General features: G+C 37.7%; 5 pseudogenes; all 5 read left to right on the top strand.

Moving 5' to 3' along the window:
• The first annotated feature begins 35635 nt into the window (after window positions 1-35635).
• On the top strand, window positions 35636-36890 carry LOC149194305 (acetyl-CoA carboxylase 1 pseudogene; annotated as a pseudogene).
• A 1476-nt stretch (window positions 36891-38366) lies between these two features.
• Window positions 38367-40613, top strand: LOC149194306 (acetyl-CoA carboxylase 1 pseudogene; annotated as a pseudogene).
• A 1553-nt stretch (window positions 40614-42166) lies between these two features.
• On the top strand, window positions 42167-43470 carry LOC149194307 (acetyl-CoA carboxylase 1 pseudogene; annotated as a pseudogene).
• A 3968-nt stretch (window positions 43471-47438) lies between these two features.
• On the top strand, window positions 47439-51464 carry LOC149194308 (acetyl-CoA carboxylase 1 pseudogene; annotated as a pseudogene).
• Window positions 51465-52555: 1091 nt separating this feature from the next.
• LOC149194309 (acetyl-CoA carboxylase 1 pseudogene) lies at window positions 52556-54315 on the top strand (annotated as a pseudogene).
• Window positions 54316-72089: the final 17774 nt, after the last annotated feature.

Consider the following 72089-nt stretch of genomic DNA (forward strand, 5'->3'; position numbering starts at 1 on the left):
AGTGTTGTCTGCATTTGGTGTGGTTATTGTGATATGGGCATCATAACGTGATTGTATGCTATCTCTTCATGATGGCACAGATGGTGCTTCATGTTGTGTTATTTTGTGAAGATCAAAGGAAACGGAGGGCAACGAGGATGAGGAGCACACTTCTCAACAATATTTTTTCCACCGGATTGTAGTCCTCAAGGTCGTCCACTGATATTTGCGACGGTGCTCCATGGGCTTTGGATAAGTCCGAGTTGATACGAATCTGATCGAAGGAGATATGCGCCGATGTTGACCTGTGAGCAGCTCACCCAAGGAGAAAACTGATCAGTCAAATTGCACCTTCCAGCAACAACTACTCCAGGAAAAGAGGAACGATTCACCAGAATCGTTCCCTCTTTCGACACTCAGTTCAAACTAATTCTTAATTCGACAGATTGCTAAAACTAATAATATTCCCTCCTATATTTTAATTGGCTATTGAAAAGCCCCAATTTGTAAATCGGTGCCTACATAAGGTTGAGAAACTTCCTGGAGTGATGGTCAGTCAATTAGTTAGTTAATTAGATAGTATGGAAGGAAATCGATCCATTGAGGGACAGTGCGCACGAGAGGAAGGTGCAGAAGGGAAGAGGAGCTGTCCTAATTTAGCCTCATGCAGTTCATAACTGGTAGATCGCTCCTCTTGTCTTGCTGGAGCTGAACATTGTCTACTTGATGTAAAGCCTGTGTTTTCAAGAATTAATTTAAGCTTCGATAGCCATGTTCTGTTTAATTATTTATTGCATCTAATGATTCTGATTACTGTGTGAACCAGGTTAAGCGAGGGTGTGAACTGGTTGGGTTGGCCTCCAGACCATATCGACACCGCTCTACAGTTCTGAAATTAATTAGCATTTAGATTATTATTTACTGTGTAACACTTTCAGTCTTGCTTCCTTCTTCAAGTTAATGCTATTTAAATTGCTGCAAATTGTTCCTTTACAAATTATTTCATTTGCTGCATCATTAATCATATTTTCACTTGAAATATTTTAAATAAACATTGTGTCCCTCCATATTTTCTGAATCCACAAGATCGACTCTTCCTTTATGAGCTCTAATGTTCAACTCGAATTGATCTAGACCCATTTAATTAATATTCAATAAACCCGGATGCGGGTGTTAATCTCAAGCATTAGAATGACAATACGGCAAGGCGGCAGATGGGCTGGCCACATGGCCCCCTGCAACTTCCCCCATGCCACTCTAAATGGAATTCATGGGACCCTGAAAAAGCCATTAAATGACTGCACAGGCCGAGGCAGAGCCAATTCCCACATAGCCCAAGTGAGTTTAACCATGGAGCCTGCGAATTTCTCTGTTATTCCTCCCCCACAATTCACTGTGCATGTCCTCCGCAGGTGGGCGAGCTTAATGTGCGCACCGTCACTGGTAGTAGATGCTAGCTTTTAAGCTATATAGATCTGGGTAATGGATTCCACCATTCCCACACCAACCTCTGCACTCTTGCTCAGGACCATAACTCCTCTGTAATTTCCCTGCACCGCTCCTCTGTAAATTCATCCACTATCCTTGCTGCTTCTCCCCCTGTCACCATCCCTACCATGGTCCACCATCGTATGCACAATAGAAGAGGAGGCACAAGAGGCAGTAGCTCGCGCTCTCCTGTAATTCCTAGCCCCGACTCAATTTCCCCTACCTCCTCTGCCAACAACCCCAACCCGATTAGTTTCGCAAGGCATTATCCAGAGACTCGAAGCGGCAGAGGCTGAGCCCTACTCCATGGCTTTGGTCGTGGAGATGATACTCTCTACACTGCTACCTTCCCCCTTCCTTCACACCCTGCTACTCACACCATGCAGTTCTGCTTTCGCAGTCTTCTGAATCACCCAATTATCATCGCCACCGTCTCAATTACCTTCATGGAAGAAATTGAGCCGCCAGCTCCTCTGGTTGATCGCACTGAGGGGAAGACCAAAGCAGGACCGAGTAGCAAGAGACGAGAAGCTGATGAAGTTTGGGCTGTCGTGCATGGCCAAGCAGTTGTTGATAGTCAGCATGTTGAGAAAGGTAGGCTCAGTTACACGCAGGCCTCCGGTTGTCGCAACAGAGACACGTCAGGCCCGCGTGTTGGAGCATGTAGCACTGAGGGAGGCCAACCAGTTCATGGATGTGGCGAGTTGGATGAGGATGACGACCCATACAAGTACGCGTGTCCGATTGTGGAGGAACCAACCCCAGACAACTGAGTGCCATGTGTCGCGTTTCCAGGTGGACATTTTGTCATGTTGATGGTTCAGTTACTGTTCAGTCTTATGTATCTCTTGGTCAAGATTATGTTTTGGTTCAAGTGTTTTTGTTATGCTGTGGTAAAACTAGCTACCCCTGTGTGGGCTATTTTTAGACTTATACTTTTCTAGACTGGTTTCCCCTCTGTTGGGGCAGTCAAAAACAATTATTCTGGATGTGTGATGAATTTTTCTAGGATCCTCTGTGGTCGAGCCTCACTGTAATCCTTTTTTTGTATCATATTAATAGATTAAACTTATTTAGAAAAAAAAATATTCAAGAACTTGAGATCGACTTATGGTTTTGAAAGCTGATATTTATAAATAAGGAAACTACACTATGTTTGATATTGATAAATGTTTAATTACCATTATAAGTTTCGTTTAACTTCTGGACAATTTCAAAGATTTATTTTAGGACAAGGAAGGCATCTTAATTCAATGTCTTTCATGAGTTTATTTACATAGTAAATTTCCTTGTTATGTTGCTAATGCTTTCAAGTTAACTTTACATAGAATTAGTGCAGGTAGAATTAGTGCAAGAAGAATGGATTTGAATTTCTTTTGAATTTATTCCAGCATTTATAGTCTTTTTGTTATTATGCCAACACTGCTTTATCTCTAGTTTAGATTTTCCTTTTGTCCACTTGTAATTAGAATTTTCTTTTTCATTGTTTGCTTTTATTTCCCACATGAATTTAATTGTTTGGATTGGTGTTTTCTCGAATTCTCTTTCAGTGTAGGATTTCATTTATTGATGAGATTAATACACAATATAGATTAGTATTTATTTTGCAGATTGCCAGAGGATTTCCCTAGCATTTCCAGTGCTGCGTCTCGAAGTTCATGAACTTTCCAGATTGACAAATTAAATGTTGGTACATTTATAGACCCTATACTGCACCCAACAATGTGTCTGAGTAATATGTGATTACTTATTTCTTTCTTCCATTCCTTATCTTCGACATTCTGCAAAGAGTTTCATTTTGCAAAAATAATTTAGTTTGCTTTGTTTTCCATTCCTCATTCTTTGCTTTGATTTCAATTCTGCAACTAAGATTTCATTCAAGCGGTTAGTTTCCATTCAATTAGTTAGTTTTCATTCAGTTAGTTAGTTTTCATTCAATCTACAATTTCAATTCTGCAAGCTTGAAAAAACACAAAACAAAACAAAAAAACTTCTTTCATGCCTCGTAGAAATAAGGATAACTTATGGATTTTTTTTCCAAATACCCCCACTGCTTCAAAAAACCAACCTTCCCTCTTCTTTGGTCATTGTGAATTGGAGGAACCCTTAGGTGAACTACCAGAGATATTTGAAGAACCTACAAGGGGAGAATAAGAAGAAGAACCCATTCCATTTGACTAATGGATGAAAATAGAAATGACAGAGGAAATAGAGAAAGATTTGAGGGTGCCTTTCCCATCAGAGAAACACATGGGGATACCAAGATGAAGAATATAAGCTCCTATGCTCTTCCTCATTTCCATGGCCTGGCCTCACAAGATCTAGACACTTTCTTGTTTGAGTTTGTTGTTATATGAAGAACCTGTGATTACTCCAATGATGAGAAGAAGTTGGAACTATTCCCATCCACTCTCAAGGATTCAACTTTCTGTTGGTTCATGGGTTTACTTGGGGATATCATCACAACTTCGGCTCAGATGCAGAAAGCCTTCAACAACAAGTATCAAGACTACTGTAGGTCTAAATACACTAAGCAATAAATTTTTAGGATGACCTTAGGGCATGATTAATCCCAAGAGGATTATGAAGAAAGATTCCAGCTTAGCTACAAAAGGGCCAAGTGCACACTTGACTATGAGTCACTAAAGCCCATCCTTCTTAGAGGGGTAAGGGAAGATATTCTGGATACCCTAAACTTGCTAGTAGGAGATGACATCTACTAGCTACCCTATGAAGATATCAAGACTATCTTTAGAAAACATTCTAGGGCAGCTCTATGGTAAGTCCATCCTATTCCACTACATCCATTAAGGCTGAAATTGGAAACGTGTTGGAATATTTGAAGAGTGAGATGCTGCAAACCCTTGCGCTACAAATGGACACTATGCACATTAAGAGAAAATGGGAGGAAGTAAAGAGAGCCTTAGCCATTTTCTACCCTAGATGCACAAGGAGGCACATTAGGAATGAATTTTCATTGAATTTGATTGAAGTCTGCTTAGTCTGTGAAGAAAACCATTGCTCCGACAAGTGCCCTTCTCTACCTGGACTAAAATTTGTGTATCAGGGGACCGAAGGGGTGACTGAAAAACTCTTCTACATATATCAAAGGAGACGTCATGGGCCTTTGCCATACCAGCAGGGCATGCAAGGGTCATCGCATGCATATTACAACCCAAACTCGACCACATCCATTTTCTCCTAGGGGCCCCCTGCTCATCCTTCCTGGTCTACACCTCCTCCTTGGTCCGCTGCACCTTAGTACCATTCCTAGACAACCAGCAAGTCATTTCAGCCATATGCTCCACCGCAGCCCCAGTGGAATGCATCGCCCCAGGGGTGGAGGCCCCCATACACCAATGCTATAGCTTTATTGCCTTCACCACCTGATCAACCATAGATTTTACACCTTGCTCCACCTCAACAACCCCATATGCCTACCCTACTTATGCTATGGAGATTCAAGAAATAAACCTAAGATCTGGGAGAGTAATCCTGGAAAACCAACCTCTACCTCCACCTAGGTATGGTGAGGAAGAAAGAGAGGAAATCATGCCTAAAGTAAATCCACCACCCTTTCCTGAGAGATTAACTCATACAATATAGCATACCCTAGGAGAGACTGAACTTCTGGGAGAATTGAAAAATTTGTGTGTCAAAATTCCACTTCTCCAAGCCATAAAGGATGTACCTATTTACAACAAGTTGATTAAGGAGAAGTGCTTCAAAAATCCATGGAGGCGAGAAAGAGACACCCCTACCATTAATGTCATTGGACAACTGTCCGACTTAATGCTGGGGCAGGTAATTCACCCGAAGTATTTGGACCCTAGAAGCCCTGTAGTAGATGTGCACATCAATGGCACCATTGTCCCACACACTTTGATTGATATTGGGGCTACCATTAATGTGATGACCAAGGACACCATGCTTAAGCTCAACCTCTAGGGTTCATTGAGAAAGACCATAACAATCCTACAACTTGCAGACCGGTCAACAGTGACCCCTGAGGGGATTATGGTGGATGTGATGGTCTCCATTGAATCTTGGGAGCACCCTACAAATTTCCTAGTTCTCCAGCCTAAGTCCAAGCTTACTGGTTACCCTCACATCCTTGGTAGGCCCTAGTTAGCCACTGTCGATGCCTACATAAGTTGCAGGGCTGGAAATATTACTATAAAAAATGGGCATATGTCCGAGCAGTTAGTCATGTACCCTCCTCCTCAACAATATCTAGAACATGACTTACCTTTATGGTTGGAAGAGGAGGAAGAAGATGAAGTTTATTCATCCCAACTCTATACCTTAGAAACAACTATGGGAGGAGGACAACCAGATGAATATGGTTTGATTGAAGACATACTCCAAAGTCGAACTCCCAGTAAATTTTCCTTAGAGGAAGTAGTAAAAGAAACCTATAAAAACCATCAGATTGATCTATGCTTAGCTGATTCAAACCCAACCCACATCAAAACCATAAAATTTGGCCCTAAGAGAACTTTGAAAATCGACCCATCTCTTTTTGTACTCCAAGAAGAAAAGTTGTGCAACATGCTAAAGGAACATCTAGATTCCTTTTCTTGGAGTTACAAAGAAATTAAGGGAGTGCACCCCTCATGTGTACTCACCACATTTATATCAAAGAAGCTTGCAAACCAGTCCGACAACCCCAAAGGAGAATGAATCCATCTCTTAAGGATATAGTTAAAGAAGAACTGCAAAAGTTGCTAGATGCAAGATTCATTTACCCTATCTCAGAGAGTGAGTGGGTCTCTCCTTTGGTGTTGGATCCAAAGAAAAATGGGAAGTGGAGGATTTGCGTCGATTATAGAGAGTTAAACAAAGAGACAAAGAAGGACCATTTCCCTCTACCTTTCATTGACCAAGTGCTAGATAGCCTGGTAGGGAAAAAAATTTTCTCTTTCCTAGATGGGTTTGGCACGTTCAATCAAATCCAGATCAGCCTAGAAGACCAAGATAAAACGACCTTCACTTGTCCTTAAGGTAATTTCACCTATAGGGTCCTTCCTTTTGGCCTATGCAATGCCCCTGCCACTTTCCAGAGAGTAGTCCTGAGCATATTTGCTGAGCTAGTCCATGATGAAATAGAGATTTATGTGGATGATTTTACACCCTATGGGTGTGATTTCTAGGAGGCTCTGTCCAACTTAGGTAAGGTGTTGAAAAAATGCATTGAAATGAAGCTGTTCCTTAGTCCTGAAAAATATGAGTTATTGATGATTGTAGGGACTGTGCTAGGTCATTCAATATCCTAGCAAGGACGGCAAGTGGACCCAAAAAAATTAGCTATCATCCAAAGGGTCCCACCTCCACAAAAGAAGAGAGATGTCAGAAGTTTTCTAGGTTTAGCTGGATACTATCGGAGGTTCATAAAAGACTTCAACAAGTTAGTTTCGCCTTTATTTGGGTTGTTGGCCAAAGACTCTGAGTTTGTATGGTCAAAAAACTATTAAGAGGCCTTGGACAACTTGAAGGACAAGTTGAACACTGCATATATTCTCCGAGGCCCAAATTGGGCCCTTCCTTTTCATATGCATGTTGATGCCTCACACAAAGCCATAGGAGAAACTCTAGTCCAGATAGATGACAAATTTCCTTATGCCATTTACTTTATTCGTAAGAATCTGTCAAAGGCCGAACTAAACTACACAATGACCAAAAAAGAGCTCCTGGCTACTGTGCATTCATTGAAAATTTTTAGGAATTACATTACAGGTTATCAAACATTTGTACATACTAACCGTGTTGCAATTAAATATTTAATGAATAAAATTTATGTGAATGCCCAAATTATTAGATGGTTACTTTTAATACAACAATTTGATCTAACTATTATTGATAAGACTGGCAAGGAAAATGTTGTTGCAGATTTCTTGTCCAGATTAAATTTTCCTGCAGGGGAGGAAGGAATGGTTAATGATCAATTACCAGACGAACACTTATTCGCCATTTCAATTCTCTCTGCATGGTTTTCTGACATAGAAAACTACTTGGTGTCTACACAGTTTCCACTGAATTTGTCCTCCAAAAAGAAAAGCAAGATTGTGAGGAAGAGCACCCCATTCACTCGAATTGGGGGCAACCTCTTCAAACTAGGCCTTGATCAAATTCTGACAAGATGTGTCAGGGAGGAGGAAGTCCTTGACATCTTTCTGACCTGTCATGATGGGCCTTATGGAGGTCACTTTGTAGCTAATAGGACATCATTCAAGGTGTTACAAGCTGGCTATTATTGGCTCACTATTCATCAGGATGTGAGAAGGTATACTAGTTACTGTGATCTGTGCCAAAGGATGGGAAAGCCTACTCCAAGGGATGAAATGCCTCTAAAACCTCAAGTGACTTTCGATCCATTTGACAAGTGGGGTATGGATTTTATTGTACATACTGACCCTCCTTCCAAGAAAAAATGGTACATAATTGTGTGCACTGACTATTTGACCAAGTGGGCTGAAACCAAGGCAATCAAGGCAGCAACAGAGTAGAACGTGGTTGAGTTCTTAAGGGAAAATGTATTTTACAAGTTTGGGTATCCTAGAGAACTGGTCATTGATCAAGGCAGCCAGTTTACATCCAACATGATTAAAGGCTTGTTAAGCCATCACAAGATCAAGAATAGAACATCCAATCCCTATCACCCACAAGCTAATGGGCCAGTGGAGGTGACCAATAGAGTGCTGGAGGGTATTCTGACCAAAGTGGTTAGTAGCAGCAAAAAATATTGGGCATATAGATTAGTTGAGGTCACTTGGGCCTACAATACCACCTGGAAGACCACCACTATATTCACACCCTATGAGTTGGTCTATGGGAAGAAGGCCCTACTATCCATTGAATTTGAGTACAATACATTGATGATGGCAGCTCAACTAGATCTAGATCTTAGCAGTGCATAAAAAGAGAGATTGCTCCAGCTAAATGGGTTAAATAAGTTTAGAATGCAAGCCCTCCTGCACACAGAGGTGACTCAAATTCAGACAAATATTTGGCATGAAAAGAACATCAAGGACAAATAATTTCAAGAAGGTGATTGGGCTTTGTTATATGATTCCAGATATAAATACTTTAAGGGAAAGTTAAGGACTAGATGGTTAGGTGTTGGCTTATGTGGGCCTGAACCAGGGTCAGAGTTATTTAGCCAAACAAATCCCTACACTACTGGCCCTTTCGGAATTAGCTCACAGAGTGCGGACCGAAGTCTCACCCAAAGCAGTATGGGGGGATGCTGGAACCAAGTTTCCGCACCATTGAGATGTCTGAGATGTCGATTTAGTCTAGCTAGGCATACCTTCACATAGGTTTCTTTGTGCACTATTCTAACCTTCAATACCTTTGCGATCTATTATAATCATCTTTCACGCAACCCTAACTAGGGGTTGGCATGCTTTCACGTTGCTATGGCAACGAACTGCGGTATTTCCCCAAACTACACCACGTATCTTACTTATCTTCTTAACATATCTTACTTATATTTGCGTAAATAGTTATTCTAACTTGTGTTCACTTAATCAACATAGTTATGCACATTCACACAACATATAAGCATTAAAAGTGCAATTTATATCCAATGTAATCGATGGATAAAACTAGAAATAAATACGCAAGAATGGTAGGAAACTTCTCTTTATTAATACCTCCAACTATTAAAAACTCGATTTTCCCTATGCACTCAGCTGCAGACTACTAGGCCTCTGCGCACATAGTTGCAGGGCCTTCTCCTACTCTACGACCCAAAACTAGACTTTACTCCTCAGATCTATCTCGCATACATCATTGATTATTCCATTATCTATCTAATCTATCAAAATACTTACAGCCTCTCTCTATTATACAATCCCATGGTCTGCAGACCATGGGTAGATCTCTACAACTGACATTACAATAAAAAAATTATGGGTGGATAACCCTATGACTCTTTAACCAACTATGTGCTCCGCGCCCACAAAATGCAGAGTCTTTACATCAAAATTACAATCTTTGACCAAAATTTGGGCTCTAAGCCCCAAAACTTCCCTTGGGGGATCTTGCCCCCAACAGGCCCCCAGCACAAACATCATGACTCACCCTCGAGTCACTGTATTGGTGCGGAGATCTTTGCACGAAGACCTCCCAACTCTAACTAGATCACTACAAGTTTGGCAACACACTGAGTGGCTGCCTACTGTACTTCATCGACACGTTGTTCAGTGACCGCTGTGGCTGAATTGCTACCCTAGATCCTTTCCTGCATTGTTTGCAGCTACATGAGCTTTGCTTCAATGGAGGTTGTAATGGTATACACCTCATCGATCCATGATTGTAGGTGCGCTTTCAAAACTTCTTCCTTATGGCAGACAACATCCACCTGCTCCTTGAGCGCTTTCGCCTATTGCATCCTCGTGAGCCTCTGTGTAAGGGAAATCATCTGTGCGGTCCCTTTTACTTCATTGTATCTCTGTTGTAGCGTGTGCACCTCTATGTCTAGCTGATGTATGTTCTAGTCCTCCTGTAGGGCTGTGAGGACCTCGAACAACTACTCGAATAGCTTTGTGCAGTCTATCACTGCACCGTTGACCTCCACTATTGCTATCGTGATCACGGTGGCACATTGTTCCTTATCCTTTGTGCATCCCTGGTTTCCCACAACGAAGTGTACTTCGCTACCTCTGGAAGGTCCTGCATGATCGTCGGGAACTGGCTATCTTTGGGAAATTCCCATGCCACCAGTACTATTGACAACAGAAGCCACGCATAGTGAAAAGTTTTTCCCTGCTCCTATGCCTCGCGATAGTTCTCAAGGAACTCTCCGCATAAATAGTTTTCCCAGTTGAACTGGATCCCTTCTACACACTGCACTGCTAGTGCAACCACTGGTGCAGGCACCTCATCCGTGCGACACTTTCACATAACCTTTCTTGCCAATATATGTGTCGTGAATTTGACCGCAGGGTTGTTGATGCTATAAATGGTGTACCCTCTCTTCTTCTTCTCCAGCTTAAACTTCTTTTTCATGGCCTCCGCGATGGCCAAATCATCCAGATCCTCCCTTACACAAGGGAGCTGGGTAATTTTGTGAATTAAGTGGTCTGTGATGGGGATGGGTTCCTCTATCCACAAGCACCCATCATGTACTAGGTAGAGCAGTTGCCTGATGACAAAAATGGTGACTAGGGTGCGATGATAATGCAGCACCAAAAGTAGGTTTAGCAACCCTGCTTTCTCAACTCCACTCAACCATTTGCGCGGCTCCAACTCTATGATTCCAGTCGGCACATTTTTTTTGGGTGCATTAGCTGGGCGGTTGCTAAATGTGGGAACTTCTCATGGTCTATGAGATCCCAGTCTTCAAATTTCAATACGGGCACTCGCCCCAAGTGCACTCCTTCAAAAATAATGTTGTCAGGGAGCAGTGAAGTCTGCAGAGAGCTCTTGCTCTTATCTATATCTTTAGGCACCTTTGCTTTACCCTTTTGCGAAGGAACATATGTGGGCAGCCTTGTAAGAGGGTCTACACCCTGGGTTTCGACATCCATTTCTACATTCTCCTCCTCAACCAGGATTTCTTCGAACTCTTATTCCTCAACAGCCTCCAAATTGATAGCCTTCCCCTTTTCTTCCATGGTGAGCCTCGGTATCCACAGATTTCTAGGTGATACACGCACCAGTACCATGGCCTACTTACCTTTCTTGGGTCTCGGCATGCACGGTGATTTAGGGATTTCTACGTCTATCTTGGCACTTTTTGGGGCTTCCACTTCCATAATCTCCTGTCCAACTTCCTCAACGATCATTGCTTCGGTATCCATGGCTTCTTCAGGTGCTGCCATAGTGTGATTCCACGATTCTCTTAGCATCTCGAGTAATTGCTCAAGTAACGAATTCACCTTCAGAAGATCGAATAAGTCTGCGTTCATGAATGTCTTAATACGCAACAACTCAGTTCTCAAATTTCCAAGTGTTGTTTGCTGGACAACCCTTTGTAATTTATAATGCCTTTTGAATTTGAATTTGACTATTCCCCCCAAATTCGGTCCATTAATGCCCGATTGGCGGAAAATTTTCAACAATCTAGCCCATAAAGTTCGCCTTAAATGCCTACCACCCTATCCATTTGGTCTAAAACCAAGCATCACATCATGAGTAGTGACTGTAATGGTCACTTTCCAGCTGACCCGCGCGGTAGTGCAACTAACCTTGCATTGTCATAGACCATGTGACACTTTGCTACTGCGCGCAGCTCCTGGGCAGAGTAGTTTATAGTCTTGCACCTCCTTTCAGCTGCCTAGAGTGCTAAGACTATGCTTCTATCAGCTAGTCAGATGGTCGGGCCACCTGTGTATGGCTTCAAACGACTACCATTTACATTTCCTGGGAAAGGTTCTCCATTTAACTTTACGAACTGCACCGCACCTCCATCTGTGATCTCCTTAATAGCATATGGTCCCAGCCAACGCATTTTGAGCTTTCCTGGAAATTTTTCAAACTTACTATCATATAACAACACCAAATCATTCACCTTAAAGGTGCACAACTTAATATGTCGATCATGCCATGCCTTTTCACACTGCTTTTCGACCTGTTGGTGAAAGATAGCCAAAAATCGTTCTTCCTCAAGCTCCTCCAACTACGTGAGCCTCTCCTCCAAGGCTCCACAATCCATCATACCTATGAGCACTATTATACATAGACTAGGCATGATGTAGTCCATAGGTATTATGACTTCCACTTCATAGACAAGCCTAAAGTTGTCTATCCCATAAGTTTGTTGCATGTCATCCTATAAGCCCATAATACTGCAGGTATGTGCAGGTCCCAATCACTTCGTTGTGCATTACATACCTTGTTTAGTGCATTTCACACCTTGTTGAATGCCTCTGCTCATAGAATCTTCTGTGTGATGGATCTTCCTACATAATTTCTTCCCAACATTAAGAGCCATTTTCACATTTGTCCCCCCAACACATGCTTATTGACCATGCATTTCAGTGCGGAGTAAATGTGCATCCAAGTAGGTTTTTTTCCATATGCCCGCGCCCACTTGGACATATGTGCTTGTGGATCATCTTGTCAATTGTACTTGTCTGTCAGTTGCACCCTAGGCTTCAAAAATCATGTGCACATCAATCTCCTACATTCACACCAGTCGTCAAAGCTTCCTTTATGCATACCCCTCCATCTTGAAGGCATAGCGTGCAGTACCCAATCCAAGGCCTGGAAGAATTTCTTTTCTGGCACCTCCCTTTCAAATTTATCCAAGAAAGTATCTACCTCACTTAAACCATCATAAGTAGGCAGATCTCTTACTTCTATCGATACACAGTGCAACGACCTTGTCATCATGTTACAATTCAGCGTAGTTACTTCGTGTAACCAATAGTGCCATCGCTCTATCTCCTCATCAGAATTTGAAGTACAGGAGCTCTTGCGCTCCCATGAAATCTACCCATCCATGGTGGGATTTACCTAGTCTTTCTCTTACGTTGTTATCTTGTAGATGTAGTCCAAATCATCATCACTTTCATAGTCATGCACCAACTCCGTATAGCACGATCCTTCAACAAGGTCTAGGGGTATAATTATGCACATTGATTTCTTCTCAAAGATCATCTTGTGCTTCTTCAGATTAATAACTATGTTCATGTTAGTGGCCCAATCAATTCCTAAGAGCATGGGGTATGGATTGTTGTCATCAAAAATCTCTATCACTTCAAAGTCTTTCAGCGTGCTCGCTACCTCAATATCGATAGTTATTACCTGCAATTGTCCCATAGGTATTATTTTCTACTGGTTCACCATTCTTAGCTGAATTGGAGACCACTACAACACAAATCTCCCCATTTGTTTCCATGTATGTTTCGGTAGAATATTCGCATCCAATCCTAAATCCAGGATGACTTGATCCATCTCATATTCTCTGATTTGCGTGGTAAGCCTCATTTCTCTTCCCATCCTTGCCTTATGCTTTCCAATCTTCCAGACTACGAGTAGTTCTCCTGGCGCAGTCCCAACGCATCTGTTAATGAGTTCCTGTAATCCTTTTATAACCTTACTGTCTCGCAGTAACTTCATACATGTTTCCAAGAACATTATGAGCATAGATGGGTCCATCTCTGGTTCTAGTCTATCTTTTCTTCCTGAAGTGGAGGCATCAATGAAGCTCTTCTTAGCTTCCATGAAGGTTCCCCGAGTGCACTCCAAATCAAACTCCGCTTCTTTTGACGGAGCTTTGTGAACCCAAGTACTATCTTCTGGTTGTTTTCCTTTGTCATCTCCCATTGTGATTCCACTTCAAAGCACCATGTTCATGTTTGAAACTTCCTCGCGCGACTCAAACCTCATCATCTGTGGGTTCTGAGTCGGGGGAGGTGGTAGCTCTCGTTTGTCATGTATCCTTGCTATCAGTGTAGGAAAATCTTCTGTCTCATGATCAAACAATGTGCAATACAAACAGGATGGGCATGTTGGATTCATACAATCATGGGCATAATGTCCTGGCCCTTCGTAATTGTAACAAATCAACTGTCCGCGACCTCTTCCACCTCGGCCTTGCCCGTGCCCCTGAAATCCTGTTTGTGCCATTCTTGCATTCTGGTCAGGGGCCTCATTTCGGTTTGAACTCTGTAGGTGGGAGTTCTATCCATCATCAACTCACAACTTCTACAAGTGCGCTCATCATGTCCCATTGACCTACAAAAGTTGCAGAACAATTGTTGCGAATTTTGCGTATACTTCTGTAACAAGTGACAATTGTTCGTGGCTTGTTTTGCTATTATTTGACAAATCGCACAGCACAAGGTAGGCATTGCACTAGGTCTTGCTTTCTCTTCTAGCCTTAAAGGCATCAATCCTCCTCCTGCGAGGTAATTTATGAAAATCAGGCAATGGTCCTTGTCATGACCCCAACCCTTGCATTTCACGTACCATACCTCTTCGCGCACTTCTGGTCGAGCTGTCCTATCCTGTTTCAAACTATGCATCTCAACCCATAAATTCTTTAGCTACACATGTATCTGCTAAACTCCTAAGTTAGGATCCTACATCAAGGTCTCATGTAACCTCATAATAATCTCCAGGGACTCTACCTGAGTTGCTATCTTCTCCTGCGATAGCGCACTACTTAAATGTAGCAATAGCGAAGCTACAAACCACTCACGATGTTGTCCATCCGTCAGATTCATATTAGCTTCGTGAATTGTACATTTCAGCCTTTGATCTAGCTCCCAGGGAGTATCTCCTGGTAGCATCATGATTTCTTTAAATCCTACGATCGACTGTGCTTTAGATTTTGGTCTGCTAAATTATTTATTTAGCGTGGCTTGGATATCCGCGACTCGCGCATTTGGATTATCATTGGAGTGCTTAATATACTAGGTTAGCATGCGGTCCTACAGGGCATGAACCAGTGTCTCTTTCTTTATATTGTCATTTGTAACTCCTTGCACTTCCCATATAGCCCTTACAACGAACCAAAATTGGTTCGGATCCTTATTTCCAAAACCTTTGACCACATGCAACTTCACTGTGCTTTCCATATTAAATCGCGGTGGTGGTGGAGGTGGTCATGATGAAGATGGAGGTGATGGTGGTGAAGCTAGTTATGGTGTGGGTGGAGGTGGTATTCAGAGAATTCTTTGCCTTATCAGATGGATCGCACTTCGTGGAGAGACCTTCACGAGCTCTTCATCATCCCCTCGTGGAGGCGAAATCAAGGGGCTATTTTCTGGTCCCTTATTTCCTTCATTCCTATAATCTTTTCCACTTCACATAGCCCCAAACATCAAGGTAATTGCATAAACCTCTTCTCACACAATAGAATTTTAATCCAAGTATTCAAAGACTTTACGTACTTACCTCGTTGTCCTTTGAGAAAGTGTCGCTCTTCCTCGCTATAGCTAACTGAGGTGTCGACCGCGAACTCAGTAATGAATCCTCCTATAATTTGATTGAGCCAATTATCAATGGTGTGCATGATCCTATCCTCTAATGCTTCCAACATTTGTACTAAATCTGGGGTCCACACAATAGGACCGTCAAGCTTCCAACTTCCTTAGCTATCTACTAGCTTCATGATCCACTCGTATAGCTCAGTAGGGAAGGACGCAAAGAAAATTTCATGGATCTCCGTGTACAGGTAGCAGTCTAACCACTCTTCTTTTGACAGTCACGGGTTTCTATTCTCTTGTGCCGAGCACTCATGAATTGTTTTATCCAACCAGCCTTTAATTTCTTTCTTACTTGGATTCCAATGATACGACATCAGACATCTCTATGCAGATTCTGGTCCCGACAATGTTCTGGTCCCGACAATGGAACCATTTGTTGGCTTATGGGGGCCTGACCCCGGTTCAGAGTTATTTATCCAAACAAATCCCTACACTACTGGCCCTTTCAGCATCAGCTCGCAGAGCGCGGACTGAAGTCTCACTCGAAGCAGTATGGGGGAATCTTGGAACCAAGTTTCCACACCCTTGAGATGTATGAGATGTCGATTTAGTCCAAGTAGGCCTACTTTCATGCAAGTTTCTTTGTGCACTATTGTAACGTTCAATACCTTTATGATCTGTTATAATCATCTTTTGTGCAGCCCTAACCAGGGCCAGGGATGCTTTCGCGCTGCTATGGCAGCGAATTATGCTATTTCCCCAAACTAAACCACGTATCTTACTTATCTTCTTAATAGATCTTACTTATCTTCATGTAGACAATTATTCTAACTTACGTTCACTTAATCAACACAATTATACACATTCGCACATCATATGAGCATTAAAAGTTCAATTTATATCCAATGTAACAGATGCATAAAATTGGAAATAAATACACAAGAATGGTAGGAAACTTCTCTTTATTAATACTTCCAACTATTACAGACTCGACTCGCCCTGCGCACTCAGTTGCAGGGGTTTGCTCACTCAGATTCAGGGGTCCACGCACTCTACTGCGGACTACTAGGCCTCTGTGCACTCAACTGCAGAGTATTCTCCTACTCTACGACCCAAAACTAGACTTTACTCCTCAAATATATCTTTCATACATCATTGATTCTTCCATTATCAATGTAATCTATCAAACTACTTAGAGACTCGCTCTATTTATACATGGTCCGCAGACCATGGGTAGATCTATACAGCCGACATTACAATAACAAAATTAAGGGCGGACAACCCCAGGACTCTGTTGGGTCCCTATAATACTAGTGATTACCCCATTACTATTGTAGTTATACCCCTTATTAATATTGTTGTGCCCCTATTGCCCCCATTTTGTTATTACTGTGCCCCATAGAATCCCTCTATTGTTATTTTTGTGGCTTTATATTATTATTGTTAGGTTGGCTGGATTATATTGTGACTCCTTAGACTCCTATATATAGAAAGGAGGTTTTTTCATTTGAATCATCAAAGAATTTTTCATTTATGTAATGTAAAGGAGGTTGCCCCCTCGAAGAGGCTGAATTCTAAGGCATTGATCTATCTTTTGTATCTTTTCTTGAGCTGGTTTCATAACATTTGGTATCAGAGCTTTGGATTCTAGGGTTTCGCTGCTCCAAACAGGTCATCGTGGCATTTTTACTCTAACTTTGTTTCTGTGACGTTTCAGAAGTTGCACCAAAAACCCATTTGAGAAGAAATCACGCTGAAACTTGGGTCCGAATTTCAGATCTTTTTGCGCTACATTTTCGGAGATATGATTTGAGGAAGTTGGTCTTTTTGCAGACTCCTGAATTACATTCTAAACAGGTGACATGGGGAAAATCGTCATAACCTTCTCTCTGAAGATTGGATTGAAATTTCGTAAGAAGGTACAGAAAGAGGACGGACTGTAGTTTCTTGTATGCATTTTTTAGATCCATAGGTCGAAACAGTGACTTGTGGCACGTCGTACAATTTTGCTCTACTGAACTAGTCTAAAATCAAGTCACTTTGGGAGATTTCGCATAACTCTTCCTTGGAGAATCCAATTTGGGTCAGACTTGCAGCATTGGAAAGAGGACATAGAAGGCTACTACAAGTCGCAATTTTAGAATTGGATGATCTGAAATTACAGAGATACATCAGATTCAATATCAGGCTTCTACAAAGTGAAAAAAGGTGTGTAGTTTTTTTAAATTTTTGCGTAAGCTTGGTTTGAAGGAATTCAAAGGGCATAGTAAAGCATTATTATCGGTAACTGATTCCCCGAGGAAAGAAAATGCAAACACCTAGTAAGGAACCTGAAAGCTCTAGCATGACTCATGAAGAAGAGGAAGAAATGCTACATGATATATCAAAATTACAAGAACAAGTGCAACAAATGTCACGCTCACAAAAGCTAATAGAAACTAAGATAAATGGCGTGAAATCTAAGATAAAGGGCATGGAAGCTAAGATGGATGATTCAAAGACAGACATGGACGAATTGAAGATAAATATGAATAAGTTGCTACAAGAAATGGGCACTAAGGGTGAAAGGGTACTAAAGGAAACTCATGATGAGAATAAAAGAAATGTTAATCATGATTCCATAGACACTAATGTTGGATCGAAGACTCACCATATTCCAAAAATCGATATGAGGAAGTTTGATGGCAAGGATCCTGCCACATGGATATTACAGATGGAGCAATTCTTCGATCTCAATAATGTGCAAAACACACAAAAGGTACGTATGGAAACTTTAACTTTATATTTGGAACCAAATCAGTTTGTATGGTATCAATGGCTTTGCTCTCGTAAACAATTTATCACTTGGGCAATTTTTACGGAAGAATTGATAGCACATTATGAGGATACAAAAAGCAACACTTTTTTTAGCCAATTGATAAGTCTCAAACAAAAGGGTTCAATAATGGAGCACATTGAGGAGTTCCAAAAATTGAACATAAGGGTAAAAGATATTCCAGAGGAGCATAGGATTGATGTGTTCATAGGGTCTTTAAAGGATAATATCCAACATGATGTTCGCCTTTGGGAACCTGATTCATTAGAGAAGGCATTCAGGTTAGCAAGAAAAATGGAAAGCAAAATTATGGCAACCAGGAAGCATACCACTCACAACTATAAAGACGGAAGTGTTGTTTCCCCTAGTCTTCCACAACCTATAAGGTTGACACCACAACAATTGGAAGAAAAAAGAGCAAAAGGGCTTTGTTACAATTGTGATAGCAAATACACTAAAGGTCATAAGTGTGCTGAGAAGAAATTATTCTACATAGATTGTGAAGAGGAAGAAGAAAAGGAGCAAGAAAGGTCAAAAGAAGAGGATATACTCCAGGAACAAAGCCTAGATGAAGAACAAATAAATCCGACCATATCTTGTAATGCATTGGCGGGAATTACCACTCCTCAAACCATCAAGATAGAAGGACAAATCAAGAAGAAAAAGGTAATAGTGTTGATTGATTCAGGAAGCACCCACAATTTTATTCATTGTAAGGTAGCAAAAGAATTGAATTGCTTCCTATATCCAGCACCAGAGTGTCAAGTGATGATTGCAAATGGAGGAACAATAAATTTCTCTGGAAAGTGCCATAATATCAAGCTATCCATGGGAGAATATGTATTGACTAGCCCAATGCTTTCCATTCCAATGGGAGGTGCTGATGTTGTACTAGGAGTCCAATGGCTACAATCCTTGGGTACAATAGCTTTTAATTTTCAAGAACTTTTCATGAAATTTTCTACGGAAGGAAAGGAAGTTGAATTAAGGGGTATTGCAGGGAAACCAGGAAAGATAATCAGCTCTAATGGTATGACAAAGCTTCTAAAAAAGGAGCAAAGAGGTGTAATTGCACAATTATGTTCGCTAGATGTTTCCACATTGGAATCATCTATTTCTCCAGATCTCCAAAAAGTCCTGGACAATCATTCCAAGGTATTTGAGACTCCCAAAGGTCTCCCACCTATGCGTGATCATGATCATGCTATTCATCTGATTCCAGGAAGTGTTCCTCCAAACATCAGGCCGTACAGATATCCCTATGTCCAAAAGAGTGAAATTGAACGTATGGTTGCAGAAATGCTAGAGGCTGGTATAATTCAACCGAGTCAAAGTTCTTTCTCTGCTCCAGTAGTATTGGTGCACAAGAAGGATGGATCATGGCGCATGTGTCCGGATTATAGGGAGCTCAACAAGCTCACTATTAAAGATAAGTTCCCCATTCCTGTCATTGATGAATTACTGGATGAATTGCATGGATCAATTTACTTCACCAAGTTGGATCTTCGTTCAGGATATCATCAAATCAGAATGAAGATTGAAGACATTCCGAAAACAACATTTAGAACTCATGAGGGTCATTATGAATTTTTGGTCATGCCTTTTGGCCTTACCAATGCACCTTCAACATTTCAAGGTTTGATGAATTCAATTTTCAAACCATTCCTTAGAAAATTTGTGTTAGTATTTTTTGATGATATACTAATCTACAACAAGTCTTGGAAGGATCATGTTGAACATGTTGACAGGGTGCTACAACTATTGGAGGAGAAACAATTATATGCAAAAAGATCCAAATGTTTCTTTGGAGTCCAGGAGGTGGAATATTTGGGTCATATTGTATCTCATGAAGGAGTTAAGGTAGACCCTAGCAAAATTAAAGCCATTAAGGAATGGAAAATCCCCACATCCATAAAGCATCTGCGAGGATTTCTTGGGTTGACAGGGTATTATCGCAAGTTTGTTAAGAATTATGGGAGAATAGCAGCACCTCTAACAACATTATTGAAGAAAGATGCATTTTCATGGACTCCGGAAGCAACAAAGGCCTTTGAACATCTTAAAGAGGCAATGTGCCAAGCACCGGTCTTAGCTACACCGGACTTCACAAAAACCTTTATTGTGGAATGTGATGCTTCAGGAAATGGAATTGGTGTTGTTCTAATGCAAGATGAAAGACCCATTGCTTTTGAAAGTCGTCCAATCAAGGGAAAGTTTTTAAGCAAAGCTATTTATGAGAAGGAAATGTTGGCAATACTCCATGCACTTAAGAAATGGCGACCCTACCTAATGGGAAGACACTTCAAGGTAAAAACGGATCATGATAGCCTTAAATACTTTTTAGAACAAAGATTATCCTCTGAAGAGCAACAAAAGTGGGTCACAAAGATGTTGGGTTATGACTTTGAAATCATCTACAAAAAAGGGAAGCAAAATGTGGTGGCAGATGCACTCTCAAGAAAGGATGAGGATGTGGAAGCATTGTTGTGCGCCATTTCTATTATCCAACCAGATTGGATAAACGAAGCAAGGGAGGAATGGAAGAATGACGAAGAAGTGTGGGCACTTATTCGAAAGTTACAACAAGATTCCAGTACATCTGATACATTTAGCTGGCAAAATGATTCGTTATGGTACAAAGATCGCTTATACCTCTGTAAGAATTCCCAGCTAAAACAAAAGATTCTTATGGAATTGCACACTTCTCCCTTAGGAGGGCACTCAGGATTTTTAAAAACTTACCACAGGGTTAAGAAGGAATTTTTTTGGGATGGCCTTAAATCAGATATTCAAAAGTTTGTGGCGGAATGTTTGGTTTGCCAACAAAATAAAGTTGAAACAATTAAGACACCGGGTCTATTACAACCTTTATCCATTCCAAGCCAACGTTGGGAGGAGGTTTCAATGGATTTTATCACAGGTTTACCCAAGTCTGAGGGAAAGAGTGTCATCATGGTGGTAGTTGACAGACTTACCAAGTATGCACACTTTTGTGCATTATCACATCCATTTAAAGCCAGTACAGTTTCTACTGCATTTATGGAAACAATTCAAAAGCTACATGGAAACCCAAAGATTATTGTAAGTGACAGAGATCCCATTTTCACTGGAAATTTTTGGACAGAATTATTTTCTTGTCTTGGTACTCAGTTAGCTCATAGCTCATCTTATCATCCTCAATCTGATGGGCAAACTGAGATAGTAAACAAATGTTTGGAAGGATATCTTCGTTGCTTTGTATCTGATAAACAGACACAATGGGTCAAATGGTTGCCTCTGGCTGAATGGTGGTATAACACTTCCTTCCATACAGCAACAAAAATGACCCCATTTATGGCACTTTATGGGTATCAACCACCATCCATCACATCATATTTAAGAAAAGTGGAACATCACATCGAACATCAACAACAAGTCCTCCAACTCTTAAAGGATAACCTCGTGTTGGCACAGAATAGAATGAAACAACAGGCAGATCAACATCGCAGTGAAAGAAGTTTTGATGTAGGTGATTGGGTATTCCTACGGCTACAACCATATAAGCAAATGTCCCTCAAGCAAGCTAAGAAGGATAATAAATTATCACCAAAGTATTATGGTCCGTACAAGGTGTTGCAAAAGATTGGTACTATGGCATACAAATTGGAGCTTCCTGCAGCTTCTCGATTGCACCCAGTTTTCCATGTTTCATGTTTAAAGAAGGTTATAGGCGACAAGCTCCCAGTTCAAACAATATTGCCAGAACTTGACGAGGAAGGAAAAATTATATTGGAACCGGAAGCAGTCACAGAAACAAGAACTCGACAGCTACGAAATCGATCAATTTCAGAGTATCTTATCAAGTGGAAGAACTTATCCGCTGAAGATTCCACATGGGAGGATGAGAATTTTATGCAGAAGTATCCAGAACTACTCAAGCGTTGAGGACAACACTTTTTTGAAGGAGAGGGGCATGTTGGGTCCCTATAATACTAGTGATTACCCCATTACTATTGTAGTTATACCCCTTATTAATATTGTTGTGCCCCTATTGCCCCCATATTTTTATTACTGTGCCCCATAGAATCCCTCTATTGTTATTTTTGTGGCTTTATATTATTATTGTTAGGTCGGCTGGATTATATTGTGACTCCTTAGACTCCTATATATAGAAAGGAGGTTTTGTCATTTGAATCATCAAAGAATTGTTCATTTATGTAATGTAAAGGAGGTTGCCCCCTCGAAGAGGCTGAATTCTAAGGCATTGATCTATCTTTTCTATCTTTTCTTGAGCTGGTTTCATAATAGACTCTTTAACCAACTACGTGCTCCGTGCCCACAAAATGTAGAGCCTTTACATTGGCATTAGAATCTTTGACCAAAATCTAGGCTCTAAGCCCCAAAAATTCATTTGGGGGATCCTGCGCCCAACATTAGGGCCTTATTTCATAGAGAAATGTCATGATAATGGTTTAGTGCAGATTAGAACCATAGATGCAGAGGCCATTCCTTTACTTGTTAATGGGCACAGATCGAAGGTTTACAAGAGGCCATTGTCAAAGTAAGAGTTCATTGATAGTATCACCAAAACAATGATGGTGGTGGAGCAAGTCTCAGATCCTACCTCATCAAGTCATTGAAAGAGAGAAAAAGAAGAACAAGAGAAAAATAAGGAGAGTCAGGTGAAAACCTCCATGAGGCACCTGAGTCCCAATATTAGGTTGAAAACATCTTGAGGCAGCCCAATGGTGTCAAAGAAAAAAAAGAGAAATAAAAAGATCTCTAGGTGAAAACCTCTTTTGAGGTGCCCAGGAAAGAAGCTATGATGAAAACCTCTTGGAGGCAAACTAGTTGCTTTCAAAAAGAAAAATGAAAATAAAAATAAAAAAAAAATAGAAAAGAAAACTTTGAAAATATTGTTTGCAGGTCAGTAGGAGGAGGATTAGAATAACAAGAGAGAATCAAAAGGGACCTATCCAGCTCATTGTTTTTATTTCTCCGTTCATTATCCTTCATCATTCCATCATTCCCTCCATTTTTCCACTCATTTACCTCAATTTGCAAGGGTTCTGTGTTTTCTATAGGATTCCCTGTAAACCTACAGGATTCCCTGAAAACCTACAGGATGATCCTGTAGGAATTACAGTAACTTGGGATCTAAAAAGGAGTAACCATAGAGCAAGGGGATGACCTCCCCATGTCAAAAAAATAAATTCCTACTTCACCATCTCATCACCATACCTCTCTCCACCATGATCACCCCTACATTCATCAAAAAATTAGTTTCAAAAAATCACAGTTTTCAAAGAAAAAAACATAGAGAAAGGAGAATGAAGATAGAGAGAAAGGGGACAACACTTGAAGGCTATTTTCCTCATTGACAAATCCCTAGACCCCTTCTCTTCCCATGCCAACCATCCTCAGGTTCCAGCAGTGGAAAATGATTAAACATTTTGAGGGAGAAGTAGCTACATGACATCCTGTAAGAAATCTTGTAGCACACTATCCCACAAAACAAAATTCACAAGTTGTAGTTAGCTTCAACCATGGAGATCCAGAGGTAGAAGAAGCTCCCCTAGAGCCTAGCAAAAACATCAGGATCATCAGCATCAACATCCAAGTAGCTGCACAGCAAAGAAAATCATCAGAGGAAAATAACAAAAAAGGAGAAAAGCACATGAAAAAAGCACACAACAAAGGCTCCATTCATCAACAAACATCATCAAGGCATCATTACCATAGGTAAGTATCTTGCTTCCACTCTCTCGTTAGCATAATATGATCAAACATGTAAAAGTTGTGAAAGAGTTGTTTTATAAGAAAAAGGTGGCTAGTTAACTTGGCCACCTTCGCTCAGTCAACAAGGAGAAGACAATTATTCCTTATACATGTGGCAGTAGTCAAGTCAAGGGAAAGAGGAGATGAGGTCAAAAGTAGTTAAGCTATAGATGCTAAAAGTGGGAGTTGATTATGAGGTGAGGAGAATGATGATGTGGTAGTGGGACCAACAATCCAAAAATGGATACTCGTAACTCGGCTGCCAACACACCACCTCACTCAAATCACGCATATGAAGAAATAAACATTGATCCCCATGCATAGAAGCATTCACATTCTCAAGGCTACACACTAGAAAAGTCACTCGCAGCCCTCAAAGAAGTCTATAGGAAAGGAAAATTTTGTTTTTTCCTGTGCAAGGCCACCTACTATATCCTACAGGAAATCCTACAGGATCCTACAGGATATCCTATAGGATAAAGTCCAGTACCTGCAGGATTGGTAGTGAGCAGTTTCAAAGGGAGAAATCAAAGGTTGGCTTCATCAGAAAGTGACAAGGAGGTAGGAGCTAAACTTTCCCACATTTTTCCAAGTGAAAAGAATATAAAAAAAAACCTTCTAGTTTGTTGAAAAATATTGCAGCATAAGGGAATTGCATACATAGAATTTTCATTTAAAATTCCTCATTCATTAAATTTTTTATCAGGCATATACACCCGTCCATCCATTAGATAAAATAAAGGTGGATTTTATAAGAGGGAATCCATCAACACAGTGAGGATTCATTAGAACCCTCCTGTGTTAGAGATATTCACAAGGCACAATTGAATGTGTTTCTTTGAGAAATTGAATGGGTATGATGATGAAGTAGCGAGCAATTTTTCTCTCTCCCTCATTCCACTAACTAGGACCCATTCCATTGTTGTGGTGAAAGGCCTCTCCATAGAGCTCACCCCTAAGATCATAGGCAGAATTACTAAACTTCTCTTAGCAGTGCCTTGGAGAAAGGACGATAAGGGAAATAGCCAAACTGCAAAGAAGAAATTATTTTTAAAATGAGAGGAGGCCATGGAAGACAAAAATGGACTGAGAAGAGCAAACCTACCCTATCCTTGGAATGAAATTAGCTACCACCTTATAAAGTATATCTCATGTGAAGGTAGGTACAGTGTGGTATATGGATACCATTTTAGGCTTCTCCAAGAATTGAGGTTTGGAGCAGACACACCTCCTCAAAACAGACTCAGCATACCCTACTTCCTTCTTCAATCAGTGATAGATATGAGCATGAAGGTGCAAGAAGGAAACCATCAACAACTAGCCCATCATGGGTTAATTATAATTATCATAGAAGATGCCCTCCAAAACCTTAGAATCCCTATCACATGGGAAACTTTCAGAGACATGCCAACAGAGGAAGATATAAAAGCCCTTGAATATGGAAAGAACCTCACTGCCAATGAAAGGGATGAAGAAGAAACAGAGAAGGATGAAGAATAAACTAAAAAAGAGGAAGAAGAAATAGAGAGAGATGAAGAGTAAATAAATGAGGAAGAAGAGGAAGAAAAAGAGAAGGGAAGTGGTGAAGAGATAGAAGAGAATGCAAAGGAGGAAACTGATGAACAAAGTGAGGAAATAAAGGGAGAAGAAGAGGAGAAAGAAAAAGATGAGAGGGGGAATGGAAAGGAGGAGGCAGAAGACAAGGAGGAATCACCCAGGGTATCTCTAGAACCCACATAGAAAGAGACAACGGTTGTCCTCACTGCCCTTAGTACCCCTATCAAACAAAAATGGAAAAGACAGAGACAAACTCCATTATACTTTAGGACAAGAAAAAGTACAAGAATAAGGTAGGGAAAACCTCAAACTCCCACCAAGGTTCCTATTAGGATTGAAGAATCCCCAAAATAGTAGGAAAATATAGCTCCTCTTATGAAAACTCAGGGAGAAGGATCATCAAGACAAGCCTCTCCCAAGTCTCATATCACTTATGTTAGAAGGCCTGTGACTAGATCTGCCTCATCCAAAGAAAAGGCATCCTACAGGATACACAAAAGTACCTACAGGAAGCAGAGGAAATCCTACGGGAAACTCTGCTAAACCTAAAGGAAACTTAGAAATTGGATAAAGAAGGGAGTATGTAACAAGAAACAAAGAAGGAGGATCTAGAGCTGAGGGAACCTAGTCCTCAACCTAACCTTGACTCCTACTATATATTTATTGAAGGGTAGATTCATTCCACAAAAATTTTCCATCCCCGTGTTCTTTGAGCTTGAGAAAGACATGGAAAGAACACATAGATGGATGCAGATTGCCAAATCCAAAGGAGTGGAGGACATAGGTCACATGGAGGAAAAATTTAAAGAGATGGGCAAAGAACTGAGCAGCCTGAGGGACAGAGAGGCAATGATGAAAGCTTAGTTGGAGGTAGAAAATGCATGGTTAAGGGGAAAACTACAAGAAAGAGAGAATCAATTGGCATCCATGGCCAGTTTATCGTTAGAGGCAATCTAGTGCAGGATGTTAGCTAAGTCCTATGCATTATACCTTAAGGAACAGTGGTTGCAGTTCCAAATCAAGACCGTAGCATAGAGAGGCACTATGCAATTCCAAGATTATAGACACTTCATTGATCTTTGTGATCAAAGAGCATTAGAGGATAGGGCTAAACTGTCTGAGTTCTACCTACATAATTTAGCCTTAACAGATATGAATTTACGAGACCCTACTTCAAAACTAGGGGACTTACAATTTATGGCTTTGGCATCATGGATGAACCCTTAGGAAGCAAGGGCTACAAAAATGAAGAAAATAATGGAACGGGAGGAAACAAAACCTATCATGATAAGAGTTGAGAATTCAAATCCAATGGCTATCATCAGCACACATAACTTGATTGCAAATGACTCTCAACTCACACCCAAGTACCTTGCTACCCAAGAGAAAGAAATTACACACTTTGAGGATATATTCAGGCTGTTAGGAGATAACATCATGCAAGCTTGCCAAAGGAGATGGAATAATTTTCCCTACAGTTTGAAAATCAAAGAGTACCATTCTCCTCAAAGAATGAGAGAAGCATTGAACATGATACCCATGTACAAGTAAAATCTCCAAAGACTCAAAGTAAATTGGTGTTAGGTCCCTATAATACTAGTGATTCCCCCATTACTATTGTTATTTTAGCCCTTATTGTTATTATTTTGCCCCTATTGTCCCTATATTGTTATTAGTGTGCCCCATAGAAACCCATTATTGTTATTGTTGTGCCCTTATGTTATTACTGTTATGTCAACATGATTATATTGTGACCCCTTAGACTCCTATATATAGAAGGGAGCTTTAGTCATTTGTATCATCCAAGAATTGTTCATTTGTGTAATGTAAAGGGGGTTGGCCCCTCCAAGAGGCTAAATTCTAAGGCGTTGATCTATCTTTTCTATCTTTTTGTGAGGTGGTTTCATAACATTTGGTATCAGAGCTTTGGATTCTAGGGTTTCGTTGCTCCAAACAAATCATTGTGGAATTTTCTCTATAACCTTTTTTTCTGCAATGTTTTGAAGCTAAAAAAAAACCCATTTGCATCGAAATTGTTCTGAACGTCGGGTCCAAATTTTAGGGCTTGTCTCACTATATTTTTGGAGATATGATCTGAGCAAGTTAGGAATTTTGCAGACTCCCGAATTACATTCCATGCAGGTGACTAGGGGAAAATCGTCATAACGTTTGTTCTGAGCATCAGATTGAAATTTCGTAAGAAGTTTTAGAAAGAGGACAGCATGCAGTTTTATGTTCTAGAAATAGGACGGACTCTAATGTTGGATTGAAGACTCACCATGTTGCAAAAATTGATATGAGGAAGTTTGATGGCAAGGATCCCGGAACATGGGTACTATAGATGGAGCAATTTTTCAATCTCCATAATGTGCAAAACACACAAAAGGTACGTATTGCAACTTTATATTTGGAACCAAATCAGTTTGTATGGTATTGATGGCTTTGCTCTCTTAAAAAATTATCGCTTGGGCAATTTTTATGGAAGAAATGATAGCACATTATGAGGTTACAAAAAGCAACACCTTTTTTATCCAATTGATATATCTCAAACAAAAGGGTTCAATGATGGAGCACATTGAGGACTTCCAAAAATTGAACACAAAGGTAAAAGATATTCCAGAGGAGCATAGGATTGATGTGTCCATAGGGACTTTAAAGGATAATATCCAACATGAGGTTCACCTTTGGGAACCTGATTCATTGGAGAAGGCATTCAGGTTAGCAAGAAAAATGGAAAGAAAAATTATGGCAACCAGGAAGCCTACCACTCACAACTATAAATATGGAAGTGTTTTTTCCCCTAGCCTTCCACAACCTACAAGGTTGACACCACAACAATTGGAAGAAAAAAGAGAAAAAGGGCTTTATTACATTTTTGATAGAAAATACACTAAAGGTCATAAGTGTGCTGAGAAGAAATTATTCTACATAGATTGTGAAGAGGAGGAAGGAAAGGAACAAGAAATGTCAAAAGAAGAGGATATACTCCAGGAACAAACCCTAGATAAATAAGAAATGAATTCGACCATATCTTGTAATGCATTGGCTGGAATTACCACTCCTCAAACTATCAAGATAGAAGGACATATCAAGAAGAAAAAGGTAATAATGTTGATTGATTCAGGAAGTACCCATAATTTTATTCATTGTAAGATAGCCAAGGAATATAATTGCTTCCTATATCTAGCACCAGAGTGTCAAGTGATGGTTGCAAGTGGAGGAACCATAAATTGCTCTGGAAAGTGCCATAATATCAAGCTATCCAAGGAAGAATATGTATTGAATAGCCTAATGCTTTCCATTCCAATGGGTGGTGCTCATGTTGTACTAGGAGTCCAATGGCTACAATATTTGGGTACAATAGCTTTTAATTTTCAAGAATTTTTCATGCAATTTTGTGCGGAAGGAAAAGAAGTTGAATTAAGGGGTATTGCAGGGAAATGGGAAAGATAACTAGCCCTAACAGTATGACAAAGATTCTAAAGAAGGAACAGCGAGGCGTAATTGCACAATTATGTTCACTAGAGGTTCCCACATCGAAATCATCTATTTCTCCAGATCTCCAAAAATTCTTGGACAATCATTCCAAGGTATTTGAGACTCCCAAAGTCCTCCCACCTATTCGTGACCATGTTCATGTTATTCATTTAATTCGAGGAAGTGTTCCTCCAAACATCAAGCCGTATAGATATCCCTATGCCCAAAAGAGTGAAATTGAACGTATGATTACAAAAATGCTAGAGGCTGGTATAATTCAACCTAGTCAAAGTTCTTTCTCTGCTCTAGTATTATTGGTGCACAAGAAGGATGGATCATGGCGCATGTGTTCGAATTATAGGGAGCTCAACAAGATCACTATTAAAGATAAATTTCCCATTCCTATTATTGATGAATTATTGGATGAATTGCATGGATCAATTTATTTCACCAAGTTGGATCTTTGTTCAGGATATCATCAAATCAGAATGAAGACTAAAGACATTCCAAAAACAACATTTAGAACTCATGAGGGACATTATGAATTTTTGGTCATGCCTTTTGGCCTTACCAATGCACCTTCTACACTTCAAGGTTTGATGAATTCCATTTTCAAACCCTTCCTTAGAAAATTTGTGTTAGTATTTTTTGATGATATACTAATCTACAGCAAGTCTTGGAAGGATCATGTTCAACATGTTGACAAGGTGCTCAAACTATTGGAGGAGAAACAATTATATGCAAAAAGCTCCAAATGTTTCTTTGGAGTACAAGAGGTAGAATATCTGGGTCATATTGTATCTTATGAAGGTGTTAAGGTAGACCCTAGAAAAATTAAATCCATTAAGGAATGGAAAATCCCCACATCCATAAAGCATATGGGAGGATTTCTCTGGTTGATAAGGTACTACCGCAAGTTTGTTAAGAATTATGGGAGAACAGTAGAACCTCTAACAACATTATTGAACAAAGGTGCATTTTCATGGACTCCAGAAGCAACAAAGGCCTTCAAACATCTTAAAGAAGCAATTTTCCAAGCATCGGTCTTAGCTACGCCGGACTTCACAAAAACCTTTATTGTGGAATGTGATGCTTTAGGAAATGGAATTGGTGTTGTTTTAATGCAAGATGAAACACCCATTTCTTTCGAAAGTCATCCAATCAAAGGAAAGTATTTACACAAAGCTATTTATGAGAAGGAAATGCTGTCAATACTACATGCACTTAAGAAATGATGACCCTACCTAATGGACAGACACTTCAAGGTAAAAACATATCATGATAGTCTTAAATAATTTCTAGAACAAATATTATCCTCTGAAGAGCAACAAAAATGGGTCACAAACATGTTGGGTTATGACTTTGAAATCATCTACAAAAACGGGAAGCAAAATGTTGTGGCAAATGCACTCTCAAGAAAGGATGAGGATATGGAAGCATTACTATGCGCCATTTCTATTATCCAACTAGATTGGATAAATGAAGCAAGGGATGAATGGAAGAATGACGAAGAAGTGTGGGCACTCATTCAAAAGTTACAACAAGATTCCAATACACCTGATACATTTAGCTGGAAAAATGATTCGTTATGGTATGAAGATCGCTTATACCTATGTAAGAATTCCCAACTCAAACAAAATATTATCATGCAATTTCACACTTCTCCCTTAGGAGGGCACTAAGGATTTTTAAAAACTTACCACAAGATTAAGAAGGAGTTTTTTTGGGATGGCCTTAAATCAGATATTCAAAAGTTTGTGGCAGAATGTTTGGTTTTCCAACAAAATAAAGTTGAAATAATTAAGACACCAAGTCTATTACAACCTTTATCCATTCCAAGCCAACATTGGGAGGAGGTTTCAATGGATTTTATCAGAGGTTTACCCAAGTCTGAAGGAAAGAGTGTCATCATGGTGGTAGTTGACAAACTTACCGAGTATGCACACTTTTGTGAATTATCACCTCCATTTAAAGCCAGTACAGTTTCTACTGTATTTATGGAAACAATTCAAAAGCTACATGGAAACCCAAAGATTATTGTAAGCGACAGAGATCCCATTTTCACTAGAAATTTTTGGATATAATTATTTTCTTGTCTTGGTACTCAATTAGATCATAGCTCATCTTATCATCCTCAACATGATGGGCAAACTGAGATAGTAAACAAATGTTTGGAAGGATATCTTTGTTGCTTTGTATCTGATAAACAGACACAATGGGTCAAATGGTTGCCTCTGGCTGAATGGTGGTATAACACTTCCTTTCATACTGTAGCAAAAATGACCCCATTTATGTCACTTTATGGATATCATCCACCATCCATCACATCATATTTAAGAGAAAATTCTAAGGTTCAAGCAGTGGAACATCACATCGAGCATCAACAACAAGTTCTCCAAATCTTAAAGGATAACCTCACATTGGCACATAATAGAATGAAATAATAGGTAGATCAACATCACAAAAAACGAAGTTTTGATGTAGGTGACTGGGTATTCCTATAGCTACAACCATATAAACAATTTTCCCTCAAGCAAGCTAACAAGGATAGTAAATTATCACCAAAGTATTATGGTCCATATAAGCTATTGCAAAATATTGATACTATGGCATACAAATTGGAGCTTCTTGCAACTTCCCAAGTGCACCCAGTTTTCCATGTTTCATGTTTAAAGAAGGTTATAAGTGACAAGCTCCCAGTTCAAACAATATTACTAGAACTTGACGAGGAAGGAAAAATCATATTGGAACCAGAAACAGTCACAGAAACAAGAACTCGAGAGCTACGAAATAGATCAATTTGGGAGTATCTCATCAAGTGGAAGAACTTATCTGCTGAAGATTCCACATGGGAGGATGAGAATTTTATACAAAAGCATCCAAAACTACTTAAGCAAAGAGGACAACACTTTTCGAAAGGAGAGGGGCATATTAGGTTCTTATAATACTAGTGATTCCCCCATTACTATTGTCATTGTAGCCCTTATTGTTATTATTGAGCCCCTATTGTCCCCATATTGTTATTAGTGTGCCCCATAGAAACCCACTATTGTTATTGTTGTGCCCTTATGTTATTGTTGTTATGTCGGCTTGATTAAATCGTGACCCCTTAGACTCCTATATATATAAGGGATGTTTAGTCATTTTTATCATCCAATAATTGTTCATTTGTGTTATGTAAAGGAGGTTGCCCCCTCGAAGAGGCTGAATTCTAAGGCGTTGATCTATCTTTTCTATCTTTTTGTGAGTTGGTTTCATAACAATTGGATTGGCTTGAGACTCATTCCACCACAGCTCTTAGGAATGTTGGAAGGAAGGAAGGAAGAGAAAGAAAGAAAGAAAGTAGTGGGAGGAGATAGAAAGGAAGGTAAGATTCTATGCATAGGAAGAGGAAACTACAACAAAAGCATGGGATGTCAAGGGGACCATTAGAGCAATGTAAGACATGGATATTGATTGAGTTGCTCAGAGGATGAGCAACACTTTCAGTAGGGGGGGTGATAACGAGCCTCATCATTGGGTAACTATATGGACCTTAATCCACCTCCTAGATTAGTCAAATCAACTCTTCTCACAATTAATTACATATTTTGATTGTATTTTGTTTAATGAGATGATTCAAAGTGAGATATTATGCCTAGTGGATTAATGTGCATTGAATGCGGGTTTGTGAGAGAAAATCATGCAATTTTGGCTAATTAAGAGTTGAAACTCAAATGAGACAACGAGGAAGGATTGTAGGAGGTAGATACTCCTCATTCACTCCTCCCTCATTCAAATATTCCTCCATCAATCACACTAGCTTGGAGTACAAGCAACCAAGACATGGATGTCAAAAGGCAACCAAGCAAGTGACAGTTAAAGAGCTATTTTATCTCGAGTTTTGGCGCTATATTTAAGGAATTCATTGGAGATTTCAGTTGTATAAATAAAGAGGCCTAGAGCCTCATTAGGATTTAAATTTTTGTTGTAAAAACACTAGTCATTTTCGAGCTCAAGACTTGTGGAAGACATTGTTATGTAATTTTTTATTTTGATAATGAGAATGAGCATTTCCTTGATCCAGCATTAAGTTAACTCAGAGAGTTGAAGCTCTTGGGTTAGGGCCCAACCCTAGAATAAAAGTCTCCTCTTCTTGTATTTGTATTCTTAGATTGATTTCATAGATTAATGGTTGAATTGTCTTTAGAATTATTTCATTGCAACTAGTGTAGATTTGATCAATTTGCTTATTAGTTTTCTTCAATTTGTGCTTTACTTTAGCAGTAGCTTAGAAGAGATAAACAAACATCAAAAAGTTGTCAGTAGGTGGTTTTGGCCTAACTCCTTCCTTAAGGGATCATGTTTTGAGGAAGGAACTCCTCTGTAGCCCCAAAAAGACAGAATTGTAGTTTCTCATGGAATTTAGGGTTTTTTGTACTTAAGCCAGCATTTGATCAGCTTGCAAGAGTAGGATCTAGTTATCATTACTTCTATATTTAGTCTTACATTAGATCTCATTAATATTTCATCTTATTCTACAAATTTTTCCTTATGCATGAAGTAGATAGCTAGCTCATGAAATTTTGTTTTACTTAGATAATTGAAATTCTTCTTGTTTGCATGATGTTTGGTAAATGTCATTGTTTGATGCAGTGTAGGTGTTTCAGAAGTATAGAGAGATTTCATAGTCAGCAAACGCATTCCAACTTCATCCATCCATGGTCCTCACTTTCTTTAACTAAAACCCTCACCAGTTTCATCATTTCACAAGGAAATTCTCCAAGCTTGTTGAGCAAATCCAGCCATTTCCCAACTTTGGTTTTGAGTTTTGAAGTGGTCCTAGGCACTCCCTTGCCTCATTCCATCCACCAACCACCTTCCCTAAGCCTTCCATCACCTTCAACATCCATCATTTTTATTTTGGTTGTATATTGTAGAAATACAAGGGATCTTGTAGGTTTTAAGGACATCCTATATAACGCATTAGGACATCCTATAGGTTTACCTGCAGTGGCTTGTTTTGAGGCTGAATTGAGGAAAAAGCCTCTAGGAAGCTAGAAAAGGTCCCCTAATTTTCTCCCAAGCCTTCTGACCATTCACCATCATACCTAAGCCACCTTCCACATCACCAAAATAGATTAGCTTTCACACTTTCACATAAAAAAGACAAAAGGAAAAACAAATTTATTTTGTTCATTTACATGAAAAGAAGTAGAATGTTTGATGTTTTAATTTGCATACCTAGGACAGTAGGATTGCATCCATGTTAACCTAGCATTCTTTTAAAGTAAAGCCTCTTAGCAGTTAGCTAGAAAAATGGTGTGTTTTAGCATTTGATTTCAGTCTTTTTTCCTTAGTGCAGTAAATAATATTTCTCTTAGTGGAGATTTCTCTTTACCTCATTGGTAATCATGCTTCTTCTGAATCCATAGAAGTCTGGTTTGAAAAACCTTAGTGGTCTATCGCCATCTTAGCAGTGACAACGAGCAGTCCCATCACATTTACTTGTGTATACATCACTGTAACCTCCAAGTTTCTACAAACCCCAGCTTGATAAAGTAAAGTTGGTAGCCCCAGGAGTTGCGACATTCTTGCTACAATATTGGTGCTCATCACCTGTATATTTGGTTTTGCTAATAATTTAGTGTTTTTGGTAACATCAATATCATTACAACCATTTATAATTTGTATATAGGTAAGGTTCAAAGCACTAGAAGTAACCTTCATCCTTAAAATTGTCTCTTTTCTTTGCCTTTGAGGCTTTCCCAAGTTTCATGCCTAACTATAATTGAGCATAATAGGCATCATTGCCTTTGATGCTATTTTTGAATTAAATAAATATAGTTTTCCCTCATAACCTTACTAGAATTTATAGGTTCAAAGAAGTGGAAGTAACCTTCATCCTCAAAATTTTCTCTTTGTCTTATGTCTTCTTTGAGGCTGTTCATAAGGCTCATGCCTACTTCCTTGATCCTTTTATTATTTTAACTTTTGAAGAAATATGTTCGCAAAAACTTAAGAAGAGTTGCAATATATTACCCATTCCTCCATTATTGAAAAAAATAATAAACTTCATTATAGCTAGGAGTTCCTAATTGATGTTACCAAAGGCATTATCCATATCGAGCTAAGCTTTATAAGAAGAGTAAGCCTCTTCTTGGTCTTTGTTAGAAGGATTTCTGTGGGAGAATTTACATGGTTGTCACTTCTCAATTATCTCCTTTTTATGGGTGAAACGATTGTTTCAAAAATAGTCCCATTAAAATATTTTACAGTATGTTGGTCATTACCTTTGTTTTTGGTAATTAGAAAGCTAATATATTCAAATAATGGTACAATAGTTTGTAAAAATCAGGCAGAAGTGGGTTTTCCACTGAAGGTGTTTGGACATGGTTTGAGATAAAATACTGTGAACTACTTATTCATTCCAAAAGCACCATCTAATAGGATACACCAAAAACAATTTGTGTACATATCATGATGACTAGAAAGTTATACAAAACCAATGACATTGGACGCTTTCATGGACACTTTTGCTACTAAGTTCCAGGTCGTTAAGCACTTTTGATTAAACTTTTCTCATGGAAAATGCAGGTTCTTTTGGTATCTTTGTTGGTCTGGGTGAAATCTTTGAGAGGAGTTTTAGAAGAATTAGAGTTGCATGCCCATGATGCCCATGATTCCCATCAAAATTAGAATGGAAAATGTAGGTCCTTTTGTCACAAGAGAATATGCCTTCTTTCCTTCTGTGACTGATATTGCTTGTCAAAATAAATTTCCTTTGATGCTGCCAACTCTAGTGCAAGAATTGGAGTGGAAACAGAAGTCAAATATTGCTTTAAAGTTGGATGGTTTAATGAGTTGTCTCGAAACTATGGGTTTCAATAACTTTATCTCACTCAAGAAGACTATAAGCTCATTGGTTTGAATGTAATAGCACATGAGCTAAAGCTAGAATCTTTTGAAATCAGATGGATTATATATGACATCATTGGTAAGGAAGGTGGACTAGGTGTGGGGAATTTATTAGGTAGTGGAGCAATTGCAGGTGCTTATTCAAGGGCATATCAGGAAATTTTCACATTGACATATGTAACAAGAAGAACAGTTGGTATTGGTGCATACCTTGCGAGGTTAGGAATGCGTTGCATTTAGTGCATTGATCAACCTATAATTTTCACTGGATACTCAACTCTTAGTAAGATTCTTGGATGGGAAGTGCATAGCCTCATATGCAATTAGGAGGCCCAAAAATCATGCCAACAAATGGTGTTTTTCATCTAATTGTATCTGATGATTTAGAAGGTGTCTTAGCCATCTTGAAGTAAATTTTCTATATTCCTCCATATATAGGAGGACATATTCCTATTGTGAAGCCTCTAGATACTCCATATAGACTAGTTGCATATGCTCCAGAGAATTCATGTTATCCCTACATAGCTATTCGTGGTGTAGAAGATAATGGTAGGTGGCTTGGTGGCCTCTTTGAAAAAGAGTGCTTCACAGAAACATTAGAAGCATGGGAAAAAATAGTTTTTACAAGACAAGTGAAGATTGGGGGAATCCTTGTGGGTGTTATTGAGACACAAAAAATGATGCGGGTGAATCCTGCAGACCCTGGTCAAACTAATTTTGCTGAGAGAGTAGTACCTCAAGTAGGCTAGGTGAATTTTCTAGATTTAGCATGTAAAATGACACAAAGCTCGCTAGATTTTAACAAGGAAGAGATTCATGTGTTTATCTTGGCGAACCAGAGAGGGTTCTCTATTGGTCAAAGGGATATTTTTGAAGGAATATTTCTTCAAGTTGGATCTACCATTGTGGAGAATATATACACATACAAGAAACTTGTGTTTGTATGGTCCCCATTAATATTAGTTGTACAATTCCACACAGAACTTGTGCTTTTAGGTTTAGAACATTTAATCAAACCAATATGGCCCCAAAATTGATGGGAATGGATGGTTTTTCCAAAATCAATCTAATTCTAATAATGTTATGCTAAACATTAATATATTTGGAGAAAACTACATCACAAACTTTAATCATTCGAGTCCCTACTCAAGTCAACCACCTATAGCTCCAAGTTCAAACACTCCATCTTTTACTTAAACTTGTCTAACAACACTTTGTGATCCCTTAACCAAACATCTTTATAGATCCTAAGTAAACACCTTGTAAGTTAACTCTTTTGAATTCCAAAATATCATAGATTTTCTCATTTCTTCTTTTAGATCTATTTAGTACATATACCTTTGATTTGAAATTCATGTTTTGAGGTAATAAGTAATTCAACAAATCATCTTTAGAATATTTAGTCTAGAATAATTGGTTTTGTTGATAATTCAGTTTTTTTGGTAACATCACTATCACTACTACCATTTATAATTTGTAGATAGGTAAGGTTCAAAGCACTGGAAGTAACCTTCATACTGGAAATTGTCTCTTTTCTTTGCCTTATTTGAGGATTTTCCCAAATTTCATGCCTAAGTATAATTGATTATAATGGGTAGAACTCCGTTGACCCTATCTTTGAACTAAATAAATATTGTTTCCCTCATAGCATTACTAACATTTATAGGTTCAAAGCAGTGGAAGTAACATTTATTCTCAAAATTATCTCTTTGTCCTTTGTCTTCCTTGAGGTTGTTCCTAAGGCTCATTCATACTACCTTGACCCTCTTATTGTTTTAAACTTTGAAGAAATATGTCGGTAAAAACTTAACAAGGGTTGCAATATCTTACCCATTCCTCCATTATTGAAAAAAATTAAACTTCATTATAGCTTGAAGATCCTAATTGATGTTATAGAAGGCCTTAGCCATATCAAACTTAGATTTATAAGAAGCGTAAGCCTCTTCTTGGTCTTTGTCAAAAGGATTTCCCTGGGGGTAGTTACATGGTTGTCACTTGTCAATTATTTGCTTCTCATGGGTGAAACACTTGTTCTGAAAATGGTCCCATTAAAACATTTTACAATCCGCTATACAATAGTCATTACCTTTGTTTTTGGCAATTAGAAAGTTATTGTATTCAAATAATGGTACAATATTTTTCAAAAATAAGGCAGAAGTGGGCTTTCTATTGAAGGTGTTTGGACATGGTCTAAGAAATAAGATTGTAAACTACTTGTCCATTCCAAAAGAACCATCTAATAGGATACACCACAAACAGTTTATATACTTATCCTCATGACTAAAATTTACATAAAACCAATGACATTGGATGCCTTCATGGCCACTTTTGCTGCTAAGGTCTAGGATGTTAAGAACTTTTGATTTAACTTGTCTCATGGAAAATGCAGGTTATTTTGGTACCTTTCTTGGTCTGCGTAAAATATTGGTCCTGGGTCATGGTCCAGGTGAAATCTTTGATAGAAGTTTTCGAAGAATTAGAGTTGCATGCCCATGATGCCCGTCCAAATTAAAATGGAAAATGCATGTTCTTCTGGCATAAGAGAAGATGAATTTTTTACTTCTACCACTGATCTTGCTTGTCAAAAGAAATTATCTTTGATATATTTGGCTGCCAACTCTAGTGCAAGAATTGGAGTGACAACAGAAGTCAAAGATTTCTTTAAAGTTGGATGGTTTGATGAGTTGTCTCTGAACTGTGGGTTTCAATATCTTTATCTCACTCCATAAGACTATAAGCTCATTGGTCTTACTGTAATAGAGCATGAGCTAAAGCTAGAATCTAGTGAAAGCAAATGGATTATCTATGACATCATTGGTAAGGAAGGTGGACTTGGTGTGGAGAATTTATCAGGTAGTGGAGCAATTGCAGGTGCTTATTCAAGGGCATATTAGGAAACTTTCACATTGACATATGTAACAAGAAAAACAAGTCGTATTGGTGGAGATCTTGCGAGGTTAGGAACGCACTGGATTCAACACCTTGATCAACCTAAAATTTTCACTGAATACTCAACTCTAAATAAGCTTCTTGGATGGAAAGTGTATAACCTTGTTGAAAATAGCAACAAGAAATGCTAAAAATAACACTACTATAAATAACAATTTAGGTACCAGTGTTGGACATAGCAACAAGGAATGAAAAATGGAAGTGCTAAAAATAGCTTTGCTATAAATAGAATTTCGGGATCGATTCCAATTTTAGTCAGTCCTTGGACTAAGATTGAGAAGTAAAATTCGAATTTGATCTTAGCAGCTTTTTGAAAAATAATTAATTAATTCACCATGAGTTAATTAGTTGTGGAAAACCAAACATGAAGTCTATGTGAGGACATGCAACAATTTCTCCAATGATTGAGGAATTTATCCATCAATTAAAGAGATAAGGATGAGTTGTAATATTGAGTTGTAATTAGTTGGCTCAGTTAACTGAGTCAAGTCTAGTTAGATTAGTTCTAACAGTTTGTAGAATTAATTGTGAGTTCAGTCAGTTAATGCTTGCATGCATGTAACTGTTGCTCTCCAGATAACTGAATATTCTCTCATAAATAACTCATGTGTGTCAGTTTAGTCAGAGACCTAGCTGAGATCAAAGGAAGGGACAATGTACTATCAGTTGGAGGAATTTTCCTATAAAGGAAACTCATCCACGTAGAAGGAATTATCTCCTTCACGTTTGTGCATTTATTTTTGAGCCAAGCGAGCAGTGTGAGGTGGGAATTCACACTTGTGGAAGCACTAGACCCCAGGAAAAATTGCGCAAGGAAATAGGAGGCTTGGAGGGCAGAGGAGAAGGTTTGTGGGAAGCCTTTGACTGTCTATGAGTAGCAGAGGGATTATAGAGAGAGAAAAATCACTTGTGAGTTGATTCTTTTTGTAATCCGGACTATTTTCCACTTGTATGATATTACAAAGATTGGGGTTTTAGACTGAGGCTTTCCCCAGGATTATTCTTCTATGTTCATGTGTGTTTTATTTATCTTCATCAGTTATATGTGTTCTTATTGAACTTGCTCATATTCGATTAAGCTTCCGCATAATTGTTTGTAGAAGTATATCAAGTATTTTTTTTTAGTATATTGCATTATCAAGTGATCTACAGTGGGGATTTCTACAAACCTCATATGCAATCAAGAGGCCCATCATGGCAACAAATGGTGTTGTTCATCTAACTCTATGTGATTATTTAGAAGGTTCTTAACCATCTTGAAGTGGCTTAGCTATATTCCTCCATATATAGGAGGACCTATTCATATTGTCAAGTCTTTATATCCTTGAGATAGACTGGTTGAATATGCTCCAGAGAATTCATGTGATCCTTACTCAGTTATCCGTGGTGTAGAATATAATGGTAGGTGGCTTGGTGACCTCTTTGATAGTGAGTACTTCACAGAGACATTAGAAGAGTGGGAAAAAATAGTGGTTACAGGGTGAGAAAATCTTGAGGGAATCCATGTTAGGTTTATTGATGTTAAGACCCAAACAGTTATGCAGGTGATTCATCAAAACCCTTCTCAACTTGATTTTGTGGAGAGAGTAGTACGTTAAGTAGGCCAGGTCCAGTTTCTATATCTAGCATGTGAAACAACACAAACCCTTCTATATTTTAACAAGGAAGATCTTCCTTTGTTTATCTTGGAAAACCAGAGAGGGTTCTCTATTAGTCACAGGGGTATTTTTGAAGGAATTCTACAATTTTGATCTACCGTTTTGGAGAATATTTGCACATACAAGCAACCTGTATTTGTATGGTCCCCATAATATTAGTTATACAGTTCCATGCAAAACCTGTGTTTCCAGGCTTGGAGTGTTCAATCAAACCAATATGGCCCCAAAATTGGTGGACTTGGACAGTTTTTCCAAAATCAGTCCAGTTTTGATAATGTTCTGCTAAAAATTAATATATTGGGAGAATACTACATCACAAACTTGAATCATCAAAGTCCTCACTCAGGTCAGCCACCTATAGCTCCAAGTTCAAACTCTCCATATTTTACTTAACTTGTCTAACAACACTTTTTGATCCCTCAACCAAACATCTTTATAGATCCTAACTAAAAACATTGTAAATTAACTCTTTTGATTCCCAAAATATCATATATTTTCTTATTTCTTATCGTATATCCATTTAGTTGATATACCTTTCGTTTGAAATTATTCAATTTATGTTTTGTGGTAATAAGTAGTTCAACAAATCTTCTTTAGAATCTTTAGTCCAATATTTGGTTTTGCTGATAATTTAGTTTTTTTTGGTAGCATCACTATCACTACTATCATTTATAATTTGTATATAAGTAAGGTTCAAAGCACTGGAATAACCTTCATCCTCAAAATTGTCACTTTCGTTTGCCTTCTTCGAGGCTTTTCCCAAGTTTCATGCGTAAATATAATTGAGTATAAAGGAAGCATTGCCTTGACACTCTTTTTGAATTAAATTAATATGGTTTCCCTCATAACATTACTAGCATTTATAGGTTGAAAGAAGTGGAAGTAACCTTCATCCTCAAAATTGTCTCTTTGTCCTTTGTCTTTTTTGAGGTTGTTCCTAATGCTCATGCCTACTGCCTTGACCCTCTTATTGTTTTAAAGTTTGAAGAAATATGTTGGCAAAAAATTAGCAAGAGTTGCAATATATTACCCATTCCTCTGTTATTGAAATGAATTTAAACTTCATTATAGCTAGGAGTTCCTAATTGATGTTATCGAAGGCCTTAGCCATATCCAGCTCAGCTTTATAAGAAGAGTAAGCCTCTTCTTGGTCTTTGTTAGAAGGATTTCCCTGGGGGAAGTTACGTGGTTTTCACTTGTCAATTATCTTCTTTTCATGGGTGAAACACTTGTTCTGAAAATAGTCCCATTAAAACATTTTACAATCTGTTGGTCATTACCTTTGTTTTTGGTAATTAGAAAGCTATTATATTCAAATAATGGTACAATATTTTGCAAAAATCAAGTAGAAGTGGGTTTTTAGTTGAAGGTGTTTGGACATGGTCTGAGAAATAAGACTATGAACTACTTTTCTATTACAAAAGCACCATCTAATAGGATCCACCACAAACAGTTTATATACTTATCCGCATGACTAAAAGTTACATAAAACCAATGACATTGGATGCCTTTATGGCCACTTTTGCTGCTAAGGTCTAGGTTGTTAAGAGCTTTTGATTTAACTTGTCACATGGAAAATGCAGGTCCTTTTGGTACCTTTCTTGGTCTGCCTAAAATATTGGCATGGGTCATGGTCCGAGTGAAATATTTGATAGGAGTTTTAGAAGAATTAGAGCTACATGCCGATGATGCCTGTCTGAATTAAAATGGAAAATGCAGGTTCCTTTGGCACAAGACAAGATGACCTTTTTGCTTATGTGACTGACCTTTCTTGTCAAAAGAAATTGCCTATTGATATATTGGATGCCAACACTAGTGCAAGAATTAGAGTGACAACAGAAGTCAAAGCTTACTTTATAGTTGGATGGTTTGATGAGTTGTCTCTGAACTGTGGGTTTAAATTTCTCTATCTCACTCCAGAAGACTATAGGCTCATTGGTCTAACTATAATATAACATGAGCTAAATCTAGAATCTGGTGAGAGAAAATGGATTATGTATGACATCATTGGTAAGGAAGGTGGACTTGGTGTGGAGATTTTATCAGGTAGTGGAGAAATTGTAGGTTCTTATTCAAGGGCATCTTAGGACACTTTCACATTGACATATGTAACAGGAAAAATAGTTGGTATTGGTGCATACCTTGTGAGATTAGGAATGCACTACATTCAGAACCTTGATCAACCTAAAATTTTCACTGATTACTCAACTCTAAATAAGCTTCTTGGATGGGAAGTGCATAACCTCATATGAAATTAGGAGGCCCAAAAATCATGGCAACAAATGTTGTTGTGCATCTAACTGTATGTGATTATTTCGAAGGTGTCTTATCCATATTGAAGTGGCTTAGCTATATTAATCCATATATAGGAGGACCTTTTCATATTGTGAAGCCTTTAGATCCTCTAGATAGACTGGTTGAATATGCTCCAGAGAATTCATGTGATCCTTGCTTAGTTATTTGTGGTCTAGAATATAATGGTAGATGGCTTGGTGACATCTTTGATAGGGAGTACTTCACAGTAACATTAAAAGAGTGGGAAAAAATAGTGGTTATAGGGCAAGTGAAGCTTGGGGGCATCTGTGCTGGTGTTATTGCCTTTGAGACCCAAACAGTGATGTAGATGATTCCTGCAAACCCTTCTCAACGTGATGTTGTTGAGAGAGTAGTACGTCAAGTAGGCTAGGTCTAGTTTTTATATCTAGCATGTAAAACAACATAAACCCTACTAGACCTTAACAAGGAAGAGAATCTTCTTTTTATCTTGGCAAACTGGAGAGGGTTCTCAATTGGTCAAGGGGATATTTTTGAAAGAATTCTTCAAGTTGGATCTACCAATTTGGAGAATATCTGCACATACAAGCAATCTGTGTTTGTATGGTCCCCATTAATATTAGTTGTACAACTCCACACAAACTCTATGTTTTTAGGTTTGGAGCATTCAATCAAACCAATATGGCCCCAAAATTGGTGGGCTTGGACAGTTTTCCCAAAATCAGTGCAGTTTTGATAATGTTTCGCTAAAAATTAATATATTGGGAGAAAACTGCATCACAAACTTGAATCATTGGGGTCCTCACTCAGGTCAGCCACCTATAGCCCCAAGTTCAAACTCTCGATATTTTACATAACTTGTCTAACAACACTTTTTGATCCCTCAACCAAACATCTTTATAGATCCTAAGTAAAAACATTGTAAATTAACTCTTTTTATTCCCAAAATATCATATATTTTCTTATTTCTTATCTTATATCCATTTAGTTGACATACCTTTGGTCTGAAATTATTCAATTTATGTTTTGCAGTAATAAGTAGTTCAACAAATATTCTTTAGTATCTTTAGTCCAATATTTGGTTTTACTGATAATTTAGTCTTTTTTGGTAGCATCACTATCACTACTATCATTTATAATTTGTATATAAGTAAGGTTCAAAGCACTGGAAGTAACCTTCATCTTCAAAATTGTCTCTTTCGTTTGCCTTCTTTGAGGCTTTTCCCAAGTTTCATGCCTAAGTATAATTGAGTATAATGGGCATCACTACCTTGACCCTCCTTTTGAATTAAATAAATATGGTTTCCCTCATAACATTACTAGCATTTATAGGTTCAAAGCAGTGGAAGTAACCTTCATCCTCAAAGTTGTCTCTTTGTCCTTTGTATTTTTTGAGGTTTTTCCTAACGCTCATGCCCACTGCCTTGACCCTCTTATTGTTTTAAACTTTGAGTAAATATGTTGGAAAAAACTTAACAAGAGTTGCAATATCTTATCCATTCCTCCATTATTGAAAATAATTTAAACTTCATTATAGCTAGGAGTTCCTAATTGATGTTATCGAAGGCCTTATCCATATCCAGCTAAGATTTATAAGAAGAGTAATCCTCTTCTTGGTCTTTGTTGGAAGGATTTCCCTTAGGGAAGTTATGTGGTTGTCGCTTGTCAATTATTTGCTTTTTAGGCGTGAAACACTTCTTCTGAAAATAGTCCCATTAAAACATTTTACAATCTAGTAGTCATTACCTTTTTTTTTTGTAATTAGAAAGCTATTATATTCAAAGAATGGTACAATAGTTTGCAGAAATCAAGCAGAAGTGGGTTTGTCATTGAAAGTGTTTGGACATGGTCTGAGAAATGAGAGTGTGAACTACTTATCCATTCCAAAAGCACCATCTAATAGGATACACCACAAACAGTTTATATACTTATCATGATGACTAAAAGTTACACAAAACCAATGACATTGGATGCCTTCATGGTCACTTTTTCTACTAAGGTCTAGGCTATTAAGCGCTTTTGATTTAACTTGTCTCATGGAAAATGCAAGTTCTTTTGGTACCTTTCTTGGTCCACATAAAATATTGGTCCAGGTCATGGTCTAGGTGAAATATTTGATAGTAGACTGGAGTTTTAGAAGAATTAGAGTTACATGCCCATGATGCATGTCCAAATTAAAATGGAAAAAGCATAATATTTTGGCAGAAGAAAAGATTGATTATTTGTTGTTGTGACTGATATTGGTTGTCAAAAGAAATTTCCTTACATATATTTGGCTCCTGTTGGGTGTGGAGCCTGGTTATCTTCTGTATTCAAAGGTATCGCCACATTGGACCCCAGTTCAAAATGGGGCAGCAACGCCGCCTGTAAAATATTCGCTGCAGGGGGGTCCACAGGGGGTGGTTGTGACCTTTTGGGAGCCCCCCCATAGCAAGGGGTTCGGGGGCAGTGCCCACGAAGCTAAGAATAGATGTAAAATTTCCTTGTAAAATGTTGTAATTTTGTAGTCAATATGGGTCATTCATTAGGCAAAGATTTGATGGTAGACGTTATGTTTAATTTAGGGTTTTTTTCCCTAGAAGGCAACCCCTCGCTATATATGAGGGAATTGTATTGCGTCTATGTAGATCTGTATTCTGAGTGGGGAAAATTGAGGAGATTGAGAGTGAAGAGGGAGTTACAGCGGATCTGTTGTAGGTTGTATCTCTTGAGTTTGCTAGATAATATAATACAAGAAGGATTGGATGTTTCTCCATGGATGTAGCCCAAACTGGGTGAACCACGTATATTTGTGTCTCTCTTGTTTTATGTGTTTTCTATGTTTATATTTCTGCAATATTTTATGTGTTCCATTGCTCTGTAATATATAATTTTCTAACAACTGGTATCAGAGCCAAAGGTCTATTTGGATGATAAACTCACAGGAGAGAAGGGTTTCTGGTTCGAGTGGGAGCAATGGCGGAAGATGGTAGGTTTAGGGTCAAAAAATTCAATGGCCAAAACTACCAGCTGTGGAAGATGCAGATGGAAGATTATCTGTATCAGAGAGATCTGTACCTACCATTGAGTGGAAAGACAAAGAAGCCGACGAGTATGACAAATACAGAATGGAATATTCTCGACAAAAAGGCACTTGGAACAATATGGCTGTGCCTAGCGGCATCGGTGGCGTTTAATATTTCAAAGGAAACGACAACAGAGGGTTTAATGTTGACATTGGCTAAACTATATGAAAAAACCTCGGCCTCAAATAAGGTATTTCTTATGAAGCATTTATTTAATATGAAGATGTTAGAAGGTGGATCTGTTGCAGACCATTTAAGTGATTTTAATACAGTTACAAGTTAGTTAAGTTTTGTAGGGGTAACTTTTGATGATGAAGTCAGGGCTCTGTTATTTCTGTGCTCATTGCCAAAAAGTTGGAATGGTTTAGTTATGGCCATTAGTAACTCTGTCTCTGGACCTAGTACTTTAAATTTTGATGATGTTGTTGGTGCAATCCTTTGTGAGGAAATGCGATGAAAACTTTCCAGTGAGACATTAGGTAATGCTTTGACTGCAGAGACTAGGGTAAGAAAAATGGAAAGAGGAAAGAGCCCAGGATATTGCTGTAAGTCAAGAAAAGGCAGATCCAAGTCCAGATCGGGGATAGTCTACTGGAAATGTGGGAAGAAAGGAAACCTGAAGAAAGACTACAAGTCTTGGAAAAGAAGGAGATGTGCAACAAGAAACTAATCATGAATCGAATGTAACAGGTGATGTGTTGCAAGATGCTTTGATTCTTTCATTAGAAAATATTATTGATGCTTGGGTGGTAGATTCAGGGGCCTCATTCCATGCCACACCTGATAAGAAACATTTTCATGATTATGTTCAAGGAGATTTTGGACAGGTTCGATTGAGTGAAGACAAACCCTGTAAAATCATTGGAATGGGTACAATTTTCATAAAACAGCAGAATGGAAATCAATGGCTATTGAAGGAGGTAAGGCATGTTCCATATCTGAAGAAAAATCTGATTTCAATAGGGCAGTTGGGAGGTGAAGGTTGCGTAACCACTTTCACAGATAAAACCTGGAAGGTCACTAAAGGATCCCTGGTAACAACGAAAGGAGGAAAGGTTGGTACATTGTATATATGCAATGATATTTCTAATTTTGCTAATGCTTTAACCTCTACAGGAGAAGATACAACATTGTGGCATCATAGGCTCAAGCACATGAGTGAGAAAGGGATGCAGATTCTTCACTCAAGAAATTTGTTGCCAGGTTTGAAGCATGTTGATTTAAAATTCTGTGAGAATTGTGTTTATGGAAAACAGAAGAGAGTTAGATTTCTCAGAGTTGGGAAAGAAAAGAAGAGCAAAAAATTAGAGCTTGTTTATACATATGTATGGGGACCTACTTAGGTATCATCTCTTGGTGGCTCTCATTATTATGTTACTTTTATTGATGATGCAACTAGAAAAACCTATATTTATTGTATTCAAAATAAATTTGATGTATTTGATACTTTCAAGAAATGGAAAGCTTTGGTTGAAAATGAGATAGGAAAAAGGTTGAAGTGTCTCAGATCAGACAATGGAGGTGAATATTTTAGCAAAGAGTTTGATAGGTATTGTTCTAAGAATGGAATTCACAGAGAGAAGAAAGTTCAGGAACACCACAAGAAAATGGTGTGTCAGAAAGGATGAACAGCATAATCATGGAGCTTGCAAGGTGCATGAGATTGCATGCAGGATTGCATTTACAATTTTGGGCAGATGTTGTAGATACTGTTGTTTATCTAATAAACAGAGGGCCTTCAAGTTCCTTGGATGGTGGTATTCCAGAGGAGGCATGCATCGGTAAAAAGGTAAACTACTCCTTTTAAAGACTTTTGGTTGTGAAGCCTTTGTCCACGTTAATAAAGAAAATAGAACAAAGCTTGAGGCAAAATCAAAGAAATGTACCTTTATTGGATATGGTGTTAATGATTTTGGTTATTTCTTTTATGATTATGAAAAACACAAAATCATTAGGAGCAGAGATGTCATATTCAATGAAAATGTTTTGTATAAGGATCAACTACAGGAAAAAGAAAATAGAGAATACACAATGCTTGACGATATCACAGGAAAAGTGATGGCGCCTAAAAATCATAATTATCAACAGCCAGAGAAACAACCACAACAGCAACAAGCACCCCAAACACCTGAAAGTGGTGTTAGAAGATCTACTAGGATAAGTAGACCTCCTGAACGATACTCTCCTTCATTATATTATGTATTGTTGATTGATTCTGGTGAACCAGAATGTCATGAAGAAGCAGTGCAGGTAGAAACTAGGAAGAAGTGGGAGCAAGCCATGAAAGAAGAGATGGACTCCTTAGCACATAACCAGACTTGGGACTTAGTCAAGTTGCCTACAGGTAAAACAACATTGCAGAATAAATGGGTTTACAAGTTGAACGAAGAAGATGGAGTGAGAAAAAGGTATAAAGCTAGACTTGTGGTGAAAGGGTTTGCACATAAAAAGGGTATAGACTTTGATGAGATATTTTTTCCTGTTGTGAAAATGACTTCAATCAGAACTATTCTAAGTTTAGTAGCAGCTAAAGGTTTGCATCTTGAGCAGTTAGATGTAAATATAGCCTTTCTCCATGGGGATTTGGAGGAAGAGATATATATGAAGCAGCCACACGGATATGAGGTAAAAGGGAAGGAGAAACTAGTGTGCAGGTTGAAGAAGAGCTTGTATGGCTTAAAACAGGCTCCAAGGCAATGGTATCTAAAATTTGATAGGTTTATGTCTGAACAAGCTTATACTAGATGTCACTCTAATCATTGTGTTTATCTCAAAAGGCAAAATGATGGCAGCTATATTATATTGCTATTGTATGTAGATGACATGCTTGTTGAAGGTTCTAACATGCAGGAAATAAATGTGCTCAACAGGAAATTGGCAAACTCATTTTCAATGAAGGATTTGGGTGCTGCAAAACAAATCCTTGGTATGAGAATAGCTAGAGACAGGAAGAATCGCAAATTAATATTGTCTCAAAGTGAGTACATAGAAAAGGTGTTGAAAAGGTTTAATATGCATAATGGAAAACCAGTTAGTATACCTTTGGCTAGCCATTTCAAATTAAATAAGGAGGAGTTTCCTAAGGCTCAGGAAGAAATGGCTCATATGTCTAAGTTTCATATGCATCAGCAGTTGGAAACCTAATGTATGTAATGGTCTGCACAAGGCCTGATATTGCACATGCAGTGGGAGTTGTAAGCAGGTACATGAACAATCCATGAAAAGAACATTGGATGGTGGTGAAGTGGATTCTCAAGTATTTGAGAGGTACCACAAATCAAGCATTATGCTTTGGTGGTTCAAACATTACTCTACAGGGATATGTTGAAGTAGATATGGCAGGTGATAGAGATAACATGACGAGCACAACAGGGTATGTGTTTACTGTAGGTGGAACAACTGTCAGTTTGGTCTCAAAACTGTAAAGTGTTGTTTCACTCTTAACAACAAAAGCAAAGTATGTTGCTGCTACAGACGCTAGTAAAGAAATGATTTGGTTACAAAGGTTTTTGGATGAATTGGGTAAGAAGCAGGAGTTGGGCAGGTTATACAATGACAGCCAAAGTGCCATACATCTTGTAAAGAACTCTGCATTTCATTCCAAGACTAAGCATATACAACTCAAGTACCATTTCATATGGTCAGTGTTGGAAGATGGACAGTTGAAGCTGGAAAAGATACACACTAGCCAGAATCCTGCGCATATGTTAATAAAAGTTGTAACTAGGGAGAAACTGAGAATCTGGTCAGTTTCAATTGGTCTTCAAGTATGATGAAGAAGATAAGAAATAGCCAGGTCCAAAGTGGATTCATTGTCCAAAAAATGAAGCAGTGATGGAGTTGCTATAATCAGTCTCCAAGTGGAAGATTGTTGGGTGTGGAGCCTAATTATCTTCTATATTCAAAGGTATCGCCGCATTGGACCCTAGTTAAAAATGGGGCGGCAACGCCACCCGTAAAATATTCACTACAGGGGGGGTCCAAGGGGGGTGGCTGCGACCTTTTGGGAGCCTCCCCTAGTGGTGGGATCGGGGGTAACGCCCCCGAAGCTAAGAATAGATGTAAAATTGCCTTATAAAATGTTGTAATTTTGTAGTCAATCTGGGCCTTTCATTAGGCGGAGATCTGATGGTAGAAGTTATGTTTAATTTAGGGTTTTTTCCCCTAGAAGGCAACCCCTCGCTATATATGAGGGAATTGTATTGCATCTATGTAGATCTGTATTCTGAGTGAAGAAAAGAGAGGAGATTGAGAGCGAAGAGGGAGTTACTACAGATCTGCTGTAGGTTGTATCTATTCAGTTTGCTGAATAATATAATAAAAGAAGGACTGGTTGTTTCTCTGTGGATGTAGCCCAAACTGGGTGAACAACTTCTATCTGTGTCCCTCTTGTTTTATGCGTTTTCTGTGTTTATATTTCTGCAATATTTTATGTGTTCCATTACTCTGTAATATATAATTTTCTAACATCTCCCAACTATGGTGGAAGAATTGGAGCAGCAACAAAAGTAAAAGCTTGCTTTAAAGTTGGATGGTTTGATGAGTTTTCTTTGAACTGTGGGTTTTAGTGTGTTTATCTCACTCCACAAGACTATAAGCTCATTGGTCTGACTGTAATAGCACATGAGCTAAATCTAGAATTTGGTGAAATCAAATGGATTATCTATGACATCATTGGTAAGGAAGATGGACTTGGAGTGGAAATTTATCAGGTATTGGAGAAATTACACGCACTTATTCAAGGGCATATTAGGAAACTTTCACATCGACATATGTAACATGCATCATAGTTGGTTGGTGCATACCTTGCGAGGTTGGGAATGCGTTGCATTCAGTACCTTGATCAACCTATAATTTTCATTGGATACTCAGCTCTAAATAAGATTCTTGGATGGGAAGTGCATAACCTCATATGCAATTAGGAGGCCCAAAAATGATGGCAAAAAATTGTGTTGCTCATATAATTGTATCTGATGTTTTAGAAGGTGTCTTAGCCATATTGAAGTGGCTTAGCTATATTCCTCCATATACAGGAAGACCTGTTCATATTTTGAATCCTCTAGATGCTCCCGATATACTAGTTGAATATGCTCCAGAGAATTCATGTGATCCTTGCTCAGCTATTAGTGGTGTAGAAGATAATGGTGGGTGGATTGGTGGCATATTTGACAAAGAGTGCTTCACAAAGATATTAAAAGTGTGGGAAAAAAAATTGGTTACTGGGCGAGATAAGCTTGGCAGAATGCATGTGGGTGTTATTGCTTTTGAGACCCAAACAATGATGTCGGTGATTCCTGTAGACCTCGGTCAACATTCTACTGAGAGAGTAGTACGTCAACTAGGCTAGGTCCAATTTTTATATTTTGCATGTAAAACAACACAAAACCTACTAGATTGTAACAAGGAAGAGCTTCCTCTGTTTATCTTGGAGAACCAGAGAGGGTTCTATATTGGTCAAAGGGATATTTTTGAAGGAATTCTTCAATTTGTATCTAGATTTGTGGAGAATATCTGCACATGCAAGCAACCTGTGTTTGCATGGTCCACCATTAACATTAGTTGTATAGTTCCACATAGAACCTGTGTTTTCATGTTTGGAACGTTCAATCAAACTAATATGGCCCCAAAATTGGTGGGCCTGGATGGTTTTGCCAAAATCCGTTAGGTTTTGATAATGTTGTGCTAAACATTAATATAATGGGAGAAAACTACATCACAAAATTTAATCATTCAAGTCCTTACTCAGGTCATCCACCTACAACTCCAAGTTCAAACTCTGCATATTTTACTTAAACTTGTCTAACAACACTTTTTGATCCTTGAACCAAACATATTTATAGATCCTAAGTAAACACATTTTAAATTAACCCTTTTGGATCCCAAAATATCATAGATTTTCTTATTTCTTCTATTAGGTCTGTTAAGTAGATATACCTTTGATTTGAAATTATTCAATTTATGTTTTGAGGTAATAAGTAGTTCAACAAATCTTGTTTAGAATATTTAGTCTAGTATATTTGGTTTTTCTCATAATTTAGTTTCTTTTGATAACATCACTATCACTACTATCATTTATAATTTGTAGATAGGTAAGGTTCAAAGCACTGGAAGTAACCTTCATCCTCAAAATTGTCTCTTTCTTTTTCCTTCTTTGAGGCTTTTCCCAAGTTGCATGCCTAAGTATAATTGAGTATAATGGGCAGCACTACCTTGACCCTCTTATTGTTTTAAACTTTGAAGAAACATGTTGGAAAAAAACTTATCAAGAGTTGTAATATTTACCCATTCCTCCATTATTGATTTTGTTTTTAACTTCAATATAGATAGGAATACCTAATTGATGTTACCGAAGTCCTTAGCCATATCTAGCTCAGATTTATAAGAAGAGTAAGCCTCTTCTTGGTATTTCTCAAAAGGATTTTCCCTGGGGAAGTTATGTGGTTATCACTTGCCCATTATCTACTTTTCATGGGTGAAACACTTTTTCTGAAAATAGTCCCATTAAAACATTTTACAATTTGCTGGTCAATACCTTTGTTTTTGGTAATTAGAAAGCTATTATATTCAAATAATGGAGAAATAGTTTGCAAAGATTAGGCAGAAGTGGGTTTTCCACTAAAGGTGTTTGGATATCGTCTGATAAATAAGAATGTGAATTGCTTCTCCTTTCCAAAATCACCATCAAATAGGATATGCCACAAACAGTTTATATACTTATCCTCATGACTAAAGGTTACACAAAACCAATGGCATTGGATGCCTTCATGGCCAGTTTTTCTACTAAGGTATAGGTTGTTAAGCACTTTTGATTTATAACTTGTATCATGGAAAATGCAAGTTCTTTCGGTATCTTTCTTGGTCTGCGTAAAATCTTGGTTCGGGTCGTGGTTTGGGTGAAATCTTTGATAAGAGTTTTAGAAGAATTATAGTAGCATGACTATGACACCTGTCCAAATTAAAATGGAAAATGCAGGTTTGGCACAATAGAATATGCCTTTTTTGCATCTGTGACTAATCTTGCATGTCAAAATAAATTTCCTTTGATATTTTTGGCTGCCAACTCTAGTGCAAGAATTGGAGTGGCAGCAAAAGTCAAAGATTGCTTTAAAGTTGGATGGTTTGAAGAGTTGTCTCAGAATTGCGGGTTTGAATATCTTTATCTCACTCCACAAGACTATAAACTCATTGGTCTGACTGTAATAACACATGAGCTAAATCTATAATCTGGTGAAATCAAATGGATTATCTATGACATCATTGCTAAGGAAGATGTACTTGGCATGGACAATTTATCAGGAAGTGGACAAATTGTAGGTGCTTATTCAAGGGCATATTAGGAAACATTCACATTGACATATGTAACATGTAGAACAATTGGTATTGGTGCAAACCTTGGGAGGTTAGGAATGCACTGTATTCAACGCCTTAATCAACCTATAATTTTCATTGGCTACTCAGCTCTAAATAAGCTTCTCGAATGGGAAGTGCATAACATCATATGCAATTAGGAGGCCCAAAAATCATGGAAACAAATGGTGTTGTTCATCTAACTGTATTTGATGATTTGGAAGTTGTCTTATCCATCTTGAAGTGGCTTAGCTATATTACTCCATATATAGGAGGACCTCTTCATATTGTGAAGCCTGTAGATCCTCCAGATAGACTAGTTGAATATGCTCCAGAGAATTCGTGTAATCCTTGCGCAACTATTCGTGGTGTAGAAGATAATGGTAGGTGGCTTGGTGGCCTCTTTGACAAAGAGTGCTTCACAAAGACATTAGAAGCATGGGAAAAAACAATGGTTACTGGGTGAGCGAAGCTTGAGGGCATCCCTGTGGGTTTTATTGTTGTTGAGACCCAAATAGTGATGTGGGTGATTCCTGCAGACCCTGGTCAACTTGATTCTGCTGAGAGTGTAGTACCTCAAGTAGGCCATGTCCAATTTCTAGATTTAGCATGTAAAACAATACAAACCTCTCTAGATTTTAACAAGGAAGATCTTCCTCTTTTTTATATTGGTGAACCTAATAGGGTTCTCTATTGGTCAAAGGGATCTTTTTGAAGGAATTCTTCAAGTTGGATCTACCATTGTGGAGAATCTTTGCATATACAAGCAACTTGTGTTTGTTTACATACCAAAAACAGGAGAACTATGGGGAGGATCATGGATGGTAGTTGATAGAAAGATTAATTCAGATGAAGTTGAAATGTATGAAGAAACAACAACAAAAGGTGGTGTACTAGAACTAGAGGGAATGAATGAAATCAAATTTTGTACAAAAGATCTGCTTGAATGCATGCATAGGCTTGACCCGAATCTCATTTCACTTATGATTAAGTTACATGAAGCCAAGGATGATCATCCCTGGGCTGAAATAATATGACAACAAATTAAAGCTTGGGAAAAATAGATGCTTCCTTTTTATAACTAGATTTCCATTAGATTCATGGATTTGCATGACACATCCTTCAAATTCATGGAGTTGCATGACATGTCCTTCTCCAAATGTTCTTAATATAACTCTTGTGGACTTTCCTTGTATAAAAAAGGTTCCAGTGGGTGATCAACTTTATGATATTGAAGCCCAGATTAGAGAAATGATTTTGTCATACATCAGGCATGAAACATGCATAATTCTAGCAGTTTCACTTGCAAATGCAGATTTGTCAAATTTTGATGCCCTTCATTTAGAAATAATTGTTCATCCTAATGTTAAGTATATTTGTAGGGAATTTGAGATGGAAAATGGGATATGAGTTTAGTTGTTTCCATTTTGACATCCAAGCTTTCATGGATGTTTTAGATGTTTCTTCGAAAAAAATACCCATTATTATATTTTTATTAAATTGGGATATTCTAATATTTTAACGTAAATCTTCATGGCAGAGCACCAACCTATAGGTGTGTTTACAAAGATAAAATTGTTACAAAAAATAGTTGTGAAAGTGATGCGATTTTAATGTATTTTTCCAGCTAGATATTATGGATCGAGGAACTGATGCAGCTAATTTCCTTTTGGGAAGTGTAATCCCCCTATGCCTGGATTATATTGTGGTTGTCAATAATTTTCAAAAATCTCATTTTTTTCTATAAACTAACTTTTTTAATCTTTAGGATTACACACCTTCACTCATACATAATATGCTTCACAAATTTTGTATAAAGACACTATTAACTTATGTAGTGAATTATCTACAACTTTAACTCTCTCCTATTTATTTCGGTCTAGATAATAGCCATTTAACTATTCTAGCTCTATTTCCTTTTCATTTGTCACATATGACATTCCTTTTCCCATAACCTCATACAAGGTTGGGCATCACAAGAACCTAACTTGCAAAAAGTGCACTATTGGCACAAACACAAACACAAATTGGAAGGTTGGTAGAACAGGTAATGAATGTGAAGAATTTAACCAACATAATTTAAGTTGAGGAAGTGATATGTTTGTTATTGATTAACTTGGTGAAAAAGTATTTAATGTGGATTAATAGTATGAGTAACAAGGTAGATCAAATCATTTAAGGCATGATCGATAAAATTTCCAGTATTCTAAAAAACCTAAATGTTCTGCTTGTGTCATTAAACTTGACATGAAAATTGTTACTAAATTTTATATTGTGGCAAAGACTTGAGAGGGAAAATCATGAACTTTTCATGAATTAATACATATGGTTGAAATTAAAAGAGAAGATCTTGTTATTCAACCATTTTCTTGAAAAACAACACCACCTCATAGTGATGGAAAGGGCACTAGGTAACCTCCTATCTCTATTTATTTACAAAGTAGAGGCACCAAGACTTGAGCTTAATAAGTACTTAACCATCCTTAATTATGTTCAATTTTTCCATACTTGAACATATGAATTTTGTAAAGAATTTGATGTGTGCAACCAGGATTTGGCATGGAACTAGCTTTTCATAATTGTTTAGTTGTTGCATTCAGTTTATTTTTCACAAAATTTTAATGATATAGAAACTAATGTGTTGAGAATATTATTGAAAGAGTGTACTCATACTTACAATATATTCAACAACCACAACTTCAAACAAGAAAGAAACATTATGTTGTCTCTAGTGGGCTCTCTACTCAACTTACACACCAGATCACACATTTTTCACTTGACAATTTTGGAAAGTAAGATTTCAAAGCTAGCTTATATTCTCCTTGTTAGTATGTACATGTTTTTGTGATCCAATGCATTTTATGCCTTACATTTGAAGAAACCAATCGAAAAATGATCCAATTGTTTACATCATCTAGGTTGAAAGCATAATGGAAGTGCTTGTGTTCATGCAACCATCCTCATTTGATGTCTCATCCATGAGATACATGAGTTTCAATCAAGATTTTGCAGTTCCTAGTATTAAACTGTTCTCCTCTAGCCCACCAATGCCACTAGATGCACCATTCACTCCTTGTAATGGAAGTGGTCTGGATGGGAATGGATTTTTACACATGGGATGTTTAGAAGGGTTTCCGGGATCTATTGAGCAGTTTCTCATGACTAGGATGACAATAAAGTTGAATACAAAGTTTCCAAATAAACAAGACATGGAATCTTTTCTGAAAATTTGAATTTCCTTGGAAGTTAAAATTTCATTTATGTGGATATTTAGAAGATGATTTTTATAGACAAAACTAACTAGGTTGAGGTATCAATTACCCTTCCACAAATCATTTCTGGTCATACATATTTTTTTCATCAAGGATGGATACTTTTATGAGTCCACCTTCCAAAATACATGTAAATATTCATTTCATTTCATATATGTATCACTTATTATTTTCTTGAATTCTTGCAAGATAATTTATTAATTTATGTTTGGGCAATCTAAGAATTATATAATACTCCCTGTAGGTGAGGACATAATTGTGGAATCTGTGACTATACCGAGACAAGGTATAATGACTTGCAATTTGGTTTCATTATGTAGAGATGAAGTAAAAAAGGATAAATTTTGTAGATATAAAGGTATGAGACAAAATAGGGAAAGTTGAGAGATTATAAATTTGTGAGCTTCCATGAGCTGAGTTAACTGTTAGTCGTTAAGTTGTCATTGTCAGAACTAGTAGTGTATTTCCAAATCATCCAACTTTCCCATGCTAATTACATGCTTGTTTACGCAAGCTCTAGATGATTACATGCTCTTGTGCCATCCCAAATAATGAACAAATAACCATGCACTATAATTTGTGAAAAAATGGTAGGAAAAGAACCCCCAAATATCATATGTAATGAATGGAAGCACCATACCTTTTCAATGTAGGATCAATAAGAGTATTCGTTGGCTTCAATTCCTAGAGAGAAATAAGTTTCCTCATAAGGTTGTGGATATACATAAACAAAATTATGCATTTAAGGTTACTTTTTGCAAACTATCAAATTTCATTGTTTCTCGCTTGAGAAAGATCCTCTTAAAATCCTTGTTATGCATTATTTTGTACAAATTCATTGTTTATCTATAACTGTAAGAGAACCCTTGCAATGTTACATTCAAAGGCTATCTTATCCTTCATTGTTGGCTTTTCTCCCTAGCCTAGTAAAGGATAAGATAGCCTTCTTGGATATTAACTAGCTCATTGCATCTCTCATTTGTGTCTTATTGCTCAATGGTCCTCTAGAGTTTTTGGATTCTATCTTTTATATATTTGTAATCCAATCTTAAAGCAAGTTCATATCTAATAGATAGAGATTGACACAAGGTTATTTGACTCTGAATGGATTGGGGTTTGAATAGACTCATTGTATTGAGTAACTATTTTAGGTTACAGTGGCACTAAAATTGGTTAATAAACTAGAAGGTATGGTTATTTTCGTATTGATAATTATTTAAGTGGTCCTCTAGAGTCTATGGATGTTATCTTTTATATATCTATAATCCAGCCTTAAAGAAAGTTCATATCTAATAGATAGAGACTAACACGAGTTTAGTAGACTTTGAATGGATTTGGGTTCGAACTAACTCATTCTATTGAGTAACAATCCTGAACAAATTGTAGTTATGACGGGCCCATATCACCTATGAAGGAATATAATGTGTGACATAAGGAGAGTGAGGTGGGTTCAAATACAAAATATTGGGCCTTAAAGCACATCCTAAGGAAAAAATGAAATAAATGATTCTATATTGCATTACATTTGGTTTATGATGATTTTTTTATGGATGTGTTAGACCAATACAATAATTATTACTGGTCCCTACACAACAATAGAAGGCTCTCCCCTATAAAATATGTGATATATACTAATCTAGCATGTTGAATATTCAAAGCCATGGGATATGTCTTATCAAAAACCATGAATTTAAGATGTTACATGGAGGATTTTTATGGAGTAGTTAATATATGGTGGAGTATTTAATATATGGTGGTGGAGAATATTACGCGGGTTCAGGGATAAGGAGATAAGATATGGTAGGAATAAACTAGCTCAGGCAATGGTAGTTTATATCGAAGAAGAGATGTGGTGGCTATTGGTAGGCCTAAATGATCTATATTTACCCCCTTCCTATTACAAAACCACAATCATTAAACTCTATTTATCTCCATAAACCTCCTCATTCCTGCACTAGTCCAAGAATACTGTCTATTTCTACATAAACTTCATAATTCATGTTTAAGGGTTATTAGGTGCTTATTTAATAATTTTAAATAGATTTCATGTCTTTAATATTTCTTGTAACTTATATTTACCTTCCTAAAATATTTGATAAGCTAAAGTATTAATCGTTATACTAGCTTGATCTAGTGTAGGTAGATTCTTGCACCGCTAACAACTATCCATTATGTGATCTCCGCAATAGCTCAATCACTTCATGCAGGCATATTGGTCCACGTTGTCCAGTTTGGTTGTGGTGATCCAAAGTTGAAATCAAAGTGGAGGATAGTTAGGGATATGGCCGAGGATTAGGTCTATGGCTAACGAATAGTTCTCACATTATTATAGCCGCTGGCTTAATTTTGTAATTTTGTTTGTTATTTCGTTTCAGCCGAAAGGTTTGATTTGGAATGACTGTGTAATTTTTGGTTACAGCCATAGGCTGAAGGGTTGTATAAAATATAGCTTTCATATAAAACTAGGTTAGTAAGTGATAGTGATAGTAGTGCTGTTGTAATTTCTAGTTCATTTTTAATCTCGTTGTCGTCCTCGTTCTAGTTTGGACTTGAACTCAAATGTATATTTGCTGATTGGAATTAATACAAGGAGTTGCACCATGATTTTCTCATTCTCCGTTATAATTCTTCATTGATGTGTTAGTAACGTGCTGAAGGTTTTCATTTCCTAAAATGGGAAACGAGCCAGTTGGCTACGGCCCAACCAACCCAACTCATTTACCCTCTTGCTTTCATTATCTAAAAGGTGTGTTAATTATTTTTATTTGTAGAAGCGTGAATTCATTCTTGCTTAAGAATTTTGATTTGCTTCGTTAAATAGTCAAAGTGTGAACATATCCATTGTGTGAAAGTCGAATTAAATTACTTTACTTCCTGTAGTTTATTTTCTAGTTTTCTTTCACTTGGATAAGAACGTTCCTGCACCTGTGCATGTAGGATCTTGCACTCTGGTTTGCTAGTTCATTTACAACAAGTGTTTCATTCTTTTCCATTTATATGATTTAATATATTTATACAAAGTAAGCATTCATCATCATAAGGAAGCATTTCCAATATTAAAGGTTAAACTTCTAAAGATTAAAGATGACTTCATGAGATAAGAAAGAATGATATTGCAACATCTTAATTTATGATTCCACCTCACTATTTAAGGAAAAGGATTAGAAGTAATCTGAAATATTGTCATGAACTCTTTCAAGTTATATTTGATTGCATGAAAAGTCCTTTGACTGAATAAAGTATACTTTAACTTTTTAATATTGCTTTCATCTTAAAAGTTATTTCTATTTGTGAGATTCAGTTGAGTAAAGCATTCTTTTTCGTGTGCAAGTTATTTCAGATTTTGCTCACATTTGCAATTCTTTTTATAGTTAACATGCTCTTTTATTTTTCTCAAAATTAAATTGCAATACTTGGTGTAGGAAGCTCTGTTCTAGTACAAGGACCAGTGTCTTGTCACAGGAACAGAGTGCTCCAATACTTGAGTCTTAGAGCCCCTACATGAAAACATAAGTCTTCAATATAAGTGTAAAATATACTTCTCACATAAGTTTTGTACCTATACTAGTGCAAGTAGATTGCAAGAGTACAGGAATGACCGCTGAGTGTGAGAAGGAAAATCATTTAGAAGGAAAATATTTTCAAGGGCCCACTTGTTAAATTGCCACCACCTATACTGAGGACAAGCATAGAGTTTCACTTCAGTAGTTAAGATTTTTTACAGTAGTGTGAAAGTTACTTTATTTGATTTCTTCACAAATTTATTCTTTTACATTCTAGCACTAGAATTACTTTGGTGTCAGTTTCCTTTTAGATTTTTCTTTTTCATTCTACAAGATTTCAATTGAGAAGTAGGAATAGAAATAGGAAAAGTTCATATTGCTTCTGGTATTACCTGTGCTTCGTCTCTAAGTTTAAGAAACCCCTGGGTTGAGAAATAAGTGTTGAAGGAGCTTGCTTAAGTGCAATTCCTACACCCAACATTTTGGCGCCATTGCCAGCAAGGCGATTTGAATTGGTAAGAATTTTCTATTTTCTGTAATCGGGGTAAGTTTGTTGTTTTTTTCTATAGTGTGCTTCTATTGTTTGAAGGAGTTCATAGGTGTTTAAGTTATTTTTGAATTGCAACATTTTACTGGAATTTTGTTTTTTCATTTTTTGAAATGAATGTCTAAAATAGGTAGGCATTTGAAGCCCACTAGGGGCTAAGGAAATACTAATAAACCTGAAATCAAATCTCATATTGGGCCTTCTTTTGCAGGAAGAAAGTCCAAACAAAATCGGACTCATCACGTAGGAACAGTCTACTTGAACTCTAGCAGTAGCGGTCCAAGTGTGACACAACCCATAAAGGGGATGAAGGGGACTATTAGAGCCAATAGACTTCTCAGCCTGTTGAGAGCAGTTCACTTGGAGGAGAAACAATGGCAGATCATGATGACCATGCAGAAGGAACTGGTGAAAATCAGGTAAATAAGGAACAATCCATTTTTGGATTCCCAATTGTGGATCCTGATACACAAGTATAAATGAAAAATATTCCACCATCAACTCTTCCTCATTTCTATGGCAATGTACACAAAGACCTAGACTCTTTTTTATTTGAGTTTGATATTTTGTGTAGAAGTTATGATTATTCATCTGATGCTCAGAAGTTAAAGTTTTTTCCTACAACTCTCAAGGACACAACACTCTGTTGGTTCATGGGACTAGGAGTAAACACTATATCTTATTAGGAGCAAATGAAGAGAGTTTTCTTGTCAAAATATTAGGAATATTTTAAAAGTAGAGATATTCAAGATGAAATCTTTACTATTGTGCAAAATGATTATGAGACTCTAGATGACTACTTAGAGAGATTTATGTACATCCTCGAAAGGTCAAGGCACAAATTTGATCTAAGTACCATTATAACCTTGTTCTTATGTGGGATTACTAATGATGCTAGGAATAATATAAATTTGTTAAGCCAAGGGGATATTGCTTAGACATCTTTTGATCAAATCTATGACTTGTGAAGGAAATGCTCGAGGAACCAATATAGATCCGGTAAAAGAATTCAAAATAGAAATAAGAAAAATGAATCTGCTGATGCTATGGACAATATGAAAATTCAAATAATGAATACTGTTAGAAAGCAAATAGACTCTTTGAAATTTCAGCAAAAACTTGTAGGAAAAGGAACCTTTTAAGAGAATGTCCTCTTGATATTAAAGGAACTAATAAATGTGCAATTTTTTACAGAGAACCATGCCAAGGAAAAATTTCCATCCATACCTGTGCTAAAAGCTGTACTAGAATGTTATGAAACCAGCTCAAGAAAAGATAGAAAAGATAGATCAACACCTTAGAATTCAGCCTCTTCGAGGGGTCAACCTCCTTTACATTACATAAATGAACAATTCTTGGATGATTCAAATGACAAAACATCCTTTCTATATATAGGAGTCTAAGGAGTCACAATCTAATCCAGCCGACCTAACATTAATAATATAAAGCCATAAAAATAACAATAGATGGATTCTATGGGGCACAAAAATAACAACATGGGGGTAATAGGGGCACAAAAATATAAATAAAGGGTATAACTACAATAGTAATGGGGTAATCACTAGTATTATAAGGACCCAACATGCCCATCTCCTCCAAAAAAGTGTTGTCCTCAACGCTTGAGTAGTTCTGGATACTTCTGCATAAAATTCTCATCCTCCCATGTGGAATCTTCAGCGGATAAGTTCTTCCACTTGATAAGATACTTTGAAATTGATCGATTTCATGGCTATCGAGTTCTTGTTTCTGTGACTGCTTCTGGTTCCAATATAATTTTTCCTTCCTCGTCAAGTTCTGGCAATATTGTTTGAACTGGGAGCTTGTCGCCTATAACCTTCTTTAAACATGAAACATGGAAAACTGGGTGCAATCGAGAAGCTGCAGGAAGCTCCAATTTGTATGCCATCATACCAATATTTTGCAACACCTTGTACGGACCATAATACTTTGGTGATAATTCATTATCCTTCTTAGCTTGCTTTAGGGACATTTTCTTATATGGTTGTAGCCGTAGGAATACCCAATCACCAACATCAAAACTTCTTTCACTGCAATGCTGATCTGCCTGTTGTTTCATTCTATTTTGTGCCAACAGGAGGTTATCCTTTAAGAGTTGCAGGACTTGTTGTTGATGTTCAATGTGATGTTCCACTGCCTAAACCTTAGAATTTTCTCTTAAATATGATGTGATGGATGGTGGTTGATACCCACAAGGTGCCATAAATGGGGTCATTTTTGTTGTTGTATGGAAGGAAGTGTTATACCACCATTCAGCCAGAGGCAACCATTTGACCCATTGTGTTGTTTATCAGATACAAAGCAACGAAGATATCCTTCCAAACATTTGTTTACTATCTCAGTTTTCCCATCAGATTGAGGATGATAAGATGAGCTATGAGCTAACTGAGTACCAAGACAAGAAAATAATTATGTCCAAAAATTTCTAGTGAAAATGGGATCTCTGTCACTTACAATAATCTTTGGGTTTCCATGTAGCTTTTGAATTGTTTCCATAAATGCAGTAGAAACTGTATTGGCTTTAAATGGATGTGATAATGCACAAAAGTGTGCATACTTGGTAAGTCTGTCAACTACCACCATGATGACACTCTTTCCCTCAGACTTGGGTAAACCTGTGATAAAATCCATTGAAACCTCCTCCCAACGTTGGCTTGGAATGGATAAAGGTTGTAATAGACCCGGTGTCTTAATTGTTTCAACTTTATTTTGTTGGCAAACCAAACATTCTGCCACAAACTTTTGAATATCTGATTTAAGGCCATCCCAAAAAAATTCCTTCTTAACCCTGTGGTAAGTTTTTAAAAATCCTGAGTGCCCTCCTAAGGGAGAAGTGTGCAATTCCATAAGAATCTTTTGTTTTAGCTGGGAATTATTACAGAGGTATAAGCGATCTTTGTACCATAACGAATCATTTTGCCAGCTAAATGTATCAGACGTACTGGAATCTTGTTGTAGCTTTTGAATAAGTGCCCACACTTCTTCATCATTCTTCCATTCCTCCTTCCTTCGTTTATCCAATCTGGTTGGATAATAGAAATGGTGCACAACAATGCTTCCACATCCTCATCCTTTCTTGAGAGTGCATCTGCCACCACATTTTGCTTCCCCTTTTTGTAGATGATTTCAAAGTCATAACCCAACATCTTTGTGACCCACTTTTGTTGCTCTTCAGAGGATAATCTTTGTTCTAAAAAGTATTTAAGGCTATCATGATCCGTTTTTACCTTGAAGTGTCTTCCCATTAGGTAGGGTCGCCATTTCTTAAGTGCATGGAGTATTGCCAACATTTCCTTCTCATAAATAGCTTCTCTTAAAAACTTTCCCTTGATTGGAAGACTTTCAAAAGCAATGGGTCTTTCATCTTGCATTAGAACAACACCAATTCCATTTCCTGAAGCATCACATTCCACAATAAAGGTTTTTGTGAAGTCCGGTGTAGCTAAGACCGGTGCTTGGCACATTGCCTCTTTAAGATGTTCAAAGGCCTTTGTTGCTTCTGGAGTCCATGAAAATGCATCTTTCTTCAATAATGTTGTTAGGGGTGCTGCTATTCTCCCATAATTCTTAACAAATTTGCGATAATACCCTGTCAACCCAAGAAATCCTCGCAGATGCTTTATGGATGTGGGGATTTTCCATTCCTTAATGGCTTTAATTTTGCTAGGGTCTACCTTAACTCCTTCATGAGATACAATATGACCCAAATATTCCACCTCCTAGACTCCAAAGAAACATTTGGATCTTTTTGCATATAATTGTTTCTCCTCCAATAGTTGTAGCACCTTGTCAACATGTTCAACATGATCCTTCCAAGACTTGCTGTAGATTAGTATATCATCAAAAAATACTAACACAAATTTTCTAAGGAATGGTTTGAAAATTGAATTCATCAAACCTTGAAATGTTGAAGGTGCATTGGTAAGGCCAAAAGGCATGACCAAAAATTCATAATGACCCTCATGAGTTCTAAATGCCGTTTTCGGAATGTCTTCAATCTTCATTCTGATTTGATGATATCCCGAACGAAGATCCAACTTGGTGAAGTAAATTGATCCATGCAATTCATCCAGTAATTCATCAATGACAGCAATGGGGAACTTATCTTTAATAGTGAGCTTGTTGAGCTCCCTATAATCTAGACACATGCACCATGATCCATCCTTCTTGTGCACCAATACTACTGGAGCAGAGAAAGAACTTTGACTTGGTTGAATTATACCAGCCTCTAGCATTTCTGCAACCATACGTTCAATTTCACTTTTTTGGACATAGGGATATCTGTACGGCCTGATGTTTGGAGGAACACTTCCTGGAATTAGATGAATAGCATGATCATGATCACGCATAGGTGGGAGACCTTTGGGACTCTCAAATACCTTGGAATGATTGTCCCAGACTTTTTGGAGATCTGGAGAAATAGATGATTCCGATGTGGAAACATCTAGCGAACATAATTGTGCAATTACACCTCTTTTCTCCTTTTTTAGAAGCTTTGTCATACCATTAGAGCTGATTATCTTTCCTGGTTTCCCTGCAATACCCCTTAATTCAACTTCCTTTCCTTCCATAGAAAATTTGATGAAAAGTTCTTGAAAATTAAAAGCTATTGTACCCAAGGATTGTAGCCATTGGACTCCTAGTACAACATCATCACCTCCCATTGGAATGGAAAGCATTGGGCTAGTCAATACATATTCTCCCATGGATAGCTTGATATTATGGCACCTTCCAGAGCAATTTATTGTTCCTCCATTTGCAATCATCACTTGACACTCTGGTGCTGGATATAGGAAGCAATTCAATTCTTTTGCTACCCTACAATGAATAAAATTGTGGGTGCTTCCTGAATCAATCAACACTATTACCTTTTTCCTCTTGATTTGTCCTTCTATCTTGATGGTTTGAGGAGTGGTAATTCCCGCCAATGCATTACAAGATATGGTCGGATTTATTTGTTCTTCATCTAGGCTTTGTTCTTGGAGTATATCTTCTTCTTTGACTTTTCTTGCTCCTTTTCTTCTTCCTCTTCACAATCTATGTAGAATAATTTCTTCTCAGCACACTTATGACCTTTAGTGTATTTGCTATCACAACTGTAACAAAGCCCTTTTACTCTTTTTTCTTCCAATTGTTGTGGTGTCAACCTTATAGGTTGTGGAAGACTAGGGGCAACAACACTTCCGCCTTTATAGTTGTGAGTGGTATGCTTCCTGGTTCCCATAATTTTTCTTTCCATTTTTCTTGCTAACCTAAATGCCTTCTCTAATGAATCAGGTTCCCAAAGGCGAACATCATGTTGGATATTATCCTTTAAAGACCCTATGAACACATCAATCTTATGCTCCTCTGGAATATATTTTACCCTTATGTTCAATTTTTGGAACTCCTCAATGTGCTCCATTACTGAACCCTTTTGTTTGAGACTTATCAATTGGCTAAAAAAAGTGTTGCTTTTTGTATCTTCATAATGTGCTATCAATTCTTCCGTAAAAATTGCCCAAGTGATAAATTGTTTATGAGAGAAAAGCCATTGATACCATACAAACTGATTTTGTTCCAAATATACAGTTGCCATATGTACCTTTTGTGTGTTTTGCACATTATTGAGATCGAAGAACTGCTCCATCTGTAATATCCATGTGGCGGGATCCTTGCCATCAAACTTCCTCATATCGATTTTTGGAATATGGTGGGTCTTCGATCCAACATTAGAGTCTATGGAATCATGATTAACATTAATTTTGTTCACATCATGAGTTTCCTTTACAACCTTTTCACCATTAGTAAGTATTTCTTGTAGAAAATTTGTCAAATCTATCTTCAAATCTGCCATGTCTGTCTTCAAATCTGTCTTCAAATCTGCCATGTCTCTCTTCAAATCTGTCTTCGAATCATCCATCTTAGTTTCCATGCCCTTTATCTTAGATTCCATGCCATTTATCTTATATTCCACGCCATTTATCTTAGCTTCGGTTAGCTTTTGTGAGCGTGACATTTGTTGCACTTGTTCTTGTAATTTTGATATATCATGTAGCATTTATTCCTCTTCTTCATGAGTCATGCTAGAGCTTTCAGGTTCCTTACTAGGTGTTTGCATTTTCTTTCCTCAGGGAATCAGTTACCGATAATAATGCTTTACTATGCCCTTTGAATTCCGTTAAACCAAGCTTACACAAAAATTTAAAAAAAACTACACACCTTTTTTCACTTTGTAGAAGCCTGATATTGAATCTGATGTATCTCTGTAATTTCAGATCATCCAGTTCTGAAATTACAACCTGTAGTATCTTTCTATGTCCTCTTTCCAATGCCACAAGTCTGACCCAAATTGGATTCTCCAAGGAAGAGTTATGTGAAATCTCCCACCGTGACTTGCTTCTAGACTAGTTCAGTAGAGCGAAGTTTTACGACATGCCACGAGTCCCTGTTTCAACCTTTGGATCTGAAACATCCACACAAGAAACTAAAGTTCGTCCTCTTTCTATACCTTCTTATGAAATTTCAATCCGATCCCTAAAGAGAAAGTTATGACGATTTTCCTCAGGTCACCTGTTTTGAATGTAATTCAGGAGTCTGCAAAAATACCAACTTCCTCAGATCATATCTCCGCAAATATCACGTGAAAAGCTCTGAAATTTGGACCCAAGGTTCAGCACATGTTCTTCTCAAATGGGTTTTGTTTGCAACTTTTGAAACTTCACAGAAAAAAGTTATAGCGAAAATTCCACGATGACCTGTTTGGAGCAGCGAAACCCTAGAATCCAAAGCTCTGATACCAAATGTTATGAAACCAGCTCAAGAAAAGATAGAAAAGATAGATCAACGCCTTAGAATTCAGCCTCTTCAAGGGGGAAACCTCCTTTACATTACATAAATGAACAATTCTTGGATGATTCAAATGAAAAAACCTCCTTTCTATATATAGGAGTCTAAGGAGTCACAATCTAATCCAGTCGACCTAACAATAATAATATAAAGCCACAAAAATAACAATAGAGGGATTCTATGCGGCACAGAAATAACAACGTGGGGGTAATAGGGGCACAACAATATAAATAAGGGGTATAAATACAATAGTAATGGGGTAATCACTAGTATTATAGGGACCCAACATAGAAGGAGGGAAACCTGAAGCCGAATCATTGCATGTTATGGGAGCACAAAGAAACTGGCCACAGGTAAGTGCAGGTATGGCTCCTGAACTTCCACCACATTTTTTTGGTTATAATGCACATCCATATTCCTATCCTAACACTAGTCACTCTCAACATTGGCAACATGGGAACCAATATCATTATGGACAACCCCCCCAATCTTGGCAAGAAGGATGGAGAGGGCCAAACCATTCACACCATTCCGATCCTACACCTATGCACCTTACCCAGTGCCACAACCATCATTACCTCAGATGAGTCATCCAATGCCGCCATTTCCTTTACCTCAATCATTTAAACCTCCTCAAATGCCTTCCCAACCTTTACCCAACCCCAATAACAAAGTGGTACAAATGATCCACTCTATGATCCCACTTTCCTCATCCAGATATCAATCCATGCCAGTTGGAGTCAATGATCTCCAATTGAGGTCGGGGAAGATAGTAACCTCATAATATGAGAAGCAGCCTATAGTGATCACCGAAGAGAGAGGTGAGGAGGAAAATCCTTACCATTATGAAAAATATGTCACCATCCAGCCCATCTTCGTACCCTCTGAGCCTTTTCCATCTTCTTCCAATCAGCCTCCCTATCCGGAGAGGTTAGTCGTGTAGAAGAATGACCCTATTCCTGAGTCTAGCCTGACCTCTAAGCTTAGGAACCTTTTCATAAAGGTACCTTTGCTCTAATCTATCAAAGAGATCCCCATTTTCACAAAAATCATTAGGGAAGTCTGTATCAAGAAGCCAGGAAGGAGAATATTGGAACCTCAAACTATTCAATTTGTTGGTAGAGCAACAGAGTTAATGACAGGGTGTATGCACATGAAGAAATATATCAACCCCAGAAACCATATTGTCTCTGTTCAGATAGCTAATGTCCTTATCTCTAATGTACTTATAAACTTGGGGGCAGCCATTAATGTTATGACCAAGCAAACCATGGATCAACTTGGATTGGTCCATATTTGTCCTACTCCCACTATGCTTGAACTAGCAGATATATCTAAAATCAAGTCAGAAAAGGTGTTGGATGATGTGTTTGTTTCAATAAACTCTTGGGAATACCCCGCAAACTTCATTGTTCTTCAGCAAAAGAATCCTATGGGAGGACATCCCTTGATCTTGGGATGACCATGGCTGGCTATGGCTGATGCTTATATTGGATGTCGTTCTGGTGACATGTATATTTCCCATGGAAATTATAGGAAGAAGGTCACCTTGTACCCACCTACTAGATCCATTCAGGAGCTCCAAGGCACTTTGTGGTTAGACTACAATAGTGATGAGGAGACTGAGTCTATTTCCTTGATACATCAATATGTTGAGTCCTCACAGAAGGTTGAGATTCAAGACTTCCTAAACAATCCACACACTATGCCCAATTTTGAGTCATTGAGTTAGGTTTTTAGTCTAGATTTTTAGGAAATTCATGACTCTCTACCTCCTTGGCCACCATCTCTAGTAACACCTCTGTGTACTCTTGAGCTTGATACCACTCTTGTTCATATTAGTCTAGGAAAATCCTTTTATATTAGTTCAGGGGTGGATTCATCCCAGCAAGAGCAGCTTGTGAATTTGTTGCGAAACCATCTTGATGCCTTTTCATGGGGCTATGAAGATATGAAAGGCATCCCTCTTGAAACTTATACCCAGCATATATATATTCAGGATGAAGCCCAACCTGTCCGACAACCCTAAAGGCATGTGAAACCAACTCTAAGAGATGTTGTAAAGGAAAAATTGTAGAAACTCTTGGATGTTGATTTTATCTATCCTATTTCTTACAACCAGTGGGTCTCCCATTAGTATTAGTCCCAGAAAAATATGGGAGATGGTGCATTTGCATTGACTACAGAGAGTTGAAAAAAGCCACTCTTAAGGATTACTTCCCCCTTCCTTTCATCGACCATGTTCTCGATACCCTTGCTGGTAAGAATTCCTTTTCTTTTCTAGATGGATTTAGTGGTTATAACCAGATACAGATTGCACCCGAGGATCAAGACAAAACCACTTTTACATGTCCATGGGGTACATTTTCTTACCGAGTGCTTCCCTAAAACCACTTTTACATGTCCATGGGGTACATTTTCTTACCGAGTGCTTCCCTTTTTGGCTATGTAATGCCTCGCCTACCTTTCAAAGGGTAGTCTTGGCCATTTTGCTGACCTTGACTATGTGGAAATCTATATCGATGACTTTATTGTGTTTGGTGATTCATTTCAGGAAGCCCTAAAAATTCTAGAAAAAATGCTTCTTCATTGCCAAGAAGCTCATCTTGCCTTGAGTGACAATAAATGCAGATTAATGTGTAAGGTGGGAGTGGTTCTTGGCCATCTTATTTCTGACAAAGGTATCCAAGTTGACCCTGAAAAAAAAATATTTTGAGTCTTCTTGTACCCAAAACTCAAAGGGAAGTGAGAGGTTTTCTAGGACATGCGGGCTATTATAGGACATTCTTTGAGAATTTCTCAAGGATAGCTACCCCCTTTTTCCAACTTTTGGCTAAGGATAGTGAGTTTTCTTGGTCCACATCTTGCCAATAGCCCTTTGAGACATTGAAGGAAAAACTAGTTCAAGCACTAGTTTTAAGAGGACCAAATTGGTCCCTGCCATTTCATATTTCCTCTTATGCCTCAGATACTGCTATTGGCACAACTTTAGGACAAGAAGAAGACAAAAAATCCTATGCTATTTACTTCATTAGTAAAAAAATTTCACCCGCTGAACTAAATTATATAGTTACTAAGAAAGAGTTTTTAGCTGTAATTTTTTCAATTAATAAATGTAGACATTACATTACAGGATATGAAGTCTTTGTGTATACTGACCATTCTGCAATAAAATATTTGATGAATAAACCATTAACTAGTGGTATAGTGACTAGGTGGTTATTATTGTTGTAGGAATTTAACATTACAATTGTTCATAGACTAGGAAAATCTAATGTAGTAGAAGATTATCTTTCGAGATTAAATAATCATGGTGAAGCAATTCCTGTTGATGATGATTTTCCCGATGAACATATTTTTGCTATGTTGACAGAATCCCCGTGGTTCGCTGACATAGCTAACTATTTAGTCACTAGAAAAACACCACCTTAGTTATCCGCTCATGAAAAGTGGAGTATCATACATAAAAGTGTTACATATTCTTGGATTCAAGGAGACCTCTTTTACACTGGACCAGATCTCATTATCCATAGATGTGTAAGAGAGGAAGAAGTGTTTGATATCTTAAAATCTACCCATGACGAACCTTGTAAAGGTCACTTCACTGATAATAAGACTACATACAAAGTGTTACAAGGTGGCTATTTTTGGCCTTCCTTGTTTAAGGATGCCAAACAATATGTCAAGCGATGTGATAGTTGTCAGGGAATTGGCCAACCTAATCAAACCAATGAAATTCCTTTATGTCCACAAGTTATGATTGAGCCTTTTGAAAAATAGGCCATTGATTTTTTAGGAACAATAAATCCAACATCCTTAAATAAAAAGCATATTTTGGCTTGTATATATTTCGTTACAAAATGGGTAGAAGCTAAATTTGTTTCTTTTGCTACTAAAAAATTTGTTGTTCATTTTTTTTTAACTAAAATCTTAACTAGATTTGGTGTGCCTAAAGAAATTGTTTCTAACAATGGACCATAGTTTATTTCTAATCTGGTACAGGGTGTGATGGAGCAGTACAAAATTTTGCACAGGAAATCTACACCGTATAACCCGCAAGAAAATAGTCAGGTGGATTCTATGAACAAGGTGATTGAGTCCATCCTTACAAAGATAGTAAATATCCACAGAAAATATTGGGCTGACAAATTACTAGAAGCCTTGTGGGCATACCGAACCACTTGGAGGAACAACACAGGACACACACCATATGAGTTGGTGTATGGGAAACAAATCCTCTTACCGATAGAATTCCAGATCAAGACTTTTAGGACTGCAGTCCAATTGGGGCTAGATCTCTATGAAGCACAATAACAACATCTTCTATAGTTGAATGAGTTAGATGAATTTCGAAGGGATTCTATTCAGAAGAACATATTGGTTCAACATCAGTGCAAGAAGTGGCATGACAAGTCTATCCGAAAGAAGAAGTTCCAAACAAGTGATTGGGTATTATTTTACGATTCTAGATTTAAATATTTTAAAGGGAAATTCCATACACACTGGATGGGACCTTATGAGGTGGTCAAAATTTTTGAGAATGGAGTGGTAGAAATTAAAACTATTCATGGACAGAATTCCATGTTCCTGGTAAATGGGCATAGATTGAAGGTGTATTTTCAGCCCCTTACTAAAGGAGATTTTAAGCAACAAATCCAATAGCAATCTAAAAAGGAGATGGTAGGTGGCAACACCAACCTATTGAAGATTTAATTCTTTATTTTCCTCATATAATAAAATAGAAAATGAAAAGAAAAAAATGATAATATATATAT

This window comes from Pinus tabuliformis, chromosome 2_2 (genome assembly GCF_031772625.1).
Source record: "Pinus tabuliformis cultivar Carrire ecotype Pingquan chromosome 2_2, CPIR1, whole genome shotgun sequence".
Taxonomy (NCBI): Eukaryota; Viridiplantae; Streptophyta; class Pinopsida; order Pinales; family Pinaceae; genus Pinus; species Pinus tabuliformis.